At 44.0% G+C, this 57,893-nt stretch overlaps 1 protein-coding gene and 1 pseudogene across 1 annotated transcript; both read left to right on the forward strand.

Annotated features, from left to right (window-relative positions):
- The first annotated feature begins 23,002 nt into the window (after positions 1 to 23,002).
- LOC124690048 lies at positions 23,003 to 26,365 on the forward strand. Its single transcript, XM_047223490.1, has 2 exons — positions 23,003 to 24,225; positions 26,084 to 26,365. Exons 1-2 carry the CDS (start codon positions 23,003 to 23,005, stop codon positions 26,094 to 26,096), a joined length of 1,236 nt encoding a protein of 411 aa, XP_047079446.1. The 3' UTR covers positions 26,097 to 26,365.
- Positions 26,366 to 32,877: 6,512 nt separating this feature from the next.
- On the forward strand, positions 32,878 to 34,369 carry LOC124690049 (annotated as a pseudogene).
- Positions 34,370 to 57,893: the final 23,524 nt, after the last annotated feature.

A 57,893-nucleotide genomic window follows, 5' to 3' on the forward strand; every position in this document is an offset into this window, starting at 1 on the left:
GCAAAGCGTGCAAAACTCACCGAAACCGCTAAAACTCATTTAAACCGCTTGTGATAAAACCGCCGAAATTTTTCAAAATATTGGGGAAAAATGATCCCATTGCTTTAGATCATAATGGCTTAGATTTTGATATTTTCTATATCTCTGAAGTTATTAAGTTCTTACAAAAACTTGCTAGAAGTCCTAATGCTAGTGCTATAAATTTGGCCTTTTACAAAACATATTACAAATGCTCTCATAAAAGCTAGAGAAGAGAACAAAACTTGAAACTTTTAATAGATAGAAGTTGGAAGATGGTTGGGAGCCCATCACAGATGAAGGTCAATGACTTGATTGTAATGCTTTATGTGATCTTGGTGCAAGTATTTGTTACTTAAGAAACTCTATGATATGCTTGACTTGCCACCATTGAAAAATTATTATTTGGATGTTAATCTCGCTGGATAATTTATAAAGAAACCTTTGGGGAGGATTGATAATGTTCATATTACTTGCCACAATAACGTGTCCCCGTGATTTTGTTGTCTTGGATATTGAATGCAATGCATCTTGTCCCATTATTTTGGGAAGACCTTTTCTTCGAATCATATGCCAATATTGGATATGAAGGAAGGGAATATTAAGTATCAATTTCTCTCAAGAAAGTTATGGAACACTTCCCTAGAAAGAGAATGAAGTTACCTTTTGATTCTATTATTAGAACAAATTATGATGCATAATGCTTCATCTCTCGATAATACTTGATTCACACTTTCTCGCCTAGGGCCGAAAGGCGTTAAAGAAAAGCGCTTATGGGAGACAACCCATTATTTTACTTCTCGCACTTTTGTTTTATATTTGAGTTCTGAAGTTGTTACTACCGTAGCAACTTCTCCTTATACCATGAACTCGAAGTGGCCATGATGTGTCCGGAACGCCGTCTTGGCGATGTCCTCCGGGTGCATGCGCACCTGATGATAGCCTGATCGGAGGTCGAGCTTGGTGAAGAACCGCGCCCCGTGAAGCTCGTCGACCACCGGGATCGGAAACTTGTCCTTCAGCGTGAGGGCGTTGAGGGCGCGGTAGTCGATGCAGAAGCGCCACGTGCCATCCGACTTGCGCACCAGCAGCACTGGGGCGGAGAACGGGGACGTGGAGATCCTGAAGATGCCCGCGGCAAGCATGAGCGCTCACTGATGCTCCAACTCATCCTTCTGCAGCTGTGGGTAGCGGTACGGTCGCACCGCCACTGGCGCCGACCCTGGCAGGAGGTGGATACGGTGGTCACACGCGCGGGGTGGGATGGTAGGGCCTGCGGCTCCTCGAAGATGTCGTCGTGCTGCTGCAGGAGGTGCGTCAGGAGGGGGTGCTCGGCGTCATCATCCCCGGAGACGAGCTGAAGCTGGGGTTCGGGGGTGGCGCCCCCGAGGCCCTCCCAGCGGATGTGGCGACCCTGGCGCCAGAACGTCATCGTCGGGGCGTCGAAGTCCCAAAGTATGGGGCCGAGCGTCCGCAGAAAATCGACGCCAAGGATGAAGGCGAAGCAGCCCAAGTCGATGCCAGCGCACGTGATGATGAAGTGCTCGGCACCGATGGTGAGGGGGACGTGCTGGACCACCCCATGGCAGTGGAGGCGGTCACCGTTGGCCACGGTCACGCGGAGGTGATCCCTGCCTGTCGGCTGTAGCGCGAGGCGGTGCATAGTGGCGGCGGGGAGGAAGTTGTGCGTGGAGCCCGTGTCCAACAACGCCACCAGGGTCTCGCCATGGATTGTGACCGGTAGCAGCATCTTCTGCTCGTGGCGGATGCCGGCGAGTGCGTGTAGGGAGACAACGAAGGCCGTGGCGGCCGCGGGAGTCAGCTCGGCCGGCTCGGCGGTGGCGGCAGCAGCCCCGGGCGTCACGTCCCCCTCCTCCACGTCGACTGTCTCCAGGCAGAAGAGGCGCGGACACACGTGGCCGGGCGTGTAGGGATCATCGTAGTTGAAGCAGAGCCCAAGGCGGCGGCGTTCGAGCTGCTCCGCCGGGGTGAGGCGGCGGAACGTGCGAGTAGCCGCGGGGGCAGGGTTGGCCGGGCCCAGCGGGGCGGGGCGGGTGGCCGCCGCCGTTGGAGGAGGAGGCCGAGCGACGCGGCCGCCGCGGGGCAGGGGTGCCTACTGAACCGCCTGGGCGCGACGCTCATAAGCGCGCGCGTAATGCATCGCCGTCTGGAGGTCCTGCGGGGCCTGGAGCTCCACGTCCACGCGGATGTGGTCGGGAAGACCGCCAATGAAGAGCTCGGCGCGCTGTTGCCCCGTCACGCCGGGTGCATGGCATGCAAGGGCCTGGAAGCGGTCGGTGAAATCCTGCACCGTGGTGGTGAAGGCCAGACGGCCGAGTTCCGCTAAGCGGCTGCCGCGGATCGGGGGACCGAAGCGTAGGAGGCAGAGCTCGCGGAAGCGGTCCCATGGGGGCATGCCACCCTCGTCCTGCTCGAGGGAGTAATACCACGTCTGTGCGGCGCCGCGGAGGTGGTACGAGGCGAGCCAAGTCCGGTCCGACGCGAGGGTGCACTGCCCGCGAAAGAATTGCTCGCATTGGTTAAGCTAGTTGAGGGGGTCCTCGACGCCGTCGTACGTGGCAAAATCGAGCTTGGCGTAGCGTGGGGGAGCGAGGCCGGCGGTGCCCTGGCAAGGGTACTCCGCGCGGCCAGCGGAGGACTCCGCAAGGCGCGCGTACGCCAGCTCCGGGAAGGATGGCCTCGGAGGGTCCCCGACAACCGTGTAGACGGGCGGAGGCGCTGATGCGGCCGAGTAGACGGGCGGGGACTCCGTCGCGGTCACCCACGCCGGTAGTCGGGAGGGCGACGGCGGGGACGGCACCCGCTGGATGGGGACGCCCTGGGGCAGCAAGGCGGGACCGGCGTTGGGGGCCGGCTGCCATGACGACCATGGCGACGGAGGCGGCGAGGCCGGGGGCGGCACGGGCACGCCCTGGGCGGGCGGAAACGCCGGCGCGGACGAGTAGGCGTTGAGGGCCAGCGGCAGTGGCGGCGTGGCCATCCCCTGCGTGCCGATCAGGTACAGGCGGATGGCCTGGACCGCGGTGGCGAGGTCGCGGATTGCCGTCAAGACCTCCTACTGCGAGAGGAGGGGCGCGGCGTCGGCGGCCGCCGCCAAGGGTGTCGCGACTCACGTGGAGGGCGGCGGTGAGCACGGCGGTGCGGGAGGCGGCGGGTTGGACGATGCGGCGGTGGTGGTGGTGGCCGATGAAGAAGACATGATCGAACGAGGACAATCTGATACCAAATTGGTAGAACCAGCGTGTCTACCCGGTCTAGGGCGGAGGTTGTAGGGGAAGGAAGGGGCAGTGTGCGTGCGGAGGCGAGGGCGCCGGCGGCAAGGCACCGTCGCGCGGCTGAGGAGAGGCGGCGGCGCAAGGCAGAGACGGCGGCTAGGGTTTGGGGACTTCGACTCCTTGAGGAGTCGGCAACAAAATATGTTTATTGCTTGATTGTTCTGATCGATTACAACTCGTATATATAAGAGAAATCTGCTGATGGGCTAAGCACCTAATCTGCTAATTGGGCTAAGCCCCTAACTAAGCCTGGCCAGTGGGACCCCTCTGGTGGTAGACCAACCCGGTCATAACAGAAGTGAAGAAGAAGAAGAACCCCCTTTGATCCTATGTTTCTCGAACCCCAATTTGATCCATGTATGTTGAAGTACCTTGTGATGATAAACTACCATTTGTAGTAGCTAGGGAGCATGGTTATGAACAACCATTCATACTAGCTAGGGCTGATTTCATGAACTGCTAGCTCCATTAGTCTGCAACTGTCATGAACTAAGATTTCTGTGTGATGGGAGGTGATAGCATGGTAAGGCTACCCGTTGTAGAGAAGAGGTGACCTTAGACATGCCTGGATGATACCAAATAGTCGTAATCTCATCTCAATGGAGATTTGGTGTTGACTGCAATCAAACAAATAAAAAGGCCTTTTTGGCCCAAACCATGCATGCAGCCTGACCTACCAAACAACAGGCCAATTCCGGCCCGTGGCTCGTTCCGAAAGCGCAGGTGCCCTCTCACCACTGCGCCAGTGAGCCACGATTCGGGTCCAGGTAACCACAAATGTGCCCATATTATCAGCGCGCCGTCCAGTGGCCTACACACATGTGAGTCGTGATTGTTTCCTAACATGCCCAGATTTTCAATAATGAGTAAGTGTAGAGGAAAAACTTTCAAAGTATAGCCATCACCACGTCCACTACTGCATAGGAAACATAGTTTTCAGGACACAATGAGCAGGTTGATATGAGAATTTAGCGTCAGTGGTAATTTATCGTCAATATTCTGCTAAATTTTCTAGCTTTTACGGAGAAACTTTGAATTAGCAAGAAGAACCGAGGGAAAGAAAAGTTGGGTTCCACTGAACACCGGAACAACACTGCACATGAACTGAGCAAGAAAACAAAATGTGGTTGGTCTTGGGGTTGTCCACATAGACACAAAGAGCAGGAGCCATCTGAGTGTCCATGTCTTCTGTGAATTTGGTCAATAGATGGTAAATATCTCTAGCTAACTACTAGGTAAAGATCCTGATCTTATGTAGAATCTTCGAAGCCCACATGTCCTTATAATAGAGAACATTTTCACCTTGACAAATTTTGTGATAAAGAAACGAACCAATAAAGATCCCAAGGGTTCAAAAGACCCACGAGACACCATTGAGGTCCTTACTAGGGCCGAGGGCATCGATCTCCTCCCAAAGGATACACTACTGGTTGTTCTCATACTCACCATATGAACAAAGGGGCCTGGGAGCCACAAATCACCTTTGTGAGTTTCGGCAACCATGATATGTGGATTAGAGCGGATCTATAAAATGAGTATCTGTACTGGAGGGCGGCATCACCCGACCACAGGTGCTGGGAACCTCCTTGAGCTGAGTTGGAAAAAATATTCACCGTACCAGGACATTTTGCTGAAGAATACGAGACCACGACGGTTGCTTGTGGTCCTATGAGATCAAATGCCTAGACCACACTGATAATTTAGGAGGTGTCATTTCCTATTCGATAATACCCCGGAGGAGGGATCCTCACGGAGGGGGGAAGAAGTAGGGGCCATAGGGAGGAGAGCTTTCGGGACGGTGGTACGCGATTTACCCAGCTTCGGAACACCTGCTCGAGGACAAGCATACTGCTGCTTGTCTGGAATTATCTGGGCGCTTTCGCGTTGTTACAATGAGTTGTGGTTGTGCCTCTAGGGCTCCCAAGATCCGGCTTATAAAGACGCTAGAATCTAGGGTTTCTACGAAAAGTCCTAGCCGGAACACAATCTTGCCTAACTACGGAATATTACATTGTCGTGCACGTCAAGGATCTACCTTCTTCCTAATATGCCTTACTGGATCCGGATACCTCTGATGGTGGCCAGGTTGGATCCGACTCCAAGCGTAGGTCGGTTGGGATCGGGCTCCTTGTTCCTAGGCTGGACTTCCTCCATCTTGATCAACAGCAAATGGGCCGCCCGATAGGTCGTATGCCACTATCACCGTCTGTGGATCACCCTGGTTTGCCGGATCTAGCCACTATCGATGGTACACCCATGAAGTATACCCATAACAGGAGGCACACCTCCGGCTCACTATACGGTATTCACCTTTGTCACATATGCCTTCCAAAAAAAAACTAGAGCAGTGCTTAGCATGAGTCCCATCGGCAAAAAGGAACGGAACAGGTCCATGGAGAAGATACGGAGACTAGAGAGCCAAGAGTTTGTGAGTGTCATCACTTTGTGGCTCACCTTGCCAACCAAATTCCAAACCTTCCCAAGTAAGATTTTGATCAGCTGCCAGGAAGCCCAAGTAGGTGACAAAAGTTGCCAACTTGGCAATTAATAAGATTGGCCACTCTAGCCTCCTTCAACCCGGACACTCCCATAGTTTCATGACTATAACCTCACGCTGGAGGAAGTTGATCTTGAGGTCGAACATCAGCTCAAAACAAAAGGATGGAAATTTGAGTCAGGTGATGTCTAGATCTCTACTGAACAGTATCGGCGTAATCGTGTCATCGGCTTATTGTAATATTGCAGGTGAGAGACCCCCACCTGCGATCAAACGGGGACTACTCTCTGAATGTGTCCTGCGCTTTTAGTCTTATCTAGCATGCCCGCAAGGTCATAAACAATGAAGTCGAACAAACGAAGGCGGGATGGGGTCCCCTTATGCACTCTCTTTTTGTTTATAAAGAAAGAACCATCCTCGCTATTGATAACGATTGCCTTTAGCCCACCTAAAACCAGCTGCATTGTTGCTCTAAAAAAACAGCTGCATTCATCTATGGACGATGTCTGGCTGAAAACGCTTTATGGTCAAAACCTCGCACAAAAAGGATCAACTGACTCTTTTGAATGTTTTTTTCAAAGTGTGGCTTAAGGATAGCCACACATAATTCTCTGGTTTTAACTCGTGGTGATTTCGTGAAGCGCAAGAGCTCCGCCTAGGATGAGCTATCCCTTGATGAAGTTTGATTGAGGGGAAGAAATGACTCTGTGCGTTAGCTTGTTAATTACTACCTCCATCCCAAGACTTAAGGCCTATATTTTTTTCAAAAAGTCAAACTATGCTAAGTTTGACTAAGTTTTTATAAAAAATCATTAACATGTGAAATATAAAATTAATATTATTAGATAGATAATGAAATATATTTTCATGTGCTATCTACAAAATATCATATTTATTGATAGATTATTCTAAAATTTTGGTCAAACTTTACTTGCTTTGACTTTTCTAAAAAATAAGCCTTAAAGCTTAGGATGGATGTAGTTCGTTGATTAGCGTACTAGATTTAAAATACTTGACTCAGCCTCAGGCCAGCAATCACTGGTGGAAAAAGGGCATTTGGTCGCGGTTCGCAAATGCCATTAGTCGCGGTTGCGCAACCGCGACCAATTAAGCGCGACTAAAGGTCCCCCTTTAGTCGCGGTTGCTTAAGAACCGCGACTAAAGGCCCGTCCACGTGGGCGCCAGGCGGCCGTCGGGGCCGAGGACCTTTAGTCGCGGTTCTTCTGGCCAACCGCGACTAAAGGCCGCCGCAGGTTTAGGGTTTCAGGCCCCCCCCCCCTAAACCTGCCCCCCCCCCCTAAACCTCGTTTTCTCGTTTAATTTGTATTGTTTTATTTCTTTTGTGCTTTATTTTAATTTTGAAGGAGTTTCACATATTCTACGGTAATACATACATGCATATGAATGTACAATTTCAAACAAATTTGAAATTAGAACAAAAAAGAATTCAAGAGGAATATACAATATATATTCAATATCATCGGATGACCATATACAATTTTGAACAAGTTTCCATACATAATTTAATGCATATAAAGTTCTACGTCCTCGTAATGGTGTTCTCCTTTAGGATGGAGGACTTTCCTCCCGAACCATCCAGCTAGTTCCTCTTGAAGTGGTCGGAAGCGAGCTTCGGACTAAGCATCATCCGGAGGTTATTCCTCCGAGCATTGGTATCACTCGGAACCCGCTCGGAGGTGTATCTCCGGATCATCTCACGTACATAGTATCCACATAGATTGGTCCCCGCCGGCTGAATATCGCCACCATTCTTAGCCTTTGACCTTTTGAATTCTAGCTCTTTTTTGAAATCACCGACCTTTTGATCTGAGAACCGTCTCCAAACCCTACGAGGCAAAGAAAATTAAATGAACAAGAGAGTTATTAGTTACTTGAAGCTTAGGAAATGAACGAAATAGGCCGATCAATATAGAGCGCAAATGAATGAAAATAATTACTTCTGCATCATTCTTCTCATGCCGCCCCAAAGATTTGAATCCAGAGTCAGAGAGTCGTGGACGAGACACATGGGCAGATAACAAAACCCTTCTACTTGTTCGCATTAGCCACTACGAGGAAATCTTTCAAACCCGTAGTAAACTCGCCGGAGAGTCGGTTACCGTACATCCATTGTCGATTCATCTTCATTATTATAATATAAAATATATAATTAACCATCATGCATTTGTTAAACTAACTAGCTATAAACAATATAAATTAAACAATGAACTACATACATGCATATTTTATCAATGACACACATGCATGAAAGCTAGGTTCAAGTTGCTAACCGCGATCGAGGAGGAAAAAATAAATGAGGAAGCTCAAGTGTGGCTCCAACACTTCATATCATGTTTGTTTCATGCTCTTGGGGCATTTCATCAAACACCTTGTGTGCATAAGAGGAACCAAAAGCAAACCTACACCCCCTTGTGAAGCTTGTGAAGAGAAGTGACACCAAATGGCTAAGTGCTGTGAGCTGAGGCCCTTTTATAGGGATGGGCCTTTAGTCCCGGTTGGCCTGGCCAACCGCGACTAAAGGCCTTCGGGCCAGGCCTCGAGGACCTTTAGTCGCGGTTGGCCTGCCAACCGCGACTAAAGCCCCTCCCGTCCACCAGCTGGCCAGCGAGCGCGCTGGGCCCAGGTCTTTAGTCGCGGTTCGCCACCCGAACCGTGACTAAAGACCCCATTAGTCGCGGTTCCTATATTTTGGCGACTAATGGGGCTGGACGGAAGGCCATTTTTCTACCAGTGAATGTTGAGGATGACAGATAGAATGTCAAATATTAAGCCTGGACACATCCAAAGTGCCCAACGGTAAAGCATTAAGAATCTGAAGAATTATCTTCCTGAGCAAAGGCCATTATTTTTTAAACAAGGCAATCGGGAGCCCATTTGGTCCTGCCTGTCTTAGTTTTTTTTTAGAAAAAAACATACCTAGTTTATTTGAGCACCTAATCCAGCTCCTGGGGAAGAAACGAAAACAAATGAGCCAAGTTTTCTTCCTCGGATGCTCTGGAAGCATCAGCCATAGATATTTTTAGCATATTACAACAAGTTTTAGTTAGGTGTAGAAAAACTCACAAAGTTATGATTATTTCTTCAGTGGGTTATAAACATTGCAGCTTTCTTCTGTAAAATCGGTTCCACTATGTGGTGCACTCGGTGCTGCTAGTTCGTACATTTAAAACGCCTGCAAAAGGCTGGTATCAACTTCTTACTTCTGATCAACATACAGGCTGTGCTAGGAGCCCAGGACCAGCACTGGTACATTCTGGTATATGTACCATAGCCTCCCATGTATGGTAATAGGATGTGATCTTGATAAAAGGTTTTATTACTGTTAAAATAAGAACTACACTGGCCAACTAAAACAGATTTTGCAACGGTGAACAAGAACATACTTCATAAGGCACAAGTAACAAGTAGGCCGGCGGTTGAACCATAAGACTGAAACAAGTAGAGTTGGCTACTGAACATACATCTCTTCTCAACCACATGGAATGAAGATTCAGTCACGGACAGTCATCACGCCAAAGGGGATATTAGGAGTACCTGCTACAGTTGTGTCGACTCCTAATTCCTATTAAATCCATTACAAGTTAAACCTCCAACAGATACTTAAGAGAATGCAGCTCACTAATGCTCTTACACGATGCCACCCTCGTCACCGACGTACATACCATCAAAGAGCTTCCTGATATCTTCCTTCCTCACATGGCAATTTCTGTATCAAGGACAACATAACACATCAGGATGGGAGAATTTCCAGGATTTAAAATGAATGATGAACACAACTGGCTAGTACAAAGATAGTTAAATATTATATGTGCTCAAAGTGATGCATTTGTTCCTACAGGATACATATCCTACTGAGGCATGTTTCCAGTATACAGTTTGCAGTCCAGTAAAACAAGTCTTGATCATAGAAGGACAGGTTCCATGCAAGCACAAACTAACTATTGATAAGAGAATTTACATTATCACCGGTCATATGAAAAGCAAAATATTCTATGGTATATCTGCATCAGAAACCGTGCATAAGAGATACACAATCCACTAAGCAACAAATTGCTTAACATGCAGAACATAATTCTATTATACATCAACTTCCTGAATTAAAACAAAACTCATACTTTTGAACATCCAATTTTAGTTTCGCAGTTAAGGACAGCTGATAATTCAGAGACAAGTGATAAAATCAGAATAAAAGTGATAAAGGCAGAATGAAATTCCCATGCTAAAACAAGCAAATCAGTCATCTTCAGCAACACAATAGATTGTTATACTGGGAAGACAAAGTTCAGTAAGCATGAATGAGTTTTAACAAAAGTAACAATCTCATGGAGTAATATGACATAATCTGACACGCCAACCTATGCTTACCAAACAAAATCGACACTATCAAATGTAATTTTGTAAGAAGTCTGGAGTCATTCAAGTAGCGTGCTAAAACCAATGACAATGTGGTATTAAGGATAAGAGTGTGTTGTGAGATAAAAACAATTGGAATTTCAAATGAATAATTAAGACAAGTGGCTAGTAAAATGATAGCCAAACATTATGTCTGCTTGAAAGTAAAACTAATGCATTTTTCCTACAAAGTTCTTGAAATCCTTCATATCCTAGACATGCATATTTTCATGATACAGTCCAGTAAAACAAATATCTGATCATAGGACAACCCAATGTTAACTTGTATATCTACTGGTCATGTCAACAAAAACTTATGCTATGATATATCTGAATCATGAATCGCACATAAGACTATAAGAGATATATGATCCCCTAGGCAACATCATGCTTAAACATACAGATACGGAATGTTAATCCCATTATACATCAACGTTCTGGAAAACCTATGTTTATACTTTTGGACATCCTATTTTAGGTTTTACTTAAGAATGCCTGGAAATTCAGAAAACAGTGATAAATCAGAATGAATTGTGCGTCCTAAAGCACCAAACAGGTCATTATTTAGTACTAGTATAAAATGCAACTATTATTAGCCTGTATATGGGTAAGAACAAGTTCAGAAAAACATGATGTTTGGAATCAATACAAGCTTTAAGAAAAGTTAACATCCCATAGAGTAATATGCCATAATTTCAAGTTTCACTATATGCTAGCAAACTACAATGACAACCATCTACACAATGAATTGCAATTTCTAACAAGTATGGAGTCCATAATTGACATACAAGGGACACCCTCATCCAATTTTATCATTCCATGGAGTAATATGCCATAACTTGACAATTCAGTATAGGTCTAGCAAACAACAAGCTACAAGATGAAATGCAGTTTCTAACAAGTATGGAGTCCATACTGTTGTGAAATTAAATTAAACTTTACAGGACACCCTCATCCTGGCACATGTCACGGAAGTGTGTCCCCTCCTAAAACCATACAATGTGACTGCAGCATCGAATGGTTTTTTAAAAATCTTAACACGAGCATTCTAAAATGACGGTTAACAGGCATATTAAAATGGCGCAAGTTACCATCACATGAGTAACATGAAGTAATCTGACACGTCAGCGTATGTCTACTAAACGAAATCGACAACATCGACTCAATGAAATGTAATTTTGTAACAAGTCAGGAGTCATTCAAGTAGCTGCTAAAATCAATGACAAGCTGGTATTAAGGATAACAGTGTATAGGAAGATACAAAATTTGGTCTTTCAAATGAATAATTAAGACAAGTGGCTAGTAAAATGATTGCCAAACATTTATGTGCGCTCGAAAGTAAAAAAACAATGCATTCCTACAAGTTTTTTCAAATCCATCATATCCTAGAAATGCATATTTTCATGATTCTGATCACAGATGAACAAATTACCCATTGTTAACTTGTATATCTTCTGGTCATATCAACAAAAATTTGCGCTATGGTATATCTGAATCAGGAATCATGCATAAGAGATACATGAATGTTTATACTATTATACATCAACCTTCTAAAACAACCATGTTTATACCTTTGAAGTTTGAACATACTATTTTAGTATCATGCTTCAACATTCAGATATGGGATGTATATCCTAGTACATCAACATGCTGAAACAACCATGTTTATACTTAAGAATGCCTGAAAATTTAAAAAAAAAAACTGTGATAAAACAGAATGAACTGTCCATCCTACCAAACAAGTCATTCTTTAGTACCAGTATAAAATGCCACTATTATTACATAATATATGGGTAAGAACAAGTTCAGAAAAGCATGATGTCTGGTATCACTACAAGCTTTAACAAAAGTTACCATTCCATGGAGTAATATGCCATAATTTCAAGTTCCACTATATGTGTAGCAAACTACAATGCCAACCATCTACACTATGAAATACAATTTTCTAACAAGTATGGAGTCCATAATTGACATACAAGGAACACCCTCATCCTTTCGTGACACATCTAATTTTACCATTCCATGGAGTAATATGCCATGACTTGACAATTCAGTATATAGGCCTAGCAAAGAAGAACCAAGCTACATCATGATATGCAATTTCTAACAAGTATGGAGTCCATACTGTTATAAAATTTAGACTTCAAAGGACACCCGCATGTCACAGAAGTGTGTCACCTCTTAAAACCATACATTGTGACCACATCACTATAGTATTTTAAAAATCTTAACACAAGCATTCTAAAATGTCAGTTGGAAGTCAGTTGCATGTCAAAGTGGCATAAGTTCAATAATATGCCTAACACAATTCTACAGCTATACTACCAAACAGTGTGATGGAAAACGAACATTGCTAAGCTGAACAAGAGCACTACACAGATTATCTGAAGGTCAAAAAGCAAACCTGGTAGGATCACACTTCAGCGAAGGGAATGTGGGAGGTCAGATCATCATAAAAGGATGGATGCTAATACTGCCCCTGTCTTGTTCATCTTCTGACATCTCATAGATTGTACGCAGTGTCCTGCACTTCATGTCCAGATAGCGCACGAATCGACCCATTTGCAAGAGCGCAAACTCAGCGTTGTCCCCCACGTGGTTTATCCGAAGATGAGAAGTATGCGCGTCCTTAACCGTGCAATCTGACATCATGAGATTTGCACACATCTCATGCAGACAAATGGTATCCACAATCGACCAGCTGCCCCCCTTGTGGAGCCAGATGCGAAGCTGAAACTCCTTCACCTCAACGAGATACACACTGGCACTGGTAGAAAAAGGGGCTTTAGTCCCGGTTCGCAACTGCTATTTATCCCGGTTGCGCAACCGGGACTAATTATGCGCGACTAAAGCCCCCCTTTAGTCGCGGTTGCTTACGAACCGCAACTAACGGCCCGTCTACGTGGCCGTCAGCAGTCCGTCGGGGCGGAGGACCTTTAGTCGCGGTTCTCCTGGCCAACCGCGACTACCCCCCCCCCCCCCCCTAAATCTGGTTTCTTTTTAGTTTGTATTGTTTTATTTCTTTTATATTTTATTTTGTTTTTTATTTTAATTTTGAAGAAGTTTCAGTACACATATTCTACGGTACTATATACATGCATATGAATTCACAATTTCAAACAAATTTGAAATTAAAACCAAGAAGAATTCAAGAGGAATATACAATATATATTCAATATCGGATGACCATATACAATTTTGAACAAGTTTCCATACATAATTTACGGCATCAGAAGTTCTACGTTCTCGTAATAGTGTTTTCCTTTAGGATGGAGGACTTCCCTAATGAACCATCCTGCTAGTTCCTCTTGAATTGGTCGGAAGCGAGCTTCTAGACAATGCGTCTTCCGGAAGTTATTCCTCTTGACGTTGTTATCCGACGGCTTTCACTCAGAGGTGTATCTCCGGATGAACTCACAAACATAGTATCCACATAGATTGGTCCCCGGTGGCTGAATATCCCCAGTCAGTGACCTTCTAAATTCTAGCTCTTTTTTGAATTCACCGACTGTTTCATCTGTGAACCGTCTCCAAACCCTACGAGGCAAAGAAAATTAAATGAACAAGAGAGTTATTAGTTACTTGATATTAGGAAATGAACGAAAGAGGCGGATCGATATAGAGCGCAAATGAATGAAAATAATTACTTTTGCAGCATTCTTCTCATGTCGACCCAAAGCTTTGGATCCATATTCAGAGAGTCGATGACGAGAACTCTGGAGGTGTGAAATTCAATTACTAGCGAGAATCCGGTGGAACTGCCGGACACGATATATGCACAGTCATGCATAACTCATCGATTAGCCACATACCATGCATGGAGTAAACAAAAGAGAATGTGCTCAAGATAGAAACACTCACCCAAAATGGTAAGGAAATAGAATTTCACTTTTGAGTTGCTGCTTTGTAAGAAAAAGCCACAGGTCTTGCTCCACGTCGGCGGGGTGGTTTTCTAACACATATCCATTAACGATTTGTGGGTCAATGAACCCAACATCATGGATGTTCTTTATTCTGCATTCCCTAATCTTCATTCCCTGGTGTTGCGCCGCACTACACTCCTTCACCAACAACCTTCACGTGATCTTCATCTCCTACCGGTTCGCCGGTTTCTTACTGAGGGAAAACTCGTTGTTGTACTCATCATACCTTCCTCTTGGGGTTCCCAACGGACGTGTGCTTTACCGTCACAAGCAGCTACTTTTCTGGCACCGTAGCCGGGGAGATCAAGACACGCTGCAAGGGGAGTCTCTCACACCCAATCTCTTTACTTTGTTTATTGTCTTGCTTTATTTATTTTCTGTCTTGTTTGCTTTCTTTATATCAAAAACACAAAAAATTAGTTACTCGCACTTACTTTATTTATCGGTTTACCCTTGTTTATTTCATCATGCTTCTCCCTAAGTTCACTTTGAAAGATATATCGGTAGGAAGTGGGTCTATCATTGAAGGGATAATATAGAAGAATTTTTCAATCATGTTAATAAGGTTAAAGATTTTGAAGATGGATCCTTGGTAGAACTTGCTCCTAATTATGAAATTGCTACTGCCTCTTTAGTGCACATGTTGGAAGCTAGATTTGTTAATCTTAAGCCTATAATGCAACATATGTTTCTTAGACTCCATGATATGGAAGAAGGAGAGAAGAATTTTTTTGTTTTAGAAACCCTTCTTAAAGAATTTGGTGATGTAGCTAGTGAAGCTAGGAAAGTCTTTATTCAACATAAGATGCGTGGCTTTTATATCAATGTTGCAAATACCCTTGAAAGGATGGAAAAAGATAGGCTAAAGTACACTAATGAAGCCAATTGTGAGGGGGAGACTAAAGTACCAATACCTTATAAGCTCATAGGAATGCATGATGCACTAGAAAAGAATTTTGATTGGATTGTTCCTGAAAATTTATTTGAGGAGGATAGTAAGCCTAAAAGTAATGAAAGAGGAGCTTCTGAAACTTACATAGATAAGATACAATGCATTGTTGAGAAAACCCCCAACTCATCTATTGATGCTTCTTCTCTTGATGTTACTTGATTTACACTTTCTGCGTCTAGCTGAAAGGCGTTGAAGAAAAGCGCTTATGGAAGACAGCCCATTATTTTATTTCTGCAATTTTTGTTTTATATTTGAGTCAAGGTGCTTGTTACTACTGTAACAATACCTTTGTATCTTTACTTTATTGCATTGTTGTGCCAAGTAAAGTCTTTGATAGAGAGTTGATACTAGATTTGGATTTCTGCGCTGAAACAGATTTTTAGCTGTCACGAATTTGAGCTGTTCTCTCTGTAGGAGAATCTAAAAATTCTGTAACAATTCATGAGTAATCCTCAGATATGTACGCAACTTTCATTCAATTTGAGCTTCTTCATCTGAGCATGTTAAGTGCTTCGAAAAATTTGTCTTTACGGACTGTTTTGTCTTGACAGATTCTGCCTTTTATTTCACATTGCCTCCTTTACTGTGTTTGAGTGGTTTCTTTGCTCCATTAAATTTCAGTAGCCTTGGGTAATGTCCAGAAGTGTTGGGAATGATTGTGTCCTCTCTGAACATGTGAATTTTTTATTATGCACTAACCCTCTAATGAGATTGTTTTGAGTCTGGTGTGAACGAAGTTTTCAAGGATCAAGAGAGGAGGATGATATAATATGATCAAGAAAAGTGAAAAGTCTAAGCTTGGGGATGCCCCCGTGGTTTATCCCTGCATATTTCAAGAAGACTCAAGCATATAAGCTTGGAGATGCCCAAAGCATCCCCTTCTTCATCAACAACTTATCAGGTCACCTCTAGTAAAACTATATTTTTATTCCGTCACATCTTATGTGCTTTACTTGGAGTGTCTGTGTGTTTTTATTTTTGTTTGTGTTTGAATTTTTTTGGATCATAGCATTCCTTGTGTGGGAGAAAGACACGCTCCGTTGTTTCATATGAACACTGGTGTTCTTAGTTTTACTTTTAATGTTCATGGCGAAGGTTGAAAGCCGCTTCATTGCTATTTGGTTGGAAACAGAAAATGCTTCATGTGGTAATTGGTATGTTGTATTGAATAATTTGATACTTGGCAATTGTTTTGAGTTCTCAAGTAGATCATGTTTAAGCTCTTGCATCATGTAGTTTAAACCTATTAATGGAGAACTACCGTAGAGCTTGTTGAAATTTGGTTTGCATGATTGGTCCATCTAAAGTCTAGATATTTTCTAGTAAAAGTGTTTGAACAACAAGGAAGACAGTGTAGAGTCTAAAAACTATTGTGGTAAAAAATATGTCGCTTATGTATCTTATTTCTTATAAGTTGCTTGTTGAGCGGTAACCATGTTTCTGGGTACGCCATCAACCTGTTACACCTTTGTTGAATATCATGTGAGTTGCTATGCATGTTCGTCTTGTCTGAAGTAAGGGAGATTTGCCATGATTAAATGGTTTGAGTATGCATATTGTTAGAGAAGAACATTGGGCCGCCAACCAAAGCCATGTATCATGGTGGAAGTTTCAGCTTGGACATTAATCCTCAAATCTCTTATGAGAATATTATCTGTTGTTGAATGCTTAAAGCATAAAAGAGGAGTCCATTATCTGTTTTCTATGTTGTCCCGGTATGGATGTCCTCAAGTTGAGATCTATCAAATTTGAGAAATCAAATGCAATATATCTCCTTGGACCTTTGTATAGGTGGCATAGAGGTACCCCTTTGTGACACTTGGTTGAAACATATGTAATGCAATGATAATCCATGGAAATCCGAGCTAATTAGGACAAGGTGCGAGAACTATTAGTATTCGATGCATGAGGCTTGCAACTTATAGGAGGTTTTATGCATAACACATATGAATTATTACTACCGTTGACAAAATTGTTTCCATGTTTTCAAAATAAAAAGCTCTAGCACATGAGTAATCCCTGCTTCCCTCTGCGAAGGGCCTTTCTTTTACTTTATGTTGAGTCAGTTTACCTACTTCTTTCTATCTTAGAAGCAAACACGTGTGTTAACTGTGTGCATTGATTCTTACATACTTGCTTATCTGCACTCATCATATTACTTTGTGTTGACAATTATCCATGAGATATACATGTTGAAAGTTGAAAGCAACTGCTGAAACTTAAATCTTCCTTTGTGTTGTTTCAAAACCTTCTATTAAGAATCTATTGCTTTATGAGTTAACTCTTATGCAAGACTTGTTGATGCTTGTCTTGAAAGTACTATTCATGAAAAGTATTTGCTATATGATTCAGATTGTTTAGTCATTATCTTTACCATTGCTTTGAATCACTTCATTCATCTCATATGCTTTACAATAGTATTGATCAAGATTATGATAGTAGCATGTCACTTCAGAAATTATCCTTGTTATCGTTTACCTACTCGAGGGCGAGTAGGAACTAAGCTTGGGGATGCTTGATACGTCTCAAACGTATCTATAATTTCTTATGTTCCATGCTAGTTTTATGACAATACTCACATGTTTTATATACACTTTATATCATTTTTATGCATTTTCCGGTACTAACCTATTAACAAGATGCCGAAGCGCCAGTTCCTGTTTTCTGCTGTTTTTGGTTTCAGAAATACTACACAAGAAATATTCTCGGAATTGGACGAAACAAAAGCCCACAGTCTTATTTTCCACGGAGTCTTCTAGAACACCGAAGAGGAGACGAAGAGGGTCCACGAGGCGGCCACACCATAGGGGGGCGCGGCCCCGCCCCTGGCCGCACCGCCTTATGGGGTGGGCCCCTCGAGCGTCCCCCGACTCTGCCCCTTCGCCTATATAATCCTTCCGTCGCGAAAACCCTAGTACCGAGAGCCAAAATACCAGAACAGTTCCAGAGACACCGCCGACGTCAACCCTAACTCGGGGGGTTCAGAAGATCTCCTCCGGCACCCTGCCGGAGAGGGAAATCATCACCGGAGGGCTCTACATCACCATGCTCGCCTCCGGACTGATGCGTGAGTAGTTCATCCTTGGACTACGGGTACATAGCAGTAGCTAGATGGTTGTCTTCTCCTATTGTGCCATCATGTTTAGATCTTGTGAGCTGCCTATCATGATCAAGATCATCTATTTGTAATGCTACATGTTGTATTTGTTGGGATCCGATGAATATGGAATACTATGTCAAGTTGATTATAGATCTATCTTATATGTGTTGTTTATGATCTTGCATGCTCTCCGTTGCTAGTAGAGGCTCTGACCAAGTCGATACTTGTAACTCCAAGAGGGGGTATTTATGCTAGATAGTGAGTTCATGCATCCATTGAATCTGGGGGAGTGACAGCAACCCCTAAGGTTGTGGATGTGTTGTTGCCACTAGGGATAAAACATCAATGCTTTGTCTAAGCATATTTGTATTGTTTACATTACGCACGGTACTTAATGCAATTGTCTGTTGCTTGCAACTTAATACTGGAAGGGGTGCGGATGCTAACCCGAAGGTAGACTTTTTAGGCATAGATGCATGCTGGATGGCGGTCTATGTTCTTTGTCGTAACGCCCTAATTAAGTAAATCTCATAGTAGTCATCATGATATGTATATGCATTGTTATGCCCTCTCTATTTGTCAATTGCCCAACTGTAATTTGTTTACCCAACATGTTATTTATCTTATTGGAGAGACACCACTAGTGAACTGTGGACACCGGTCCATTATTTTACATCTGAAATACAACCTACTGCAATCGTTGTTCTCTTTTGTTTTCTGCAAGCAAACATCATTTTCCACACCATACGTTTAATCCTTTGTTTTCAGCAAGCCGGTGAGATTGACAACCTCACTGTTAAGTTGGGGCAAAGTAGTTTGATTGTTTTGTGCAGGTTCCACGTTGGCACCGGAATCCCTGGTGTTGCGCCGCACTACACTCCTTCACCAACAACCTTCATGTGATCTTCATCTCCTACGGGTTCGATAACCTTGGTTTCTTACTGAGGGAAAACTCACTGCTGTACTCATCATACCTTCCTCTTGGGGTTCCCAACGGACGTGTGCTTTACCGTCACAAGCACCCGTGTCCAGGAGAGCCACCAGGCGTCGCCTCGAATCTTCACCGGCCGGAGCATAGTGCGCTCGTGGCGGATACCAGCCAACGCATGGAGCGAGATCACGAAGGCAGTGGCCGGCACGGTCGTGGTGACGGGCTCGGTCGGCGCTGGTGTGTCGGCAAGTGTGTCCGCCTCGACGTCGTCGACCATCTCCAGGTAGAAGAGGCGGGGGCAGACGTGGTCGGGTGCGTAGGGCTTGTCGCAGTTGAAGCAAAGGTCGAGGCGGCGGCGCTCGAGCTGCTCGGCCGAGGTGAGCTGCCGGAACGTGCGTGTCGCGACCGGGGAGTTGGCTGCTGGAGTGGCAGGGTTCGGCCGGTCAGCCCTCGCGGCCGGTGGTGGTGGCCGGGCGGGCGGCCTCCGCGGCCTGGTGGGTTGTGCTGCATCGCATGTGCGCACCGCTCATAGGTGCGGGCATCGTGCATCGCCGTCTTGAGGTCTTGGGGGGCCTGGAGTTCCACGTCCACCCGGATGTGGTCCGGAAGCCCACCAATGAAGAGCTCGGCGCGCTGCTGGCCCGTCACGCCCGGGGCATGGGAAGCGAGGGCCTGGAAGCGCTCGGCGAAGTCCCTCACCGTGGTGGTGAAGGGCAGGTGCCCAAGCTCATCCAGTCGGCTCCCACGAATCGGCGGCCAGAAACAGAGGAGATAGAGCTCCCGAAAGCTGTCCCACGGAGGCATGCCGCCCTCGTCCTACTCGAGGGAGTAGTACCATGTCTGAGCGGCGCCCCGAAGGTGATATGAGGCAAACCAGGTGCGGTCGGACGCAAGGGTGCGCTGTCCGCGGAAGAAGTGCTCGCACTGGTGGAGCCAGTTGAGGGGGTCCTCCGATCCGTCGAAGGTGGCGAAATCGGTCTTGGCGAAACGTGGCGGTGTCGGGGTAGCACCGACATGGCCGTATGGCGCGGCGCGGCCTGCGTGGAGCCCCGCGAAACCCGCATAGGTGGCGTCCGAGAGGGTGGGCATCAGTGGTTCCCCGGCTGTCGAGTAGACCGGTGGAGGCAACGACGACGGCTCGGTGATCCAAGCCGGTAGCGGGGATGGCGATGGGGGAAAGCGGACCTACTGAATAGAGCCTAGCTCACTTGGTTAGGGAAGTGGATGTACAACCCAGCCACCCAGGTTCAAGTCCCCAGGGACGCGAATTTGGGTTCTTATTATTTAAAAAAACAAAAATCAATTTAGGGGTTTCCCCTACCGTATTCATTTCAAAAAAAAATCGTGGCGGTGGAGACCGGCCCTATGGTGAGGGATGGCTGCCACGACGGCCACGGCAGAGCTGGTGGCGGGGGGCGAAAGCAGCTGCACGATGGTGAACGCCGGTATCCAGGGCACGGTCGCCGGGATGGTGGCGGTGGGGGCTGCGGCGGCGCCGGTGGCCCCTGGGAGCCGAGCAGGTATAGCCGGATCCCTTGGACGGCGGTGACGAGGTCGTTGATGGCCCCGCTCATCTGCTCGGGGGTGTAGACGATGGGAGTCGCCGCGGGGGCTGAAGGCGACACGATGGCGACGGCCGAAGAGGCGGCCGGCGGGCCGGCCGATGTGGTGGTCGTGGGCGGTGCTGAAGATATGATCGAACGAGAGCTATCTGATACCAAGTTAGCGTGTCTAGGACGTAGATTGTAGGGAAAGCATCATCAGCCCGTGATAACATGGAGCATCCCACTCCTTGTGGGAGTTCAACCGTGGAAAAACTTGAGTTCGTCAGATCCAAGACGGTAATCTCTATGTAGGTGGCCATCATGTAGATTTTATTGTCGACCAGCACAGCTCGTATGTCCCCTCAATGGTTGATCCGTGTCGTGGCTGAGGCAAGCATGCACCAGACTTCATCTTTCAAGATGAACACGTGTGCCGTAAAATTTGTTGCAGATGTTATATCCAACTCCATCGGGTTGTCCAGCATCACATAAAAGTAAGCGCATCTCCAGCGACGCAAACAGATGCTGAGCGATCGTTTGCGTTCGCCTTGACCGAAAATGCGTATGGCACCCTCTCCAGCGGCGCGATGCAAAGTGACCGGGCCGCAAACCTGCCGCAAAGTGTCCGCTCGCGTCTCTACTGGCCCGACTGGCAGCGAGTCTGCATTGAGGGCATCGCTTCGGCGGTCCGCGCTTCCGCGTCTGCCCCGCGGCCTTCGCCATCAATGGCGCGGCTGCCTTTTCTGCGCGCGCATTGGTGGGCGGCGGCTGGGCTTCTGCACCGCCTTCAATGGTATCGTATCCCGCGCCCGCCTTAAAAGTCCATCGGCCGCGTTCCTCCTTCGCCCACACCTCCACTCGCACCACCACCGCCGCAGCGCCATGGGGAAGAAGAACAACTCCGAGGCCTCCGGCATCGGCAGCAAGAGGGTGCCGCTCCCCGTCATGATGGGGAGGCTCATGCACGGCAAATGGTTGCCGTGCGAGGCCTGGTCCGGCGTGCAACTGCCTGGTGGCTGGCGGCTCAGCTACCGCCGGGTGCCCATCCCTCCAGTCCCTGCGTGCGAGCCTGATCGGAGCGCGTAGATCCGGCGAAGGAGGCGGTACTTGCCGCCGGACCTCCGCGCCGATCCGGCGTACGCCATCGACTCCGACAGTTGGCGTACGTATCTGTCGACCGAGATGGATAGGAGAAGAAGGGTGGGCTTCATGGGCGACAGGGATTTTCCCTCCGCGGCTGCACCGCTGACTCGTCCACGAAGACAGGAGGCGCCGACGCGTCGTTAGCAAGCGCCGACGCGCGCGCAGTATAACGACGACGATGACCGCGGCTACCACGACGACGACGCCTACGACGACGAGGACGACTACATCGAGGCGCTCGCGTACCATAACGAGGAGTTGAAGGACGACAACGACGACTACGTCGCGGCCGTCTTCCACGAATGGCAGCAGGCCATGGCGGAGGGCCGCAATTTCGAGTTCCCGGAGAACATGACGAACGACGAGATGGCGAAGCTCGGCGTCCTCGTCTCCGAGAACGACGCGCCTGTGCAGCCGCCGCTGCCCCGCTACGCCACCGGCGTCATGCTGTCGGGCCTGTTGGAGGATGAAGCCCTTCGACAGGCGCTACGGGACTCGGTGGCGCCACAACCGCCGCCGTACAACCCCTGGGATCCTCCTCCATAGCCGCAGCCCTGGGCGCCTCCTCCACCGCCGCCACAGCCGTATCCCTGGGCGCCTCCACCGCCGCCACAACCGCAGCCCTGGGCGCCTCCCCCTCCAGCACCGTCGATGCGCCCGGCGTACGCCCCCCCGGATGGCAACTGGCCGTGGGTGATACCGGAGCTCATCGTGCTCGACAGCGACGAGGAGCAGCAGTAGGCGTTAGGTTTTTTTTCATGTTCTAACTATGTAAATTATGTTTAATGTTAAAAAAAATGATTCGGCCAAAAAATGCGTCGTGCTGCTGGAGCTACCCCCAACATAAACGAAGGCGGGGTCAATTTCGACAATTTCAGCCGACGGGGCAAACGGACGCGCGAAAGATAAACCGCCGTCTATTTCTTGTGTGGAGAGGATTAGAAAGCATCCTGGACGCGGAGGAGGATGTCGGCGAGGAGGTCCTGGTGGGCCCTCGCAGTGACCGGACTGCTTCGCTCGGCCCTTTGCGAAGATTGTACGCCAGCCCACGAGAGTTTCGACGTAAAAGACTGACTAGCCCGGCCCAGAAAGACCTCATGCCCCAGCTCCATCTCAATTCTCCTTCCCAGGCTGGAAAAACAAAGCAAGCTCAATCCCCTTCCTCACGGAAACCTACTGACGAAAATGGAAGACGACGCGGCGGCAGCCGCCGCCGCCGTATCCAAGGTGCTCGCCGACGACGACCTCCTCGCCGAGATCCTCCTCCGCGTCGGTTTCCCCACCACCCTCGTCCGCGCCGCCGCCGTCTGCAAGCGATGGCTCCACCACGCCTCCCACAAGGCCTTCCTCCGCCGTTTCCGTAAGCTCAACCCGCCTCGCATCCTCGGTTTCTACACCCAAGTATTTCAAGGGGATCCACGCTTCGTGCCTATGCTTCCTCAGCCCCCAGAGCTGGCCGCCGCCGTCCGGATCGTCCAGGGCTACAGCTTCGACGCACCCAATGATGGGCACTCATTGGTCAGGCACGAAGTATTGGTCCACGACTGCCGAAACGGCATCGTCTCCACCGCATTGCGCAGCACAAGAGACACCGCAATGGGATTTGAAGAATTGTTGGGATTCAGTGTTGGAATGCACAGCCCCCTTTGCCCCGAGAAAGGCATGGCCATCGACCCACCACTCTCACCCAACCACCACGGCGATCCAGGATACTTTCTAATCCTCTCCAGAGAAGAAAAAGACGGCAGTTTATCTTACTTTTTTGTGCTGCTGGAGAACCCCATGAATTTGGATATAACATCTGCAACAAATTTTACAGCGCATGTGTTTATGTTGAAAGATGGAGCATGGTGCATGCTTGCCTCAGCCACCACACAGATCGATCATTGGCGGGGGGACATACGAGGAGTGCTGGTCGACAATAAGATCTACATGATGGCCACCTACATAGAGATTACCGTCTTGGATCTGACGACCTCAAGTTTTTCCACAGTTGAAATCCCACAAGGAGTGGGACGTTCCATGTTATCACGGGCTGATGATGCTTCCAGCGTGTATCTCATCGGGGTGAAAGAACATCAACTTGGCATATGGCTCCACAAGGGGGACAGCTTGTCGATCATGGATACCATTTGTGTGCGTGAGATGTGTGCAAATCTAATGATGTCAGACTGCAGGGTTAAGGATGTGCTTACTTTTCCTCTCTGGATAATCCATGTGGGGGACAACGCTGAGTTTGTGATCTTGCAAATGGGTCGGTTCGTGTTCTATCTTGATACAAGGTGCAGGACACTGCGTACATTGTATGAGACGCCAGAAGGTGAACCATACCAGGTGGATTTTAGTAGCCAACCTTTTATGATGATCTGGCCTCCCACATTCCCTACGCTAAAGTGTGATCCTACCAGGTTCGTATTTTGGCCTTTAGATACTCTTTATAGTGATCTTATTGATGTTTAGTAGTTATCAATGGTTCGTCTTCCATCACACTGTCAGGTTTAGCAGCAGAATTTGATTTCTTGCGCCATTTTAGCATACTATCTCTGTCCATATATAGATGTCTTAGATTTGTCAAAATTTGGATATATGTAGAAAATATTTAATGAAATCTAAGACATCTATTTATAGATGGAGAGATTACTTGTAACCGACATTTTATAATGATTGTGTTAAGTATTTAAAAACACTTTGGTACGGTGGTCACAATGTAGGTACTTCCGGGTGTGCCGCAAAAGGATGAGGAGTGTCGCTTTAATGTTGCGAAAGTGTGGACACCATACATGCTAGAAAATTGCATTTCATAGATCATAGTATATCTTGTTTTTTTTTTTCCGTTGCTAGACATATACTGAATTGTCAAGTTATGGCATATTACTCAACGTAATGTTAACTTTTGTTAGAGCATATGTTGGCACTAGACAACATGTTTCTCTGAACTTGTTCTTCCCCATATATAGTCTAATAATAGTACTCCATCTGTTCCGAATTACTTGTCGCAGATTTGTCTAGATAGAGGGAGTAGCAACCATTACTTAAAAATGACTTGTTTGGTGCTTTAGGATGGACGATTCATTTTGCTTTATCACCCTTTTTTTAAATTTCAGGCATTTAAGTGAAAAACTAAAATTCAATGTTCAAAAGTATAAGCATGGGTTTTTCAGAATGTTGATGCATAAGTGAATTAGCATTCCGTATCTGTATGTCGAAGCATAATGTTGCATAGTGGATCATATATCTCTTATGCATCATTCCTTGTTCAAATATATCATAAGCGAAAGGTTTCTTTGATGTGACTAATAGATATACAAGTTAACAATGGGTAGTTTGTTCTTGTGTGGCATTTCTCCTTCTATGATCAGGGATTTGTTTTACTGGACTGTATGATGATAATATGCATGTCTAGGATATTAAGGCATTTAAAAGAACTTTGTACGAAAAGATTTATTACTTTTACTTTTGAGGGCAGACAATGTTTGGCTATCTTTTTACTTACCACATGTCTAATTCCTAATTTTGTATCTCTCAATACAGTGTCATCCTTAATGCCAGCCTGTCATTAGTTTTAGGATGATACTCAAATGACTAAAGACTTGTTACAAAATTACATTTCATAGTGCCGATGGCTGTTGATTTTGTTTGGTCAGATTATGTCATATTACTCCATGGGGTTGGTACTTTTGTTGAAGCATGTGTTGACTGTATATAGTGTAATGATAAAAAAATTATAGTGTTGCTAAAGATGACTCGTTTGGTTGTTTTACCTGGACATTTCATCTGCTTCCGTCACTATTTAATGAATTGTCAGGTGTCCTTAAGTGCAAAATTAAAGTTGCACGTTCACAAGTATGAACATGGATTTATTTTAGAAAGTTTATGTATCACTAAATGAATGTTCCTTATCTGTATGTTGAAACAAACTGCTGTTTAGTGTATTCACAGCAAGAATTTCCTTTCATATGAGTGGTGGATAATACAATTTAACAATGAAGTAATCTGTGCTTGCATGGAACTTGTCTTTCCACGATCAAGAATAGTTTTACTGGATTACATTCTGTATAACAGAAACATGCCTCTGTAGTATGCAAAGTCATTTAACCTGTACCCTCGTAGGACCAAATGCATTATGTTAAGCGCTTATAATATTTAACTGGCATTGTACTAGTAACGCGTATTCACCATTCAGTAAAAAAAACCTTGTATTGACCATTGATTTTAAGTTCTAAGAATTTTCCCATCCTGATCTATGTTATGTTGTCCTTGAAACAGAAATGCCATGTGAAGGCGAAAGATATCACGAAGCTCTTGGATGGTATCTTGCTATGGCGACGACGAGGGTGGCATTATATATGGAAGAGCAGTAGTAGTGACCTGCATTTTCTTAAGTTTGAACTGCCCTTATTGTAAGCTGTAATGGATCTATTAGGAAATTATAATGTGATGTTACTGGAGCAGGTAAACCTATATATCCTGTGGTATGTTCACTGTTTTCAACTGAATATTCATTTTGTGCGAACCTGTGTGTTGAATAGTTATCTCTACTCGTGTTCACTGTGATCGTGTCGCGGACTTATGATTCTGCCGCGGTCTTCAGCGTTACAAAATATGTTTTCGGTAGGCATGTGTAGGTTTAAATCGAAGAGAAAAAAAAGTGTACAGTGCCTGAAGGCCGTGGCAGTTATTCTAGGATGTACTGGTGCTGAGTGGGAGTTCATACTGGTGCAAGAATTTTGTCAACATGTTATTATTCATTTATACTACCTCCGTCTAAAAAAATAGGTGTCTCAAATAAAATACATCTAGATACATTCATATCTAGATAAAAATGAAGACACGTATTTTTAAACAGAGGAAGTAAGTATTTTTTTTTTCTTGCGCTTTTGCACCCTAGAACAGCACGCACACTACCGGTCGGCTTGTGAATGTTGCCTTTTTTTTCTTTTTGTGAGAACTGCATTAATTCAAAATTCTTGTGGCCTGGCGTTCCATCTTCGCAAAAGCCCGAGCGAAACGGTCCGGTCATTGAGACGGCCCAGCAGGACCTCAATTGCCCTACTACCTCGATCAAGTTCTCTGTAAAAGGAAAACAAGCCCACTCCCCACCAGCACCCCAACTACGGCGGTTCTCATGACTGTATAATACTCTCCAGAGAAGAAAAGGACGGCGGTTTATCTTACTTTTATGTGATGCTGGAGAACCCCATGGTGTTGGATATAACATCTGCAACAAATTTTACGGCACGCGTGTTCATCTTGAAAGATGGAGTCTGGTGCATGCTTGCCTCGGCCACTACACGGATCGACCATTGGCGGGGAGTACTGATACCAGCTGTGCTGGTCGACAATAAAATCTACATGGTGCCCACCTTCACAGAAATTACCATCCTGGATTTGGCGACCTCAAGTTTTTCCACAATTCAGCTCCCATTGCCACGAGTACCGAGCGACTTCATGATATCACACGCTGATGATGCTTCCAGTGTGTATCTCGTCAGGATGAAAGAAGATCAACTTTGCATATGGCTCCACAAGGGGGACAACTGGTCAGTCGTTGATACCTTTTCTCTGAATGAGATGTGTGCAAATCTAATGATGTCAGACTGGGTTGAGGATACCGTACGTTCCGAACGTCGGATAACCCACTTGGGGGATAACGCTGAGTTTGTGCTCTTGCAAAGGCGCCGGGCTGTGCTCTATCTTGATACGAGGCGTAGGACACTGCGTAGATTGTATGAGGTGCCAGAAGAAGATGAACCACGCGGTGGCGTTGTTAAAGCAAAACCTTTTATGATGATCTGGCCTCCCACATTCCCTGCGCTAAAGTCTAATCCTGCCAGGTTTGCCTTTTGGCCTTCAGATAATCTGTATAGTGCTCTTGCTGAGGTTACGTAGTTTAGCATTGTTCGTCTTCCATCACACTGTTTCGCATATCTGTTGAATGGTGTTAGGTATATGATTGGTTCCTTGCACCATTTTCACCTACTTGTTAACTGCCATTTTAGAATGCTTATGCTCAAACACTTCAGGATTGTGGTCACAGTGTATGGTGTTGAGAGGTGACACTTCCATGATGCGGGTGTGGCACGGAAGGATGAGGGTGTCCCTTGAATGTTACAACAGTGTGGACTCCATACTTGTTAGAATAATTGCATTTCATAGTGTAGCTTGTTATCGTTTGCATATTACTCCATGGAATGGTAGCTTTTGTTGGCACCAGACATCATTTTTTTATGAACTTGCTCTTCCCCATATATAATTTAACAATAGTAGCATTTTATACTGGTACTAAAAAAAACTTCTTATTTGGTGTTTTAGGAGGTAAAATCCGTTCTGCTTTATCACAGTTTTTTGTTTTTTCATGCATTCTTAAGCATAAAACTAAAATTGGATGTTCAATAGTATTAATATTGTTTTTTAGAATGTTGATGTATAATGGAATTAACTCCATACCTGTATGCTGAAGCACGCTGTTGAATAGTGGATCTTATATCTCTTATTTATGGTTCCTGATTCAGATATATCATAGTGGAAGTTTACTTTGATATGACTAGTGGGTAATACAATTATGGGTAATTTGTGCTTGTGTGGCATTTGTCCTTCATTTATCTGACAATTCTTTTACTGAACTGTATCATAAAAATATGCATGTCTAGGATATGAATGCATTTAAATAACTTTGTAGGAGAAAATGCAATACTTTTACTTTTGAGCTCACATGATTGGCTATCGTTTTACTAGCCACCTGTCCTTAGACCTTAATCATTTGAAATTCCAAATTCTGTATCTACCAATACACTTTCATCCTTAATACCGGCTTGTCATTTGTTTAAGCATGCTAATTGAATGTCTAGATTTGTTAAAAAATACATTTCGAAGTTACTATAACTGCAGATATCATTTCCTAGACATATGCTGAAGTGTTAGTACAACATATTACTCCATGGGATCATTAATTTTTGTTAAAGCTTGTCTTGGCAACAGACAGCATGCTTCCTGAACCCTTTCTTCCTAGTATATATAGTCTAGTGATAACCATTTATAAAGTTGCTGAAGATGACTGGTTTGTTTGCTGTAGCATGGACATTTGATTCTGCTTTTATTACTGTTTTCTTAATTATCAGTTGTCCTTATGCGTGAAACTGAAAATTGCGTTTTCAAAATTGTGAACATGGTTTTATTTTAGAAAGTTGATGTATATATAGTTGAATGAATGTTCCATATCTGTATGTTGAACCAAGTTGTTGCTTAGTGTACCATGTATCTCTCTTATGCATGATTTCTTATGATGCAGATATATGACAGCAAAATTTATTTCATATGTGTGGTAGATAATAAAATTTACCAATTGAGTAATTTTTGCTTGCATGAGACTTCTTCTAGATCAAGACTAGTTTTACTGGACTACAAACTGTATAATGGAAACATGCCCCCATAGTGTATGAAGGCATTTAACCTGTACCCCTGTAGGAACAAATGCATTACTTTGAGGGCTTATAATATTAACTGCCAATGTACTAGCCACTTGTATTCACCATTCATTTAAAATTCTGGAAATTTCCCCATCCTGATCTATGTTATGTTTTCCTTGAAAAAGAAATGCCATGTGAACAAGGAAGATATCAGGAAGCTATTGGATGGTATCTATCTACGGCGTTGGCGGCCAGGGTGGCATCTGGAGAGGAGCAGTAGTGAGGTGCATTTTCTAAGTATCTCATTGTAGTTCTAACTGCCACTTGTAATGGATTTATTGATTAGGAATTAAGATGTGATGTAACCCGGAGCTGGTACTCATGTCTTAGAGACTGAGGTCATCGTTTTGTGTGGTTGAGAAGAGAACACATTTATGTTGAGTAGTTATCTCTGCTAGTGTCACAGCTCTACTGCTGGCCTGCTGCCCTGCTTGTTACCTGTGCCCTTTGGCGAAGTATGTTCTTATTCAGCTTTGCAAATCCTGTTTTAGTTAGCCATGTGTAGATTTATTTTAACAGTAAAAGAAGACTTCGGGTCACGATTTGTCTACAATGCATGGAAGGCCCTGGTAATATTGTAGAATGTACTAGTGCTGGTCCTGGCAGTATGTATGTTGATCAGAGGTAAAGAGTTCGATACCAGCCTTTGTGCAAGCTCTGTTAAATTTATGAACAAGCAGCAGTGAATATACTGGATTAGGAACTGCTACTCGAATTAAAAAAACAAAAATAATGATTTCCATCCATGTGCTGCTCTTCACACACTTGTTGTCTACCATTGGTACTCCCTCCGGTCCTAAATACTTGTTGGGTGTACTTTTTTTTTCTGTTACCAAGAGTTCATTTGAGATAAGTACTCACTCTAGAAGAGATCTTTCCCTTGATTAGAATAATTGTATTACTACAATTAATAACTCTGGCTAAGAAACAATAACAGAACTTGCCTCGATGTTTTTCAGCTGTGGCCGAGGTGCCTTGCACGGCCAGAACTTCTCATGAAAAATCATTATTCAATTATTTGCAATCTCGGATAAAGTTTGTTCACTTATTTGCACCGCAATCATTATTCAGTTATTTGCAATCTCGAACAAAATGTATTCACTTATTTCTCTTGGCGCTTTTGTACCTTTAGAAAGAGCCTGCACACTGCCGGTTGGTTTGCGGATGTGGCATGTAGCTTTTTCTGAATTCAGGGTCACCGGGCAGGCAGCCACGGTAGCACGTACGTCGCTCGCTGGCCAACTGACCAACCCAAGCTCGTTCGATGGCCGCAATGGCATCGGCACAAAGAAACTTATGGGTGTTGTCTTGAGGTTAGCCCGGGGAGGGGCTCCTCAATGACTATAAAATGTTCACATAGATATAAAATAAATGTTCACATACATAAAGAGGAAATACATTTTGATGTGTTATAAAGAAATATTTGCACAGGTATAAATAAATGTTTACACATATATAGAAAATTACTCATGTGTTATAAAAAGGTTTTCTTATAATTTTCATGTAAATCAAAAAAGATGTTCGTTGTATAAAATATGTTCATACATATCAAAATTCATGTTTTTTTTTTACTTTGAACACGTTTATATGTATTGAAAACAATAAAGGAAACATAAAAGGTAAAGCGAATAAGTTAACAATAAAACATAACATAGAAAAACCGAATAAAAATTTTAAACAAAAGAAACAAGAAAAGGTGAACATGAGCCGATTAGAGAACTAGGGTGCGCGATGTACGAGCCCCTCTACAAAGGCTACCCGCTGTCGCCTTTGGGCCGCGAGAGAGGAGCTAGAATCACATCTCTTTGCCGACTGTCAATTGACACTTTTTTTTTTTTGCTAGATTTGTATTGATGAAGTTTGGAAAAATATATAGGTAGGATGGATATTTCAAATAGTATTGCTTCAAGTTTGCGTCTGATTTACGAATGCTGCAATCCGCCGGACCACCTTGAGAGCATTTTCGGTCGCGTTCCCAAAGCATCCCCAAAGAGATTTGGGGCGCGTTGAACAAAAAAAAAACGTTTCCAGCAGCGTGCCTAAAGCTTTTTTTTTTGTCCAGCGCGGTCCGATACGGTGTCTGGCGTCCCGAGCCCGTCCCCGCTACACATGAGACGCTCCGGACACGCCGGACACAACGAAAAGCGAGGTGAAGAGACGCGGGTCTGACGCGTCAGCGGTCGGAAGCCTAAAACCCCGTCGCCTACCTTTGGTCAAGCGACGTTAATGGCGTCCCAGTTTTCCCAGGCAAGGCAGGGACGCGTCTCGTCAGGGCCCGCCCGATCGACGCCGTCCTTGTCGCACCGCTCGGCACCCTACACCGTCCCCAAGCGCGTGGTGAAGGATGAGCCGGGGTTCGCGACGACGCCTGTCAATCCGAGGTGCAGCGGCAATGGCAGCGACAGCAGCAAAGGCGAGGCGGCGGCGCCCTCCTCATCCCGAAGCCGGAGGGGAAGGAGGAGCAGGACGACGAGGCAGCGGCAGCAGCAGCTCATCGCCAGCAGCGACGACCCCGAGGACTGCCTAGCACTGCGCGTGGCGTGCTTGGCGTCGTTGAACGACAAGGATGCCTGGAGAGGCAACCTCGACACGGCGATCGCCATGTCCATCCGCGACACCGGCAAGCCTCTCGTGGACCTCACCGACGACGGCGAGGCAGGACCAAGCGGCCTGGTGAAGGTGAAGGACGAGCCCGTCGACGAGCCCGACGAGCGAGTCAGAGGTCGTCACCGACGGCATGTACAACTTCCACCAGTACTACGACGCCTCCGGCCGAACTTGTAGATTAGGGTTTAGTTCAAATTTAATCGAATTTCGTTCGAATCTATGTAATATATAACAAGTTTGGATGAATTCGCACAAGTTTAAAATTTATGAAATTTTGTTTGGGGGACGCGGTTGGGGAGCGATATCCCCAAAACGCGGCACGAAAAAAAAAATATCCCCAAACAATCAACCCGGCGCTATTTGGAAGACGGTGTGGAGAACACGGGTGGAGATACTCTGGTGCAATGTTTCTATCGGATGACTTTGATGCAGCATTGTACGAGCATATAGCAAGGTTCACAAAAGATCTAACAAGACAAAATAAGAGCGGCAACGTGAGTAACCCCCTTGTAAAAGACTTTAATTTTCTGAAGTTATGTAACATCAAGTACATGTTCCATTTCTAGCGGATAAGCAAGCAGTTTCCTATAATCCTATTTTACCTTACCTGCTATACATATACAAACATGCTAGATGCTTAGATTTAACTATATCTGCACTCTTTTTTCTACACTTCTCGTGTGCGGATTTATACAGAATTCAGACAAAGCTCAGACAATTTTGATGGTACAGAAGAAGTATCTACTCCGTAGTAGATGTGTAATTATCTGCTGAGTGCAAAAAAAAAGGTGTGTAATTATCTGCTAATTTCTTGCCTGGTAGTCATTGTGGGCTTCGTAGGCCTTTACTGTTTAACTTCGTAGGCTTCAATTATTTTCTACAGTAGTACTTTTTTTTACCTTGCACGATTCCCTTCTCGTTCTCTGAAAACAAAAAAAAAACTCAATCCCCTTCCTCTGCTGCCCCCACGGAAATCAACTGAGGAAAATGGAAGACAACCCGACGGCGACGGCGACGGCGACGGAGGCCGGGGCGGTGGCGGCGGACGCCGTATCCAAGGTGCTCGGCGACGATCTCCTCGTAGAGATCCTCCTCCGCGTCGGCTTCCCCACTACCCTCGTCCGCGCCGCCGCCGTCTGCAAGCGCTGGCTCGACCACGCCTCCCACAAGGCCTTCCTCCGCCGTTTCCGTAAGCTCAACCCGCCTCGCCTCCTCGGCTTCTACATCGAAGGATTTCGAGGGTCTCCACGCTTCGTACCTATGCTTCCTCAGCCCCCAGAACTGGCCGGCGCCGTCCGCACCGTCGAGGGCTACGGCCTCTGCGCCGACAAGGAGAGAGTAGTGATTCGGGACTGCCGGAACGGCAGCGTCTTCAACGTATTGTGCAGCAGCAGGCGCGGATACGGACCCAGCCTTGGGGTGCACAGCCCACTCTGCCCTGAGAGAGCCATGGCCATCGACCCACCACTCTCAACCCCCCAGCAGCAGCAGTACTACAATCCCCTCAGGCCACCAACACCGAGATCCTTTCACATCCTCTCCAGAGAAGAAAAAGGCGGCGACTTGTCCTACTATTATGTGTTGATGGAGTTCGTCCCCAAGGAAGGGGCAACTGATTTGACAGCAAATTTTACCGTCCGTGTGTCTATGTTGCAAGATGGAGTCTGGTCTCTGGTGTATGCATGCCTCAGCCACGACGCAGATCCCTCACTGGCGGGCAGGACACGGAGCTGTGATGGTTGACAGCAAAATCTACATGACGGTCACCTTGATAGACATCACCGTCTTGGATTTGAAGACCTCAACTTTTTCAAAAATTCAGCTTCCAGAGGGAGTACAGTATTACTCTTCAGACTTCATGTTATCACAGGCTGATGATGCATCCAGTGTGTGTCTCGTTGAGGTGAAGGAGTTTCAGCTTCGCATCTGGCTCCACAAGGGGGGCAGCTGGTCGATTGTGGATACCATTTGTCTGCATGAGATGTGTGCAAATCTCATGATGTCAGATTGCACGGTTAAGGACGCGCGTACTTCTCATCTTCGGATAAACCACGTGGGGGACAACGCTGAGTTTGCGCTCTTGCATATGGGTCGATTCGTGCGCTATCTGGATATGAGGTGCAGGACACTGCGTACAATCTATGAGATGTCAGAAGATGAGCAAGATAGGGGCAGCATTAGCGTCCATCCTTTTATGATGATCTGGCCTCCCACATTCCCTTCCCTGAAGTGAGATCCTACCAGGTTTGCTTTTTGGCCTTCAGATAATCTGTGTAGTGCTCTTGTCGAGCTTAGCAATGTCTGTTTTCCATCACACTGTTTGGTATAGCTGTAGAATTGTGCTAGGTATATTATTGAACTTATGCCACTTTGACATGCAATGACTTCCAACTGACATTTTAGAATGCTTGTGTTAAGATTTTAAAAGTACTTCGGTGTTGTGGTCACAATGTATGGTTTTAAGAGGTGACACACTTCTGTGACATGTCCTTTGAAGTCTAAATTTTACAACAGTATGGACTCCATACTTGTTAGAAATTGCATATCATAATGTAGCTTGTTGTTCTTTGCTAGGCCTATATACTGAATTGTCAAGTCATGGCATATTACTCCATGGAATGTTAAAATTAGATGTGTCACGAAAGGATGAGGGTGTTCCTTGTATGTCAATTATGGACTCCATACTTGTTAGAAAATTGTATTTCATAGTGTAGATGGTTGGCGTTGTAGTTTGCTACACATATAGTGGAACTTGAAATTATGGCTTATTACTCCATGGAATGGTAACTTTTGTTAAAGCTTGTAGTGATACCAGACATCAGGCTTTTCTGAACTTGTTCTTACCCATATATTATGTAATAATACTGGCATTTTATACTGATACTAAAGAATGACTTGTTTGGTGTTTTAGGATGGACAGTTCATTCTGTTTTATCACAGTTTTTTTAAATTTTCAGGCATTCTTAAGTAAAAACTAAGTTTTTGTTGATATGACCAGAAGATATACAAGTTAATAATGGGTAATTTGTCCTTCTGTGATCAGAATCATGAAAATATGCAGTTCTATGATATGATGGATTTCAAAAACCTTTTAGGAAAAAATGCATTGTTTTTTTACTTTCGAGCGCACATAAATGTTTGGCTATCATTTTACTAGCCACTTGTCTTAATTATTCATTTGAAAGACCAAATTTTGCATCTCCTAATACACTGTTATCCTTAATACCAACTTCTCATTGGTTTTAGCAGCTACTTGAATGACTCCTGACTTGTTAGAAAATTACATTTCATAGTGACCATGTTGTCGATTTTGTTTGGTAGACATACGCTGACATGTGAGATTACTTCATGTTACTCCATGGGATGGTAACTTGCGCCATTTTGACATGCTTGTTAACCGACATTTTAGAATGCTCGTGTTAAGATTTTTAAAAACACTTATGGTTTTAGGAGGGGACACACTTCCGTGACATGTGCCAGGATGAGGGTGTCCTTTAAAGTTTAATTTTACAACAGTATGGACTCCATACTTGTTAGAAATTGCATTTCATAGTGTAGCTTGTTGTTTGCTAGACATATACTGAATTGTCAAGTTATGGCATATTACTCTATGGAATGGTAAAATTGGATGTGTCACAGGATGAGGGTGTCCATTGTATGTCAATTATGGACACCATACTTGGTGGAAATTGCATTTCATAGTGTAGATGGTTGTCATTGTAGTTTGCTAGACATATACTGAAACTTGAAATTATGGCATATTACTCTATCGAATGATAACTTTTCTTAAAGCTTGTATTGATTCCAAACATCATGTTTTTTCTGAACTTGTTCTTACCCATATACTATAGTCTAATAATAGTGGCATTTTATACTGGTACTAAGTAATGACTTGTTTTGTGCTTTAGGACACATAGTTCATTCTGAGTTACACTGTTTTTTTTAATTTCTAGGCATTCTTAAGTACTCCCTCCGGTCTGAATAAATTGACGCGAAATTGCATAGGTAGTAACTTAGTTCCGCGTCGATTAAACACGTACGGAGGTAGTAGAACCTAGAATATGATGTCCGACAGTATAAACATGGATTTTCCAGAACGTTGATATATAATGGGATTAACATTCGTTAAAGCATGATGTTGCATATAGGATCATATATCTCTTATGTGTGATTCATGATTCAGATATATCATAGCGTAAGTTTTCATTGATATGACCAGTAGATATACAAGTTACCAATGGGTAATTTGTCCTTCTTTGATCAGATATTTGTTTTACTGGACTGTATCATGAAAATATGCAAGTCTAAGATATGAAGAATTTCAAAAAAATTGTAGAAAAATGCATTAGTTTTACTTTCGAGCACACGTAATGTTTGGGTATCATTTTACTAGCCACTTGTCTTAATTATTCATTTGAAATTTCAATTTTTTTTTCTTTCCCAATACATTGTATTCCTTAATACCAGTTTGTCATTAGTTTTAGCATGCTACTGAATGAACTTGTTACAAAATTACATTTGATAGTGTCGATGCTGTCAAATTTGTTTGGTAGGAATATGATAGCGTGTCAGATTATGTCATATTACTCCATGAGATAGTTACTTTTGTTAAGGCTCATTCATGCTTGCTGAACTTTGTCTTCCCAGTATAACAATCTATAGCGTTGCTGAAGATGACTCATTTGGTTGTTTTAGCATGGGCATTTCATTCTGCATATATCACTTTTATTCTACTTTTATCACTTGTCTCTGAATTATTAGCTGCCCTTAACTGCAAAACTAAAATTGGATGTTCAAAAGTATGAGTTTGGTTTTAATTCAGGAAGTTGATGTATAATAAAATTATGTTCTGTATGTTAAGCAAGTTGTTGCTTAGTGGATAATGCATCTCTTATGCATGATTTCTGATGCAGATATACCATAGAATATTTTTCCTTTTTCATATGACTGGTAATAATATAAATTCTCTTATTAATAGTTAATTTGTGCTTGCATGGAACCCATTACTAGGAAAACGCCTATAGCCGCAAATCTTATTGCCGGCGCACCAAAAACCATGCCCGCCGGTGCTAAATACTACCGGCGCGCCATTTTTTGGCCGCGCCGGTGATGACCCAATACCGCCGGCGCAGGAAAACTTTAGTGCGCCGGGGATAAGGGTGAACCAGGTCCAGACCAAAACTGAAAATCGAGGCTACCTTACTGCCGGCGCACCACCATGTAGGTGCACCGGTGGTAATTTTCTTACCACCGCGCACCTACATGGTGGTGCGCCGGCAGTAAGGGGAGATGTAATTTTCCCTCCCCACCCCCTTGGACCACCTTTTCAGTTTTCAAAAAAATAAAATAAAATGATAGAAAATTCAAAAAATAAAATCCTTTGAACTGCCCATGTATTATGTAATCTAGTTTTAATGAAATTTGAAAAAATAAATTTTGATATATTATGCAAAATGGCCTCATCTTTCGGTAAAACGAGATTTCTGGTTGCATACGACCTACGATGAAAACTTTTTTATATCAAAATCTATCTACGCAAAATTTTCTATCCGAATTCAACGACCATTGATCGTTTGGACAAAAATTGGATTCGGCAAATTCAAAACAGAAACAAGACTTTTTTCAGGTTTTAGATTTCGATGAAAGAAATAAAAAATATCCCCGGCGCACCACCATATTTGGTGCGCCGGCGGTAACCTAGGCTATATATGCCCAAACCAGCCGGCGCACCTTCTCTCTCTTCCATTTCCCCCTTTCTCATACACTTCTCCTCCTCTCTTCCGCCCTCCGGCCACCTTCTCTTCTCCTCCACTTTTCCTTCTCCCTCCTCCTCTTCTACCTTCTTACCCCTACTCCTTCTAATCCCTCCCTCCGGCGAGCACCTGCTCAAGCTACTCACCGGCGAGCACCTCCTCAAGTATCTCACCGGCGAGCACCTCCTCAAGTATCTCACCGGCGAGCACCTCCTCTAGCATCTCACCAGCGAGCACCTCCTCTCACCCTGGAAACCACCCTCCGACGAGCTTCTCGACGACCACCTCCTCTCACCCGGCGACCACCTCCTCTCTGTTCTTCAATGGCAACACCCACAGTGTATAAGAATGTACTAGTGCTAGTCCTGGGCTCCTGGCACAGTGTATGTTGAACAAAAGGAGAGTGCAACAAGGGGACTCCATCCCGCTTTCATATGTTCGACTTCATTGTTTATGACCTTGCGGCCATGCTAGATAAGGCTAACACGGCAGGACACATTCAGAGAGTAGTCCCCATTATTGAAATTATAGAACCCTAACTAAGGACAAGGATTCTGTGCACATGGGAGTCAGTGCTCCCTTCACTTTTAGATTTTTGAAAATTTCAGATTCTCATATTTCTCTGCTTTCAAGAATTATGATATTAAATATGTAGATAGATGTGTACACGAGGATTGGAATCAAAAAAGTCTCATCAAAAAATACATTATATATTTGAAGATGCAAAAAAGACAAATTTCTGACAGTACACTGACAAAATATACGTACTATTGTACTACTATTTATAGTTAGAAATTTTTCTTTTTTGTATTTTCCAAAATACAAAGTATTTTTTAATGGGACTTTTTTGACTACACTCCTCGTGTCTAAATCTATCTACATATTTAATGCCATAATTTTTGAAAACATAAAAGAGCGAGGTTTTGAAAATTTTCAAAAATCCAAAAGTCCAAGGAGCACTTGTGCTCATGTGCACATGGTACTTTCCGCCTAATTATTGTACTACCTCCGTTTCAAGGAATAAGGCGCACGCGCATTTCAAGATGAACTTTGACCATAAAAATTGAGCAACAAAATCTAAATTATATTATATGTAATTAGTATCGTTGGATTCGTATTGAAAAGCACTTTTTAATGATATTAATTTCATACAAACATTATTTATCTATTTTAAGTAATTCTTGGTCAAACAAAAAGCTCGTAAAACGAGGGCGCCTTATTCCTTGAAACGGAGGTAGTATATAGTATTGCATGACCCTTTGGGGGTATATATAGAGGTACAAGGGGAGGGGATAGACTTGTAGTACAAGATGATCAATCCTAATCTCACGTATACACCCCTACATATTATACATCTAACATCCCCCCTCAGTCGTAGCGGGAGTGAAGCGAACGCTTGCGACTGGATTTGAAGTCTCGCGCTTCCATCCTCTTCTCCTCCTTCTCATCACCGGCGTCCCCTTCTGGTACCTCCTCTTCCCTCCCGCAGTCACAGCGGGAGTGTCGACGCAGACGCTGTTGACTGGAGTTCTTGACTTGCTGTAGACGTTTTGTTGATGTTGATGTCAAGGTAGCCGATCATGATGTAGCCGTGGTCGAGGTGTGGTCAACGTCGTAGTCGTCATATGTGGTGTAGCCGTATTCGCGGAAGTTTTTGGTCGTAGGGTTTTAGGTTTTTTGGGCGGCGGCGATAGCGGTTCTGTGGCGACGACGGGTTTTGTCGTAGTGCGGCAACGGCAGCGGTTCTGCGGCGGCGGCGGTTCTGCGACGGCGGCGGGGTTTTTGTGTTGTAGACGGCGACGGTAGTGTTGACGAAGATGTCGATGGAGACCATATTTATGTAGACCTTGGCGATGTATTTGGTGATGTAGAACTCGATGTAGATCTTGATGTAATGGTACAGCTTGATGTAGTTGTTGAGCGTGGTGTAGTTCGCGGTGCAGTGCAGATCGTTGGTGTAGTTCACGTAGCATGATCGTATACCGTGCTGTTGGTGTAGGTGTACGCCATGTGTAAAATCATTGTTGCAGGGTTGTTGGTGTTAGAAATAGGATAGCTTTGATACTAAGCTAACTAGGAAGTTATTAAGATTTGCTTAGATCATAAGCTAAGTAGGTAGTTACTTTTGTCCAAACGCTGTAATCCCGAAGGGATGTCTTTGTAACCGTCTTATAGGCGTCTGTTCGGTGGGTATATATACCCCCAACAATCATCAATGAAAGATCACTTGATTCTCTCACTTATTAGTTCTTAAACACGTTATCACGCACGCTGCTCTCCGCAGGAGTGAAAGGCAGTCGGTGGAAGGAACGGTACTTGACAAGACCAAAGCCGCAACTGCGGCAACTCATCTGCACTGCAAGGTGAGACCAACACCAGCGTCGCTCCGGCGAACTCCGACGCGCCGCAGCCAGAAACTCCACTCACCAACGGTGTCGCGCGAGCACAGGCGCACAAGCATGGTCTTCGACCTCCGCGCAAGAGCACCTGGCGTGGCCCCTCTAGCCTCGCCCCTCGCGACTCCGGCAAACGTCCGGCGCACCAGCCGGTTGCGCCCTCCGGCGCGCACACGACCAGGCCGGCGACGGTTCCTCGCCACGCGGCTACCGGCAAAGAGGCCGCCTATGCGCGGCGAAGGTGACCTCCAACGGCGGCGCACCCTGCAGCCTTCGGCTTAGCCATCGCGGCACGGCCCCGGTATCGCCGATGACACGGCACCGTCTGAGGCGACGGCGAACGACGCGCGCCACAGACCGCATCAGCGCGGCGGCGCCTGCAAGAACGGCCACCAGGGGAGGCTCCCTAGACCAAGTATCTCGTCGGTGCGGCGGCCAACGGCCGAGCTCCGCGCCGTGCCGCTCGTCCGGCGTGGCTCGTAGCACCCAAGCGGTGGGTTCTGTGAGCAAAACAATTGATTTTGCCCACCAAGAGGATGACGATGAAGCCTTACCTCTTCGTCAGTTTTCCATCTTAAGCAAACACCTCTGCATTTTTCTGTTATAAGCCCCAAGTCTTGTTTCAATGTGCAGTTAAGCACTATGATTGTTTAGATTTAGCCTACAGTCATCGGACTTTCAATTTGGATCCTCAGATCGAGTTCATATATATATATATAGTTTAGCCATCAGTTTTCCTATATATTAACATATTGTGAGGCCTTTAGGCCTTCATATACACCACAGTTGTTGTATAAATTTGCCGCTAGCATTTTATATACTATTTGAGTAACAAGCAATACAACAAGGTTATTTTGCAATTGATTTTTGTTCCCTTGCAAATTTCTCATTTTAAAAAAGAGATAAAATTACCAATAAAATGTGTGAGTATCTTAAATTTTATTTGCGAATCACAAGGTAATTGCATGGAATGCAGAAATTGCAGACTTTCCGTTACCGAGAGATGTACTCCATAAATACGGAGAATATCTGTAATGTGTCAACTTGCAATTTGAGATCCACACACCCGTATGGCATAAAAGCATCAGCTTAATATTCAAATAGTTCCTCTAGAGCATATTTGTTGTTTACCAAACTAAAATTTACCATTATAGTAAAAAAAAAATGATGCATGATTATTACATGCTTCTATTATGTTGGTAAGATGTGGAATCTTTAGGGATACAATTTCTATCAAGATAGTCCATGATAAATAGAAATTTATCATAAACTATTAAAATTTCTACATCATGTGGTAATAATCATATTCACCACGAATAATCAATGTCAAAAATACGTATCTATGTTTTGGCAATGAATTTAACATCTCCCATCACTTTGGGTAAGAAGTCCAAAGCATTGATAGAAGTATCATTTAATATCTCAATATTGAATGTCTACTCCATGGTCATTAATTAAGGAATTACCTCGGCCATTAATATGCTCAATCGAAGCATTTTCACAAACTTATTTACTATCATAGTAAATGATTTGCATGATCATCTCATGCAAGGCTAAAATCTCCATCAAAGGAATTCACTAAACTCATATTAGATGAGAGAAAATGGATAAATATCTATTCCTCTCTAAAATCTCCACCAAGGAGATATTTGTTGTATAAATACAATGTTAATAGGTTCTCATTCACTTTTGAGGATTTCTAGTCCATTGAAGTTATTCACTTCTGTTGTGTATAAAATCAACTCCAAGTTTATATTTTGTGATTAGGCAATTTCAAATATGTGCCTGATTCAAAAACCTCAATGCACTTTACATCCTACTTTGATGGTAATGCACATACATCATCGTCTTTATTTCAGGATATATATATGTTATCTTCTTATGAAGATTCATTAGATACACCCTACGGGTGATATATAGCACGACCTGAAATTCAAGTATTACTCATAATACTAAGAATCTCAATGGTCTTGAAAAGAACCATGAGAAATCAATGTAAAGTGGAGGTAAAATGACAAGCATAAACATAATGGCCGTGTTAAAAGGGGATAACATAACTCTCAAGTTCATCAAAGATGTTATTGTATGAATCATTATACATATGAAATCCCAATTCCCAAGACTTTTGGTTGGGTTATTCCCCTAAATTCATCATATAATATGAGTTCAACTGGATAATTTTAAAGGTCACTTCGATAATTTTGAAGCTCACTTCAATAAACACCAGAATATAATATGGTTATGGATTGTACTTATATTCTTCATCATGAAGAAAACAAAAGTGTAATCCGGCAGGAGATACACTCCTTCACAATAGCATGTTTCTTGTGGAATAAAATTCCCAATAGATTTTTGGGACTTCATTTTGTCTCATGACTATCCAAATATGTCATTTAACATATACGCATAATATTAAATGTGGTATGTTGTCCATTAATATCATGTTTCTCATACATGACATTTCAATGTATGAAGTAAATTCATACTAAACTTTGTTGCGTCGAAACTAATTTTTTCAGATTTTGATGAATCTAAGATTTTTCATAATCTCCTTGATCACCCATTATAGGGATAATGCGTAAAATTAGTGAAATTTTGCTGGTCACAATTTACAAGTTGCAAAATTCTCAAATCATTAGATTTTCTGAGCACCTAATGTGCCATGAGATTTTTTTTTTCTAAGTCTCTCACACTCCACTCAAATTACTTGAATTTATTCAAGAAGATACTTGTTGACTATTCAACAACTATCTGGGTCATATAAGTATTTCATGATATTGATAGACACATCTAGTGGATGGTCTTACATGGGTCTTTAATCTCCACAGATCCATGATTTTACTAAATTAATTGCTCAAATTATCAAATTAAGAGCAAAATATTATATATATTGGTTAAACCAATACTAATATTTTTTTATGAGCATTCATGATTTTACTATGTACCTGCGTGTACATACCCAGAATAGTGCAACTAAATTCTTTGTCAAAAGAATCAAACTAATTAAATGGCCACTGCAACAAAATTTTGATATACCAACATATTGTTGGAGACATGCGGTCTTACACGCCGTAGATCTAATCTAGATCATTACAGTTGCTTATCATACTGCTTCCCCTTGCAGTAAGTACGTGGAAATCAAACAAGTATTTCCCATCTGCGATAATTCGGTTATATACCGGTATCACCACCCCATCGTACATCATGGGCCCTCACATCAATTTGGGATCTATGTGATAAATAACTGAGGTATAATTGTTTATTCGTCAAATGCCTCAAGACCCTAACAAGGGAGTTATTGATAGCCTGTACGTTGATTGCATTTGCAATAACGACATTTTTCGGTATTAGGGGGAGATTAGTATCACAAAGAATACCGATAAATAAATAATATATGTCATAGACTTTCAGTCCTTATATTCACGTACTTGAGAATCTAAACGACAAGTTTAGTCATAAATTTGCAACACATTGCAAATCTGCCACATACATTTACTCGTGACAAATATGTCACAAAATCATATTATGCATGCAACCTATGTGCCAAAAGAGTGAAGGTACCTAATGTAACCACTTTCCTCCAAAATGAGAGCAAAAGGGGGAGCAAATTGGTCACATGAGATATAAATTCTCACATGCTTCCGCGGAATAGAGGAAATTATATCCTCAACAAGTAAATGTAGTTCAACCTCAAGTTGAATAACACATAGTGGATGCTCATCATCCAAACCCAGCACAAATGTGCACATAATTTTAGGTGTTGGGACATCGAAACACCTTGACTCCATTGTTATGGGAAATCATGAGGAGTTCAAATATTTTAATCAAATTTCCACAAATCTTATTGATTCAACAGAATCATACAACAAAGACTACATTTTGTCGATAAATATTTATTCTTAAAATTGCTAAAACCTTTGGGCCCCTGAACCAAAGTCCATGGCAGAGTGCCTAAAGCACTCATATGTTGGTTCAACTAGAAGGATGCAATTGAATAAGAATAGCACTCACTCAATAAGGGAGGTATTTACCATCGTAATACCTATTCCTCATAAGCACCTTCCCTCTGGAAGGCAAATGACTTTTTGTTAACAACAACAACAAAAAAACAATGAGGTGGTGATAAAGTGAGGCTTGTAGCGCAAGGGTTCACGTAGAGACCCGACATCAATTATATATGATGTAACATACCCTATTGGTATAAGTGGAATTATGTTTCGATATTAATATTATTGGCAATTATAAATAAACTATCCATGTAGCTGATGGATGTAGTGATTACATAATCATATGGGTCACTCAATTTGGATATCTATATTAAAGTCCTTAAGACTTATAAATCCAAATCCAAAATTAAATCGCAACATATGTGTAATAATACAAAAGTCACTCTATGACTTAAAATAGTCAAACACAAATTGTGTGGTACATTTGACTATAAGAGGTCCTTTTTATAAAGGATTACTCGTACAGTGATGATTGCTTATATGTTGTCATAAACAAAATCCCTAATTGGATTCTACATGACATTTGTATATATCAATGCTTTTATCATCAAAGTATATAATATACATGAAAGGTCCTTGCAATCATATCAAGACGGAGATTTGGATTGAACCAAGTATTAACCAAGTTTATAACTTGAGTATATTCCTTTGGAATACATATATATCAGTCTTTACATGTCCATAAAGTTTTGGAGAAATTAAATATGGATAAATCAAATCAAAGATACATATGGTCACAATATCCCTAAGAGGGATACAAATTCATTCATACATTGTAGTAGTGATGAAGTGATATTGGACCTCTTGTTCCATATCTCAATACAAACTACATCATGAATGTGAATATTTTGTTGTCAACTTCTTTAAAGTGCAAGCCCCAACTAAAATATTAGTGTAAGTAATATCCTCCGATATATTTAAGGCTCAAACGATCTTGATTAATTCCCTTAGGAATATCAAGATTTGACCATCGTGTAATCTACATTGGCTATAATTACCGATCCCAAAAATACCATATCATAGACTGAATTCAATGAAAGAGCCTTCTAACTAAGAGAACAAAATAGGCTCTACTGACCACATTCAAGATTATGTGGTTGAGATTCAACAGAATCACCCACCATTATTTATCAGATTATACCACTTGTATTACTCAAATGCATAAGGGTTAATTTAATATTTTCCAAACTAGGGAGATAAACACTTTGCAAACATATCATGTGAAATCTAACAGATTTATTCACAGTGCTTTACATATTCCCATATTCCTGAATTTAAGTTCATGGATCGGCGTGAGACAACTCTTAGTCTTGCAAAGTCCAGGGGGAGTAAAACTCCCAAATTATAACCCGTTGATGATCATTAGATCATATATTGTACTCTTTTTCCCTCAATGAGTTTTTCCTAATGGTTTCTCATAAAAGGTTTTTAATGAGACGATATAAATACAAGTGTTAAGATATGCCACATTGTTTTCTCCTTATATTTTTCCCATTGGGTTTCAAAGGAGTTTTCCGTGGCACATCATATTGCACTCTTTGCAATATTTACACAAGATATATGTCGTACCTCCTATTTTCCCCGCTGGGGTTTTTAAAGGAAGTACAAAAGGCATATTTATTGTTCTCCAAACTCATTCGTGAGGTTTTTCCCTTCTCTAAGGTTTTCTCATATGAGTTCTCATGGAGACAATAATCTTTACATGTTGTACTATTTTCTCCTTATTTTTCCCAAAGGGTTTAAAGGAGTTTTAACAACATGTCAACTACAACTCTCCTCATATTTTTCCCATAGGGTTTTTGGGGGAGAGATTTTAAAGATGATGACTTTCAAGATGACACAAAGAGCACAATTGTTTACAAGGACATCCTCACATAAAATTAAGAAGACTTTCAAGACTATGCGAGAAGGTCTTGAAGATTATACAAGAGATTCTCAAGAGACAGCATTGTCCAAGGGGGAGTGTTAGAAATAGGATAGCTTTGATACTAAGCTAACTAGGAAGTTATTAAGATTTGCTTAGATCATAAGCTAAGTAAGTAGTTACTTTTGTCCAAACGCTGTAATCCCGAAGGGATGTCTTTGTAACCGCCTTATAGGCGTCTGTTCGGTGGGTATATATACCCCCAACAATCATCAATGAAAGATCACTTGATTCTCTCACTTATTAGTTCTTAAACAGTTGGCGATGCTAGTTGCTGCTCCTGGCTGGTCACGCATGTACAGGCACGCACGCGTAGATGACGTCCGTGTGGCCGACTCCCGCGCGTGCGCTGCAACTCCTGGAGATGTGCTGATGGTGCTGGCCTGATCGGACGATTGGACGAACGTGCGCAGGTGCAGCTCGAGTGGAGCACGGAGACGCGCCGCCGCGAGTAGACGTAGATTGGAGCGTGGCTGAACGGCGGCGCTCGTAATTCGTCCGCGTGCCGCTGCAGCGAAGTTTAGGCAGATGTTGATGTAGAGCCTGTAACCTGCCAATGCCTGCAACGCGGCGCTTGGAGTCACCGATGACCTCACGCCGGAGACGATCTAAAGCAGATTGAAATAGGAAATCTCGCACTTGTTTGCACCGGATCTTAGGTCATGGATGTAGGGATTTTTATTTGGCTAAATCGGATCTAATCTATGAAAATTGGGAATCGAAATTTGGATCTAATCTAAACTAAGAACCGATCCGATCTTTGATCGAAACCAGGTGCCGCGTCCCCGAGGAGAGATCTCCCCGGGGGCGGCGCGATGCGGAAGTGGTTGGAGGAACTAGGATCGGCACCGCGAGGCTAACCGCTCTGATGCCATATTGAAATTATAGAACCCTAATTATTGTATATAGTATTGCATGACCCTTTGGGGGTATATATAGAGGTACAAGGGGAGGGGATAGACTTGTAGTACAAGATGATCAATCCTAGTCTTACGTATACACCCCTATATATTATACATCTAACACCCATTTGATCGTAGGTGGGGTCTCTCACCTACAATATTGCAATATGCCGATGTCACGATTACCCTGATACTGTTAAGTAGAGATCTAGACATCACCTACCTCAAATTTCCATCCTTCTGTTTTGAGCTGATGTTCGACCTCAAGATCAACTCGGGTTGAAGGAGGCTAGATCGACTGGCCAATCTTATTAATTGCCAAGTTGGCAACTTTTTTCACCTACTTGGGATTCCTGACAGCTGGTCAGAATCTTACTTGGGAAGATTTGCTAATTGGTTGGCAAGACACCTGCGTTTTTCAAACCAAAGGTGGTAACATAGCAGTAAGTGCCAAACGGGGTGATGAACGAGGTCGCCTTTTGGTCCGACTTCTTCATCCGGATCTGGTGATACCCGGAATATGCATCAAGAAAACACAAAAGTTCCGCCCCTGCCGTCGAATCAATGACCTGGTCAATGCGCGACAAGGGGAACGGATTCTTCGGACAACGCTTATTCAACCCGGAGTAATCGATGCACATTCTTAGTATTTCAGAATTTTTATGGGTACAAGGACAGGATTGCGACCCAATCAGTATGGATAACTTCTACTACAAAACCTGCCTCTAGTAACTTTGCTAATTCCATTCCTATGGCGCGGCGCTTCTTATCTCCAAAGCGTCGCATAGCTTGCTTCACCGGTTTAGCCCACGGGTTTATGTTGAGGTAGTGCTCGGCGAGTTCCCTTGGTACTCCGAACATGTCAGAAGGTTGCCATGCGAAGATATCCATGTTAGCGCGGAGGAACTCGACGAGCGCGGCTTCCTATTTGGGGTCCATGTTGGCTCCGACCGAGACCTGCTTAGTGGTATCTCCTTGCTTGAAGTCGATTTTCTTGGTCTCTATCGCAGCCTTGAACGAGGTTTTCTGTTCGGAGATCTGCTTCTTGGTGGTATGCATCTCTTTCGGATCCACCGCGGCTCTGTAGTCTTGCAGCTCCTCTCCAGATATCATAGACTCTGCGAAGGCGGCTTCGCCCAACTCGCACTCGTGAGCCTTCTTGTAGTCTCCGGATACGGTAATCATACCATTGGGGCCCGAAATCGTGAGCTTGTTGTAGATGTAGCACGCTCTTGCGTGAAACTTGTGGTAGGTGGGCCTGCCGAAGATGACATGGTAGGAGCTCTTGAAGGGCACGACCTCGAACGTGATTTTTTTTTCACGGAAATTATTGATATCGCCGAAGGCCACGGGAAGTCTGATGCTGCCGAGGGAGTTTGCCTTTTTACCCGGAACCACACCATGAAATTCAGTGGTGCTGTGTTTGAGCTGTTCCTTGGTAAGGTTCATCCGCTCCAGAGTCTCCAGGTACATGATGTTCAAGCTGGCTCCGCCATCCATGAGACACTTGCAAAAATCATACCCGTCGATGCGGGGGTTTACAACCAAGGCGTAGCACTCCTTCGGGATGACAGTAGGATGATCCTGTCTGTCAAACATACACGGAGTTTCCGACCACCTGACATACTGCGGCACAGCCGGAACTGTGGCGTTCAGGATCCGGAGAGCTGACTTGCTGGCACATACCGTTGGAGTTCCGAGGAAGGGTGGTACGCACCTGCGCTCTTTTTGAAGAAGGGGGTTGGATTTAGCTGCGGATCCTTCCTTAGGATCCGGCGAAGCATCATCCTCATCCATTGCCTCGGAACTGTCTTCCTCTTTGTCCTTGTTCTTGCCCTTGCCTCCTTTGCCGCGTGGGCGTTGATTCCGGGCTCGCTTGTATCCTGCTTCCGGGTCATTTTTGAGATCGTTGACCCACTTGCAGTTGCGGTTAGTGTGAGTGGACTTCCTCGTAGCTGGATCCAGATGGGCCAGGCAGGGCATGTCTTTGTACTCTTCATAGGTTTGGGGGGCACAGGTTCCGGCAGCGGTGACTTGATCACCACGCTGCTGGCCCCTGCCAGCTCCACCTCCACGGCCGCGTCCTCTTCCGCCTCCTTGACCTCCGCGCTGGAAAGCCATGGCGACCATTTCGGATCCGCCACTTTTTTGGTCATCGGGGGGATTTTTCCGCTTGCTGCCGCTACTGTTACCGTTATCACGGTTCTTCTTCTGCTGATGTAGGGGAATTGCTGTGGCTGCGAGATCTCCGCCCGCGTCGTCATCGGCGGCAGTGTGATCGCTGGCGATGGTGATCATGTCATCCAAGGTCAGCTTATTTGCATTGACCAAGCAAGTGAGCTTGTGCCGCAGCAGTCCTCCTCTTTGTAATCCGCCTATAAAGGCGTGCATAGCTGTGTGATTATCTACGTTCTCACATTCGTTCCTGGTTGCTAACCATCGTGTGAGGAAGTTCCTTGATGTTTCTCCCTTCTTCTGGATACATGCCTGCAGGTCGCTTGTCGTGGCAGGTCTCTTGTAGGTGCCCCTGAAGTGCTTTTCGAAGGCTGTCTTCAGGTCAAACCAGCAAAAGATGGAGTTCTTTTCGAGGTCACTGAGCCAGATCCGGGCTGGACCTTGATGTCTACTTCCCCCTCCTTTTCCTGTAGACAGTGTTGGGCCTCCAAGAGCAGAGGTTTGTAGAACAGCAGCAAGTTTTCCCTTAAGTGGATCACCCAAGGTTTATCGAACTCAGGGAGGAAGAGGTCAAAGATATCCCTCTCATGCAACCCTGCAACCACAAAGCAAGAAGTCTCTTGTGTCCCCAACACACCTAATAGGTGCACTAGTTTGGCGAAGAGATAGTGAAATACAGTGTGGTATGAATATATATGAGCAAGTAGCAACGGTGCCGTGAAAATAGCTTGCTGGCGTGTAGTTGATGGTGGTAGTATTGCAGCAGTAGTAACGCAGTAAAACAGTAAACAAACAGTAGTAACGCAGCAGTATTTAGGAACAAGGCCTAGGGATTAGACTTTCACTAGTGGACACTCTCAACATTGATCACATAACAGAATAGATAAATGCATACTCTACACTCTTGTTGGATGATGAACACATTGCGTAGGATTACACGAACCCTCAATGCCGGAGTTAACAAGCTCCACAATTCAATGTTCATATTTAAGTAACCTTAGAGTGTAAGATAGATCAATTCGACTAAACCAAGTACTAACGTAGCATGCACACTGTCACCTTCATGCTAAGAAAGGAGGAATAGATCACATCAATACTATCATAGCAATAGTTAACTTCGCAATCTACAAGAGATCATGATCATAGCATAAACCAAGTACTAACACGGATGCACACACTCGTCACCATTACACCGTGTAGGAGGAATAAAACTACTTTAATAACATTGCTAGAGTAGCACATAGATAAATTGTGATACAAATACATTGCAATCATAAAGAGATATAAATAAGCACTTCACTATGCCATTCATCAGTGAATAAGTATTCTGTGAAATATAGCCTAAGAGACCCACACGGTGCACACACTGTCACCTTTACACACGTGGGACAAGGAGTCTCCGGAAATCACATAAGTAAAATTCACTTGACTAGCATAACGACATCTAGATTACAAGCATCATCATATGAATCTCAATCATGTAAGGCAGCTCATGAGATTATTGTATTGAAGTACATAGGAGAGAGATGAACCACATAGCTACCGGTACAGCCCCGAGCCTCGATGGAGAACTACTCCCTCCTCATGGGAGCAACGAGCGGTGATGAAGATGGCGGTGGAGATGGCAGCGGTGTCGATGGAGAAGCCTTCCGGGGCACTTCCCCGTTCCGGCGGCGTGCCGGAACGAGACTCCTGTCCCCGCATCTTGGCTTCGCGATGGCGGCGGCTCTGGAAGGTTTCTGTGGGTTTCGTCAATCGTGTCGATGTTTTTAGGTCAGGGACGAATATATAGGCGGAGAGGCGGCGCAAGGAGGCGGCTGGGGCCCCCACACCATAGGCTGGCGCGGCCAGGGGGCCACCCGCGCCGCCTTATGGTGTGGGCCCCTGCTGCCCGCCTCCGACTCTCCTTCGGTGTTCCGGAAGCTTCCGGGAATTCTAAGACTTTCGGTGTTGATTTCGTCCGATTCCGAAAATATTTCCTTACTAGGATTTCTGAAACCAAAAACAGCAGTAAAACAAGCAACCGGCCTTTCGGCATCTCGTCAATAGGTTAGTTCCGGAAAACGCATAAATATGACATAAGATGTGAACAAAACATGTCGGTATTGTCATAAAACAAGCATGGAACATCAGAAATTAGGGATACGTTGGAGACGTATCAGCATCCCCAAACTTAGTTCCTACTCGTCCTCGAGTAGGTAAACGATAAAAGATAATTTCTGAGGTGACATGCTACCAACATAATCTTAATCATACTATTGTAAAGCATATGAGATGAATGCAGCGATTAGAAACAACGTAAATGCAATGAGTAAACAATTGAATCATATAGCAAAGACTTTTCATGAATAGTACTTTCAAGACAAGCATCAATAAGTCTTGCATAAGAGTTACTCATAAAGCAATAAATTCTTAGTAAAAGGTATTGAAGCAACACAATGGAAGATTAAGTTTCAGCGGTTGCTTTCAACTTGTAACATGTATATCTCATGGATATTGTCAACATAGAGTAATATAATAAGTGCAATATGCAAGTATGTAGGAATCAATGCACAGTTCACACAAGTGTTTGCTTCTTGAGGTGGAGAGAAATAGGTGAACTGACTCAACAATGAAAGTAAAAAAGAATGGTCCTCCATAGAGGAAAAGCATCGATTGCTATATTTGTGCTAGAGCTTTGATTTTGAAAACATGAAACAATTTTGTCAACGGTAGTAATAAAGCATATGTATCATGTAAATTATATCTTACAAGTTGCAAGCCTCATGCATAGTATACTAATAGTGCCCGCACCTTGTCCTAATTAGCTTGGACTACCGAATCATCGCAATACACATGTTTTAACCAAGTGTCACAATGGGGTACCTCCATGCCGCCTCGTACAAAGGTCTAAGGAGAAAGCTCGCATCGGATTTCTCGCTATTGATTATTCTCAACTTAGACATCCATACCGGGACAACATAGACAACAGATAATGGACTCCTCTTTTATGCATAAGCATGTAACAACAATTAATTTTCTCATATGAGATTGAGGATATTTGTCCAAAACTCGAAACTTCCACCATGAATCATGGCTTTAGTTAGCGGCCCAATGTTCTTCTCTAACAATATGCATGCTTAACCATAAGGTGGTAGATCTCTCTTACTTCGGACAAGACGAACATGCATAGCAACTCACATGAAATTCAACAAGAGTAGTTGATGGCGTCCCCAGTGAACATGGTTATCGCACAACAAGCAACTTAATAAGAGATAAAGTGCATAAGTACATATTCAATACCACAATAGTTTTTAAGCTATTTGTCCCATGAGCTATATATTGCAAAGGTGAATGATGGAATTTTAAAGGTAGCACTCAAGCAATTTACTTTGGAATGGCGGAGAAATACCATGTAGTAGGTAGGTATGGTGGACACAAATGGCATAGTGGTTGGCTCAAGGATTTTGGATGCTTGAGAAGTATTCCCTCTCGATACAAGGTTTAGGCTAGCAAGGCTATTTGAAACAAACACAAGGATGAACCGGTGCAGCAAAACTCACATAAAATACATATTGAAAACATTATAAGACTCTACACCGTCTTCCTCGTTGTTCAAACTCAATACTAGAAATTATCTAGACCTTAGAGAAACCAAATATGCAAACCAAATTTTAGCATGCTCTATGTATTTCTTCATTAATGGGTGCAAAGCATATGATGCAAGAGCTTAAACATGAGCACAACAATTGCCAAGTATCACATTACCCAAGACATTTTAACAAATTACTACATGTATCATTTTCCAATTCCAACCATATAACAATTTAACGAAGAAGAAACTTCGCCATGAATACTATGAGTAGAGCCTAAGGACATACTTGTCCATATGCTACAGCGGAGCGTGTCTCTCTCCCACACAAGCATGATGTAATCCAATTTTATTCAAACGCAAACAAAAATAAGAAACATACAGACGCTCCAAGTAAAGCACATAAGATGTGACCGAATAAAAATATAGTTTCAAGAGAAGGAACCTGATAATTTGTCGATGAAGAAGGGGATGCCTTGGGCATCCCCAAGCTTAGATGCTTGAGTCTTCTTGAAATATGCAGGGGTGAACCACCGAGGCATCCCCAAGCTTAGAGCTTTCACTCTTATTGATCATAGTATATCATCCTCCTCTCTTGACCCTTGAAAACTTCCTTCACACCAAACTTCTTATAAACTTCATTAGAGGGGTTAGTACATAATCAAAAACTCACATGTTCAGAGGTGACACAATCATTCTTAACACTTCTGGACATTGCTCAAAGCTACTGGAAGGTAATGGAACAAAGAAATCCACCCAACACAGCGAAAGAAGCAATGCGAAATAAAAGGCAGAATCTGTCAAAACAGAACAGTCCGTAAAGACGAATTTTTAATAAATACTTCCGTTGCTCAGATCAGAAAACTCAAAACTAATGAAAGTTGCGTACATATCTGAGGAACACGCATGTAAATTGGCATATTTTTCTGATTTTTCTACAGAGAAAACAGCCCAGATTCGTGACAGATAGAAATCTGTTTCTGCGCAGAAATCCAAATCTAGTATCAACCTTTGATTAGAGGCTTCACTTGGCACAACAAAACACAAAACTAAGATAAGGAGAGGTTGCTACAGTAGTAAACAACTTCCAAGACACAAAATAAAAACAAAGTACTGTAGCAAAATAACACATGGGTTATCTCCCAAGAAGTTCTTCTCTTTATAGCCATTAAGATGGGCTCAGCAGTTTTAATGATGCACTCGCAAGAAATAATATTTGAAGCAAAAGAGAGCATAAAGAGGCAAATTCAAAACACACTTAAGTCTAACATGCTTCCTATGCATAGGAATCTTGTAAATAAACAAGTTCATGAAGAGCAAAGTAACAAGCATAGGAAGATAAAACAAGTGTAGCTTCAAAAATTTCAGCACATAGAGAGGTGTTTTAGTAACATGAAAATTTCTACAACCATATTTTCCTCTCTCATAATAACTTTCAGTAGCAACATGAGCAAACTCAACAATATAACTACCACATAAAGCATTCTTATCATGAGTCTCATGCATAAAATTATTACTCTCCACATAAGCATAGTTATTCTTATTAATTGTAGTAGGAGCAAATTCAACAAAGTAGCTATCATTATTATTCTCATCAAGTGTTGGAGGCATAGTATAATCACAACAAAATTTACTCTCCATAGTAGGTGGCACCAAAAGACCACTATCATTATAATCATCATATATGGGAGGCAAAGTATCATCAAAGAAAATTTTCTCCTCAATGCTTGGGGGACTAAAAAGATCATGAAAACCAGCTTCCCCAAGCTTAGAACTTTCTATATCATTATCAACAATGGTGTTCAAAGCGTTCATACTAATATTACTACCAGAATGCAAATAAGATTCCATAGGTTTTTTAATTTTCGCATCAAACAATCCATGTTTTAAATCAGGAAATAGCATAAGAAGCTCATTCTTGTCCATTATGCCAAACTAGTGTAAACAAGAAACAAAAAGATGCAATTGCAGGATCTAAAGGAAATAGCTTCGAGTACTTACGGTGCTGGAAAATAGCTTAGTAGCCGAGATCCGGAGTGTGAGTACCTTTTACCTTTCCTCCCCAAGCAACGGCGCCGTAAAATAGCTTGATGTCTACTTCCCCTCCTTTTCCTCGTAGACAGTTGTTGGGCCTCCAAGAGCAGAGGTTTGTAGAACAGCAAGCAAGTTTTCCCTTAAGTGGATCACCCAAGGTTTATCGAACTCAGGGAGGAAGAGGTCAAAGATATCCCTCTCATGCAACCCCGCAACCACAAAGCAAGAAGTCTCTTGTGTCCCCAACACACCTAATAGGTGCACTAGTTCGGCGAAGAGATAGTGAAATACAGTGTGGTATGAATATATATGAGCAAAGTAGCAACGGTGCCGGAAAATAGCTTGTCGGCGTGTAGTTGATGGTGGTAGTATTGCAGCAGTAGTAACGCAAAGAAACAAGAAACAAACAACGAGTAACGCAGCAGTATTTAGGAACAAGGCCTAGGGATTAGACTTTCACTAGTGGACACTCTCAACATTGATCACATAATGCAATAGATAAATGCATACTCTACACTCTTGTTGGATGATGAACACATTGCGTAGGATTACACGAGCCCTCAATGCCGGAGTTAACAAGCTCCACAATTCAATGTTCATATTTAAGTAACCTTAGAGTGTAAGATAGATCAATTCGACTAAACCAAGTACTAACGTAGCATGCACACTGTCACCTTCATGCTAAGAAAGGAGGAATAGATCACATCAATACTATCATAGCAATAGTTAACTTCGCAATCTACAAGAGATCATGATCATAGCATAAACCAAGTACTAACACGGATGCACACACCGTCACCATTACACCGTGTAGGAGGAATAAAACTACTTTAATAACATTGCTAGAGTAGCACATAGATAAATTGTGATACAAATACATTGCAATCATAAAGAGATATAAATAAGCACTTCACTATGCCATTCATCGATGTGAATAAGTATTCTCGTGAAATATAGCCTAAGAGACCCACACGGTGCACACACTCGTCACCTTTACACACGTGGGACAAGGAGTCTCCGGAGATCACATAAGTAAAATTCACTTGACTAGCATAACGACATCTAGATTACAAGCATCATCATATGAATCTCAATCATGTAAGGCAGCTCATGAGATTATTGTATTGAAGTACATAGGAGAGAGATGAACCACATAGCTACCGGTACAGCCCCGAGCCTCGATGGAGAACTACTCCTCCTCATGGGAGCAAGCAGCGGTGATGAAGATGGCGGTGGAGATGGCAGCGGTGTCGATGGAGAAGCCTTCCAGGGGCACTTCCCCGTTCCGGCGGCGTGCCGGAACAGAGACTCCTGTCCCCCAGATCTTGGCTTCGCGATGGCGGCGGCTCTGGAAGGTTTCTGTGGGTTTCGTCAATCGTGTCGATGTTTTTAGGTCAGGGACGAATATATAGGCGGAGAGGCGGCGCAAGGAGGCGGCTGGGGCCCCCACACCATAGGCTGGCACGGCCAGGGGGCCACCCGCGCCGCCTTATGGTGTGGGCCTCCGCTGCCCGCCTCCGACTCTCCTTCGGTGTTCCGGAAGCTTCCGGGAATTCTAAGACTTTCGGTGTTGATTTCGTCCGATTCCGAAAATATTTCCTTACTAGGATTTCTGAAACCAAAAACAGCAGAAAATAGCAACTGGCCTTTCGGCATCTCGTCAATAGGTTAGTTCCGGAAAACGCATAAATATCACATAAGATGTGAACAAAACATGTCGGTATTGTCATAAAACAAGCATGGAACATCAGAAATTAGGGATACGTTGGAGACGTATCAGACCTACAAGGTACAGCTGAAGCATGCAACAAGCGATGTTAGGGGTTCCTCCGGCGAAGGTCACTGCATTGTAGTAATCCTCGATCCAGGTATCCGGCCTTTCGGTGCCATCGTAGTTCTTCAGGTTTCCGGGTAGCTTGAGGTTCATCCTTGGCTTTGGTTCCTCTCGAATCATCCTGCCAAAGCACTTGGGGCCGATGTAGTCAGTTTTGTATTAATTGAGACGTTCCCGCGCATCACGCGAGCCATCACGGGGGGGTTTTTGAGCGTGAGCGAGATCTCCGGCCACCGCCTCCGCCTCCACCTCCGCCTCCACCGCTAGGTGGTGGGGAGGGAGACCTGCGAGGGGGCCGATGCGACCTTTTGCTTCCGCCTCTGATTCTCCTCGAACTTTGCGGTGCTGACTCCGGCTTCGATAGCTGCCCTCACCATGGTGCTGGCTGATACGTCTCCAACGTATCGATAATTTCTTATGTTCCATGCCACTTTATTGATGATACCTACATGTTTTATGCATACTTTATGTCATATTTATGCATTTTCCGGCACTAACCTATTAACGAGATGCCGAAGACCCAGTTGCTGTTTTCTGCTGGTATTGGTTTTAGAAATCTTAGTAAGGAAATATTCTCGGAATTGGACGAAATCAACGCCCAGGATCTTATTTTTCCACGAAGCTTCCAGAACACCCGGGAAGATACGAAGTGGGGCGACGAGGCGGCCAGACGCTAGGGCGGCGTGGCCCAGGCCCTGGCCGCGCCGGCCTAGTGTGTGGGCCCCTCGCGTCGCCCCTTGACCTACCTCTCCGACTATAAGAAGCCTTCGTCGATAATAGTTCCAGCACCGAGAGCCACGATACGGAAAACCTTCCGCAGACGCCGCCGCCGCCAATCCCATCTCGGGGGATTCAGGAGATTGCCTCCGGCACCCTGCCGGAGAGGGGAATCGTCTCCCGAGGACTCTTCACCGCCATGGTCGCCTTCGGAGTGATGAGTGAGTAGTTCACCCCCGGACTATGGGTCCATAGCAGTAGCTAGATGGTCGTCTTCTCCTAATTGTGCTTCATTGTTGGATCTTGTGAGCTGCCTAACATGATCAAGATCATATATCTGTAATGCTACATGTTGTGTTTGTTGGAATCCGATGAATAGAGAATACTATGCTATGTTGATTATCAATCTATTACCTATGTGTTGTTTATGATCTTGCATGCTCTCCGTTATTAGTAGAGGCTCAGCCAAGTTTTTACTCTTAACTCCAAGAGGGAGTATTTATGCTCGATAGTGGGTTCATGCCTCCATTAAATCTGGGACAAGTGACAGTAAAGTTCTAAGATTGTGGATGTGCTCGTTGCCACTAGGGATAAAACATCGATGCTATGTCTAAGGATGTAGTTGTTGATTACATTACGCACCATACTTAATGCAATTGTCCGTTGTTTGCAACTTAATACCGGAAGGGG

The sequence above is a fragment of the Lolium rigidum genome, chromosome 2 (assembly GCF_022539505.1).
Source record: "Lolium rigidum isolate FL_2022 chromosome 2, APGP_CSIRO_Lrig_0.1, whole genome shotgun sequence".
Taxonomy (NCBI): Eukaryota; Viridiplantae; Streptophyta; class Magnoliopsida; order Poales; family Poaceae; genus Lolium; species Lolium rigidum.

Excerpts from the sequence above, each read along its gene's own strand:
- LOC124690048 (XM_047223490.1), top strand. The coding sequence starts at position 23,003 with ATGGAAGACGACGCGGCGGCAGCCGCCGCCGCCGTATCCAAGGTGCTC.